Below are 72,089 nucleotides of genomic sequence, written 5' to 3'. Positions count from 1 at the left end.
CTTTCAAAGAACACATCCATGCACCCTAACTTTCTGTTTTCAGCAATGAAAACCCACCAATCACTGCTAATGAATCATTAGCACTGGAAATCCACAGTTTTTTTTCTTTACAAACTCCTACTGTTTCAACTGCCCTTTCATTACCACACTTCATCTGACTGCAGCCCAACCTTCTCTCACCATGTTTAATGTCTGGATTGTTGGACATAGTTACATCTACTGGGCTCAAAGGTATGCTGAGAACAGAAATTTACCTAACCTCAATTTACAAGATGTGGAAATTAAGTGGTTGGGCCACAGAGGATTAAAATGTCACCAATTGATACTATTGGTGAAAACCTTTATGCATTTGCCAAAACCTGACCTGTTAATTGTGCACTGTGGAGGTGATAATTTGGGCACTTTGACTGGGGTAGGTCTGGAAATGCTTTTAAAGGACACCTTTGAGCAATTAATGGCACTTTTTCCTCAAACTGCCTTGGTATATTCCAATATATGCCAAAGACAGAAATGGAGGTGGTCCAACCAATTTTGTCCACAAATTGAGAAGTCGAGGAAGCATGTAAACAAATCTGTTTCAGCTTACATGAGAGACCATGGAATGGGCTCCATGTACAACAATAACTTGCGTTACTACATGCAAGATATCTACAGAGGAGATGGAGTTCACTTCTCAGATGAGGGCAACAGAATTTTCATTTTGAATTTAAGACTGTGCATTGGTACCTACTTATAAGTACCAAAATGTACCATAAACCCAAAAGCTCTTCTCAGAGCTACCCTACATCTGATCACTCACAATTATTATTTTACTCTAACTTTTTTCTCTAAATTTCAACAAACTACACTCCCCGGAGCGCTACCCGGTACGCGAACCGGAAGCTAACTGCGCAAAATTTCAAAAAAAAATGTTTTTTTCCCGCACATATGGGCCTCCTCAGCCACCCTCAGAAAACCTAGGGGGTCAAGATACTTGTACCGTGCCCCCTTTTTCCCCTTTCTGAACATTATTTGCCCTCCATCTTGTATCTTAATTCGACCGAAACACAAAATGGTGGATTCCCGTAACGCTGCTGGTTCGCGAACCGGACCGCTTCCCGGGAAGCGGTCCAAAAAAAAGGTGGGAAAGTAATTTACAGAAAAACGACTAGAGACACTCTCACCAAATATAGATTAGCTCATACTACATAACAATCCCTTTCATTTTCACAAATTTGATTGAAATTCCATTTAGCCATTAAGCCTGTAGACCTCTCTAAATACCGTGAGGTAAATTACTTCACAAAACATATCTGAAGTGTTGGAATTGACAACCAATGAAAATGTTACTTTCATTTTCTACTTTTATTACCTGACATTTGATTGGTTATATACCTGAATATATATAAAGGAAGAGAAGAAAACACAGCCATTTTGACTGCTACTTCTTGTTGTACATTACATTTGAATAGTTACTAAACACTTCAACTTGTTTGTGAAGGTAAGTTGTTATTTTTAAAATTGAAGTATATTGTGCACTATAACTTAATATGGTAAACTTTTTCTGATAGTTATATACTATCCCTCTGTAGTAGTTATAGATTTAGATAGACTTCTCTGTTATAGTTATGGATGGAGTTAGGCTTCTCTTGCTTAAATCACAGACACTTTTTTATATTCCTACTTCCACTCTGATACTATACACTGCCAAAAGATAAATTCACTGATAAAAACTGCCTATCTAAAATTAATCCCAACAGTGCCCTATCTCTACTAATATATATTTTTTAATCCAAATTTCAGGCAAAATGGAAGGCGAGCAGCAAGTTCAATTTAAAATTGTACTGCAAGAGAGCAGCCAAGGAAACATTGATGAAAATCAAAATGAATTTATGTATGAAAGTAGGGACCAGGAACTACTGCAATGTGTGGAAGCAGTGGATAACCTGCTTAAAAATGAGGACATTTTACACCCTCATAGACTACAAAATATATTCAATGACAATTATGAAATTTCTGACAATGAAATGTTAAAATGTTTAATAAATTATGAAATACAATCAAAATAAAAAAAATGCTTAAAAAATAAAGAAAAGAAAAAAAAATCAACAAAAACAACAAACAATTAACATACAGTATTTGAAAAGTCTATCATTCTTTTTTCCTTATAGTACGCTGCCCAGAACGCTTTCCGGTTCGCGAACCGGCCGCTACCCACGCAAAAAAAAATAATTTTTTAAAACCTCAACATAAAACCTAGGGGGTCAACGAGGATCTACTATGCCCCCTTATGGTAATTTCCCCCTTTGTTTTGGCCTCCTCTTGTCTCTCGATCCTACCGAGAGACAAGATGGCGGCCGCTCTGGACTGTTTAGAATGTTGACAGACACCAGAGAGCCAATCAGCTTCGCATCGCAAAGTTCCGTTACGCGAAAAGTACGCGAACCGGAGCGCTACCCGGAGCGCTGTTACAGATATATATCTTTTTTTGAACGTTAATTTCTCAAAATCCACTGGAGCACATATATTGAGACCTAGCAAAGGCACATCGGGCTAACAGTCCCTACAATTTTGCCAAGTTTTGTGCAAATCCATTCAGCCGTTCGGGCTAAAAGTGAGGCCAACCGTCCTATGGAAATTAACATGGGAAAAACGCGTTTTGGGACCCCCCTTTTTTCTCGGCCCCCCCTTGACGAACCTCCCCCCCAAATTTTCAGGGGCTGCTCAGAAACAAAATGTGCCATTTTCCTGAAAATTTCAGCCAATTCCGTCCTCAAACGCCAACGTTATTAGACATAGAATTTTCAAAAGTCCCATAGAGAAAAAGTCCTAACTATATATACCCACTGGCGACCGCCAGTAGGTAATATATATATATTTATATATATATATATATATATATATATATATATATATATATATATATATATATATATATATATATATATATATATATATATATATATATATATATATATATATATATATATATATATATATATTCATTTAAAAAAACATAGGTTTTAGGGGTGTTATAGTTAGCTGGACATTTCACTCATACAAAACCATTGAAATTCCTCTGTTATAGTTAGTTGTACTAACTGTAACTCTCGCACCCGCAATCCACTGGTGATGATGTCACATATAACATCATTCATGACATGGTCAGTGACATCACTGATGGCATCTCAAATTACATCACTAATGACATCATCCACGTGACAATCAGATACACCTCATCATGCACTACTATAATCTTTCATCAGTCACTGTAAAATACAGAGTACTATATTTTAATCCATTGACACAGCAATACTGATGTTGAAATTCTCATAAACTGGGGTCATACGGTACAGGGGCAAGATGGTGGCCGGCACTTTGGCCGAGTGAGCTGGTGTTGGCGTTCTCCTCTGCCCACCTAACCGCTGCCTGATTCTATGCGCTATGACACGAGGCTCTGACTAATTATTTTCTTCAGCCGGCTTACCGAGGATGCTCTGGCGGCTCAGCGTTTATCGTCTTGGCTTCTTGTGTGGACTCCCGCCGCTGCGCTGCTACCCGGGTGTACGCTGCTCTCCATCTTACCGTGTTCAGCGGGGTCAGCCGGGTCGAATCACCCGATCGTACTCCACTGCCAAGATGCCTCCAAAAAATCCATTGAAGACCATGCCTCGAGCAGCGGCCAAAACCGGAACGGGCCCGGCGGCTGCTCCTGTCCCAGCGTGGGGTACCAGCACGTTCTGTGCCGCCACCAGCAGTACTACCGCTGAGCGATACTTCGAAAAAAGCTGCCACCGCCAAATCGATGAAGCCTCTCACACCCCTGGGTCCAGCAATGTTCAAAACTTGGGCTGGCTCATCTATTAAAGTCATCCAAACTCCTGCTGCCCCCACTTTGGCTATCACGGAGCACGCCTCACTTAGCACAACACCAACACCAGCTACCGTTACAGCCGGTAAGGCAACAACTCTTGCTAATTCTTTTTCTCCTATGGTTGGGGGCAATAACGTTGCGGTGTATAAACAACCAATTCAGACTATTCAAATTGAGCAACCACAGTCCCTAGACACACTCCCCGGGGCTGCTACAGGCATCGTTCCTATATTGGATTTGGCACTACATCCAAGCGGGCTTCTGGGAGATGTAGTTCCCTCAGTTTCGAGGCCCAATCCTCTGAGCTATCCCCTCACAGTGAGCCAGTACAGCTCCCAGTAGCTTCCGCCAGCTCTGAAGCGGACACGGATGGTGATAATTTCTACTCAGTATCGGAGCACACAGGATCTTCAGTGGATGACAATGGGCTAGACAAAGAATGAACCGATGATGAGGGCAGCGAGCCAGGTGATTGGGGCACTAATGAAGTATTGAATTCCATCGCTATTTCCAAGGGCTTATCTACAATTCGGAAGGTACCCCATGATCCTGGGGCCAAGTTAAGTTAGCTAGCCTGGGACTACTCTTTTTCTGCTTAGCCCGCCACTCAAGTGCTAGCAGCATTTGTTTTGGAATATAATCCAGGCTCACCCCCGGGAGAAATCTCTCTGGATATTATTTATCAAACTATAATGGCTCATCGAGAGGAGACGCAACAAGAAAGTGCTCGAGCTCAGGATGCCTGTCGTAGGGTTCAAAATTCCCTGCGCAGAGTTATCAAGACTTGCACAGATATTGCCACCAGGGTCACGGAGGCAGAGACTCGGATTTCCTCATTGGAAGATGATTTGGTGACTCAAAAATGTACGTTGGATGAAATTCAGTCTCAAAGGGTAGACATTCAAGCTAAGCTGGTTGATATTGAAAACCGGGCACGTTATGTTATGTTAGTATGAATTTGTAGAGCGCACGTTCACCCTGGTGTTTCTTGGCACTGTGTACCACTGGGGAACCCGTCCTGGCTTTCCCTGTGAGATGGTCCCTATTGGGCATCCCCAAGGTGAAGCCAGGCATCCCCGGCAGCGAAGGGGCCATTGTGGGGATTAAGCAAGCTATTGCCCAGAGCTGCAGCATGGGACCCATGGTTAGAGAAGCACCGAGGAGAGATTTATCAAGCCTGCTGACATTGGTTCCCTACCCTGCCGCGTCGGGAATTGAACCCTGGTCCCGGGCCGACCTCTGCTTCTGGGTCTGCCGCCTCTAACCGGTGAGCCAAACTTCTCCATGTCTTAAGAACTTAAGAATTTTGGGGTCCCGGAGGGTACAGAAGGGTCAGACACTCGCCAGTATGTGGTGGACCTGTTTTCAGAAGCCTTTCCGGAGGTTAAGGAATGGGACTGGCGGGTAGAGATCCAAAGTGCCCACCGTTTTCCCTTTAAACTAAAGCAGCGCACAGGGCAGATTCAAAACAGACCTCGTGCTATCTTAATTTGTCTACATAATTTCTTACCAGAGATAAAATTTATGATTTAGCCAGGCCTGATAGGCAAAGGTCTGGAAAAGGCTGTCAATTTTTTGTGAGGCCGTCCACAGTAGAACGGAGGTGGCAGCTCCATCAATTGATTGCCAACTTTCAATTGAAGGGAGCACAGGCTTTCCTGCTTTTTCCATCCAAACTCAAAATCATACATCAGGGCCAGACTAAATTTTTCAAGTCTGAGATTCAAGCAAAATCATTTCTAGACTCACTGTGATAACTTGTAATTGCTGTCAAATGTCTTTGTGTTCTCAAATTTTCTTTTACTTTCCTTTGCTTCCCTTTCAGCAATTATTGGATATTCCGTCCTGACATGTCTCTTTCTCTGGCTTTGATTTTTGTTTATTAGGCTGCGTTTTTAGGGGGGAGGGGGCTCGCTTATTCCATCCTCTCCATCACCGGAACTATGGTTCCAGCCTTGTGTGGGGGGTGGAAACCTGGAGGGGGGTACTCAGGAGGGAGGTGAGGGCTGGGGGAGGGTGGGTTTGGGGTTGGGGTGCATTAAAAAATTAAGCTTGAGGAATACTTTCTCATCTCAAGGCAATCATGGATTAAATCAGACATTATTTAAAATTGTGTTTTTATTTCTGTTACTTGTCAATGGCCAGGGCCGGACTGGCTACCAGGCAGTTTGGCATGCTGCTGAGCTGGGGGGTGATTTCGTTCATGGAGACTTGCGTGTGATAAACAAAATTAGTTTTGCATCAATTATTTAGATGCACACGCAGGTCTCCATGAACAAAATCAGCCCCCACCGCAGTGAAAGCAGCCCCCAGCTCGGCAGCATTCCAAACTGCCCGGTAGTCCGTCCGGCCCTGCCGATGGCCTTGGTTAAATTATCCATAGCTTCTTGGAATGTGTGCGGGTTAAATAATGGGAAGAAACAAGCGTTATTGGCACGGATCATACAGACTTTGCATCTGGAGGTACTATGCCTACAAGAAAATCATGTTCCTTGGAACAATAGGGAATGTTTAAAAATCCCGGGGTTTGAATTGGTAGCCTGCTCACGTCAGTCCTCTATGATTAGAGGTGTAGCTATACTTTTGAAGCGTGGTGTAGGCTCCTGTTTGAGAACCATTCAAGACCCAGGGGGTAGGTGGGCTATTGCTGAGCTCTTGATAAACGGCTCAGCTTTGACGGTTTGTACCGTCTACAATTCAAATTTGGATGACCCTGCAGTCTTAGACTCTTTAAATGTAGAACTGTCCCTTTAGCCCCAGCCTATTTGTCTTTGCGGCGACTTCAGTATTAATCTACCAGCTAATTTTAATATTGTCGGAGGGCAGAGCTATGTGGGTTATAAACCAAGAGTTTACAGTGCTCTGCAAGCTCTGGTGCAAGAACATCTTATGAGCGACCTATGGTTTCACTACTGCAGTAATATAGATGGCTCCACGTATTTTTCAGCCCCTCATAGGAAGATGGTCCGTCTGGACTACTTCTTTGTTTCTGATCAAATGGTTGGCACTGCATAAATTACTATGTCTCCTAGACTTATGTCAGATCACAACCTTTTGATTATTAATTGTATAATGACGGGCGGTGCTAGACCACCCAGACTATGGACGTTTGAAAGAAAGCTACTGTCAGAACCAACCTACATAGATCATATGAAACCCTGGTTGATAGAATTCTTGAATATTAATAGGGGCTCTGCTCCTACTAACATCGCCTGGGACTCACTTAAGGCTGCAGTACGTTGCAAGACTAAAAGCTTTTCCTTTTTTCGCCAGAAGCAAATTCAAGATCAAATAAGAGGGTGGATGGAGGAATTGCGATGTGCAGAGGTTTAGTTGACCAATATGATTAGAGAGGGTAGTGACATAGTCCCTAGTCAGTCGCGTGTTGCCCAAATAAAGGCTTTGTTGCTGGAGTTCTTTGGCTAGGATCTTGCATACAAGTATCTGCAATATCGCTCGATGATGTTCGAGTACGGTGAAAGGTTGGGCAGGGTCCTTGCCAGGAGACTCCAGCAGCGTGGCCTGGTTAATCGGATTGGCAGCATTCAGGATTCTCAGGGGACTGTCCAGGATACTCCGGAAGGAGTGGTTTCAGTCTTTTCAGATTTTTATCAGTCTTTGTATACTGAGGAGGTTAGTGATCAAGTAATTGACCTCAGGTTTAGTGCCTACATAGAGGGGCTTACCACTTCGAAAATTTCGGATTACGATAACGAGGCTTTCTCTGCTCCTATCACATGTGAAGAGCTAGATTTAGCGCTAAATTCTTTGGCCAGCCAGTGGGAAAGCAGCGGGCCCCGATTTTATTCCTCTTGAATTCTACACCACATTCCAGGCTGAGATTAAGCAGGACCTCTTATTAATTCTTAGGGAAGCCCAGCTTGGTAGGATCCCAGACTCTTGGAGCTCAACAACAATTGTCTTGTTCAAAAATAAGGGTAAGCCCGATCTCGATCCAGCTTCATTCCGTCCGATTTCATTAATTAATACCGATTCTAAAATCTTTTCTAAAATTGTAGCTTCTAGATTAGCATCGGTAGTCTCCCCGTTGGTCTCTATTCGCCAACATGGGTTCATCCCTGGAAGGGACACTGCGGACCACGTTCGACGGGTCATAGCTCTTTTTGGTTGGGCCCAAGTCACACAGTCCCCGCTTGGAGCAATCTTTCTAGACGCTGAGAAAGCATTTGACAGGGTTGCTTGGGCTTTCTGGTGGAAGGTTTTACATTGGAAGGGCTTTTCTCCAAATTTCATTCATGCTTTACAGTCATTGTATATCGCCCCCCAAGCAAGCCTGTCAATCTCAGGGGCTGTCTCAAAACCTATTGACATTGGCAGGTGTACAAGGCAGGGGTGTCCCTGCTCACCCCTTCTATTTGCTTTATATATCTACCCCTTTATTAGTAAGCTAGAGCTCTCCCGGAACATTGAGTCGGTTAAGAACAATGCGGCTGACTTCAAAGCGTTGGCATACGCTGACGATATTGTGGTTCTTACTAGTAATGTATCACCCTCGTTTGCAGCAATTAAGACGCTGGTGGTAGCCTTTGGCCATCTCTCCGGTTATAAACTAAGGGGCCTATTACGATTGCGGTTTTTCCGCGTCCTTCGGGCCGGCAGAAGCCACCCGACCGACCAAAGACCCACCGCCACATTAGGATGGCTGGTGGGTCCTGGTTTCCGTCTGCAGCTTTTCCGCCGCGGTTGGCTTACAACCGCGACGGAAAAGCTCTAATATGGTGGCGGTATCTCTCAGACACTTCCAGCCATATTAGGATGGGCTTTAAAAAATGCTTTACCGCGGCGGGTTTTCCGCCGTGGAAAAGCATGTGGAACTTCATTGCGGGGGCCCGTTGCGAGACCCCTGGTAGAAGGGGGGTGGGGGTGCACATGTGGGTTACCTATGGTATCCCCCTGCATTTGTATGCAGAAATCAGCAGGCACGCACGGTGCCTGCCGTTTTCAGCATACAAATGCAATGTATGCATTTTTACCATTGCGGCGGATGCAGCTTGAAGCCGCACCCACCGCAATGGTAAAAATAGAGAATGTGACCACCAGGGTGGCGGTCACATCCTAATTGGACAGGATGGAACTCCACAGGCCATGCGGAGGTTCCCTCATCAGCTATGGTCGCGGACGGACTCAAGTCCGTCCGTGATCATAATGGGTCCCTTAATATCCAAAAAACCCAGGTTATTCAGTCATCGGCCATGGGAATATCTGATGTCCCAAATGTTCAAATTGCTATGTATCTGGGTATTAAGATCACCGCTGCAGTTGAACAACTACCGGAAATGAACATTTTGCCCATTATAGATACAGTGAACTCTACCCTGCAAAGGCTCGACAACCTCCATTTGTCCTTTTTTGGCAGGAGGAATGTATTGAAGATGTTGGTTCTGCCAAAATATTTGTATATATATTCAGGACAATACCTCTGGAATTTGCCCAGGCTAGTCTTTCTAGTGCGCAAAGATGCTGTAATCGTTTTCTCTGGAGCTATCACTCTCCGAGGAGGGCTGCTAAATGGATGTGTCTTCTACTAGGTAGGGGTGGGTGGTCAGTCCCTAATTTACTGTTTTATAATTGGCCCGCTCTGGTACAGCACTTGGCTGTCCCCTTATCTGCCGCACAAGCGCTACTCCCACCTGCATGTACTAATTTTATTTTTGAGATCGGCCTAGGGGCATCTGCTAATGGGACTTTTCTTTCAGTTTTAGAGCCTAGTTACTATAAAAAAATAAAGTTTAAGGTTATTTTAACAATTTTTTCAGTTTAGGGGAAGGTGCGCCGATATTGTTCTATTCTCAATATCAATTTCTGCACACCCCGGACTGCTGCTAGGCTATTGCCACCTATTTTTCAAGATTCGATTACATTTAGGTGGAACTCTTTGGGCATCAATGTACTGGGCGATCTAGCTCATGATGGTAATGTAGCGTTGTTTTCATTTATAAAAGATAAATATGGATTGAATGCTCATGACTTTTTCAAGTACCTTCAGGTTCGCAGCTACCTAACTCAGCTTCTTCATACTGTTCCAGTTGAGTTATCTAGAAGTTCACTAATGGACTTGATCTGAAGGAGGGCTCGCATTGGTGACCTGTATCAAAATGTAATATTGGCCCTTCCGGACGACCTTGCTGTACAGAACGCAAAATTAGAAGCTATGTTAGGGAAGGGTGGTTTGGATATCGTTTTATGCATTAGAGCTTTCCAATTCTGTGTTCATTTCTGGGAGCTTACGCTCTCAAAGCTATATGGCCCTATTTGATTTGTATTTTACTCCCGCTAAAATTTCAAAATGGGGAGGTGTCACTGTCTATGGATGTCCGCGATGTGGTTTTGTGTCAGCTAATGACATACATATGTTTTTTTTCATGTGCTAAGATAGATCCATTCTTACAAGATGTACAATCATTTATTAATATATCTCTTAAATTACCGGTGGTATTATCTGAAGAATTGGTAATCATGGGCTGTGAGTCAGATATGTCTGCGTCTAGGTCCTCCTATGGGGCAGTGCTTCTGTGTATTTTTATGTCTTTAATTCGACTATGTATAACCTCGGAATGGATTAACCCGGTTCCGCCTACTATTTTAAATTGAAAGGCAAGGATATTAGCCCTTTATAATTTAGAATCAGCAGTGTTTTTGAGAGGGGGGTAAGAGGCGGCGTGAAAAAGGCTTGAAAATTTGGGGGCCATTTAGGCTGTGGCTGAATAATTAACTGTCTGTAGTCCCACCATTGTAATTTGGTTTCTGTCACCTGTATATACATCTTTGCTAGTTTAACGCACACTTATTTCTCCCAATGCATTTTTTCTTATTATTTCTTTTATATTCTGTGTTATACATTCTGATTTTTGTGTTCACAATGATTTGTAATTGGATTATATTATGTTTGCCTGGGCTTAATCACCGGCTATTGTATTTCCTTTGAGTATCTTCAAGCTGACCAATAAAAAAAAATAAAAAAAGACACAGCAATACTAGTATCTAAAAACCCACTCAGTGATTACTAGTTCTACACACACTTCTAGGCCAATTCTTTTTTATAGGATGAACAGGGTTTTTACCAACATAGGGAAAAAAATTGGCGCTCAGCTAGTATTTTACGTAAAAGTTCATAGGATGTAACAATAAATGGTTGGTGCTAGTTGGAGAGGGGATAAGCCCTATAACCCCTCAGAACGTGCTGTCGGAAAACAGTAAGTAATGCAACACAAAAACAAAGTACCAACTGCACACAACAAGGGACAGTAACATGGAAAAAGCAATGCCCTGGTAGACACAATTAAATTTCATATACAGTTGTCAGAGAAACCACAGCATTTGAAAGAGAGATGTCTTCATTTAATGTCTTTAGCAGCCAGCCGACACGTGTTTCGTCGCAGATTTAAGAGACTCATCAGGGCTGTGTGCTTCAAGAAAAAGAAACAGAAGGTCGATTAGCCGGTGATTTTCCAACCCGGCCGGGCTCAGGACCGGGTGAATTGGGAAAGTCCTCGATAAGGACTTAAGATTCAGAGTGTGGGGGCAATACAGCCAGTTACAGGCACGCGGGTTCGAGTCCTTGTAGTTCGAAGAAGGTAAATAAATCGAAAATTCAGCGGAAAAAATTGGATCGTATGGGCTCATAAAAGTTAAATTTCAAAAAAGGATGTCCCGCTGATGTCAATACAGGTAGTTAAAACCAGTAGACTCCTGTAGATACAGTATCCCAGTATGTGTAGCTCTACATGCGACTGGCTCCAGTGCGGCCGTGCGCGATAGTTCGTTCTAGGTCCGGATCAATTCTTATTATAGGAGTACATTTTTGTACTACTAACAGAGAGTAAGATACATTTATAAGTACTTATGTTTTACTAAACTTATAGTACATATTTATGCATGACTGAAGAGAAGGGATGGGGCCTACTGTCACATGTAAAAAGAAATTACTGATGTGCTTTAAGTTAAATAGTTTTATTCCTTATAATTCTAAAAGCACCAGGACCTACAAGACCACGATATGTCTCTATTGTGTACTATACCATGTATCTTGTAGACAGTTGTTCTGAAGCTGTCTCCTGTTTGATACCTGTCTGCAATGGAATTCTCTGGCTCAAATCTAGTCCATCAATCTCCCATTTTTTCAACTGTGTGCAAACACAGTCCATTGTGCATTTTAAAGCATACTTAACCTTACCTCAGCAATAATACAGATAAAAAAGCTACACATTTTATTCAGGTGTTTTTATAATGTAAAATATAGTAAATTCTATATTTTAGAATTAGGATCTGTAAAAGAAAAGAAAACATAGTTGTAACACGTAATAATACATTTTAACAGCACAGCATCATTTTAACATTTTACAAAGTATTTCTTTGCCTTTTTTTCTGTTTTCAGAATATATTGAATTTCACTACAAACAGTGATTTCAATGGTACTCATCACATAACAGCGAGCAAAAAAAAACAACCAATTAGATTTTTTTTTAACAACAATCAATCCATACTAAAACACCAGATAATACAAATCACACATATATAAAATGGTTACTGCTAAGAACATTTTATAACTTAAATTTATAAACACTGTAAATGTTGTTGGTTAAAATTATACACTGAGACAATGTGCAACAAAAAGTCCATAACTCAAATAAATACCTTTCATTGAGGTCAAATTGTATTTTTGCAGTCATTTTTATGTAAATTGTCCAATGGTAATTCTATTAAATCATAATAATAAATTCCTCAGAGGCTGAATTATCTTCCTAAAACTTTGGCTTTAAAAATATTAGGTTTGGAATTTTGTAGATCTTTGTTTGAAAACCAACTCAGCATCATTACAAAGAGTCCAGCCTTTGTTACTTTTTAGATAGGCAGTGTAATGTCCAGATATTGTTGAAGGACCATCGTGGAAAATTACTGCTACGAAAGTCCTTTCTGATATTGATAGTTGAGTTGCTACAAAATGTTTTATTAAAGTGTCCAATTTTCTTCCGTCAGCTGTACAACGTTGCATCATTAAAATGATATACTGTCCATATCTTTTTATAAATAATGTTGATAACATTTCTGATTTGCATTGGCTACACTCCATGTTTTGATTTGCAGCTTTAACTAATTTATTGAAAGACACTGATTTAAAATCCGGTAATGCCAAACATCGAAATCTTTCAGTATCTACATATATTGAAAGTGAAAAATGCCTCTTCTGATAGTTTTTTTTCTTGAAGCTTTGCAACAGCAAATTATGGAGAATCAGGAAAAAATGTTTTGTTACTTATTGCTTTCAGTGTATGAAATATTAAGAAATGATACAGGTGAAATACAAACCGTTTCTAATGTTCGTAATCTTTTGGATGTTCTGGTTCTACACAATTTACACAAAATATCCAACAAGATGCTCAGAAATTACTAATGTATATGCTTTCTGTATTTGAAAATGAAGGTGTAGACATAGAGATTATTTTTGGCCTTTGTTATAAATTTTGAACATCAATGCGAAAATGTTATATATACATATAACACTAACTATGCATTGTAGCATATATAGAAAGTAAAAAATTAGGAGAAGTGAAAACCATTCTCCTTGTTGTGCTTTGCTACACCAATTGGAGGATGGTGCACCATTCACAAACATGGCCATATTTATAATTTTTTATAAAACTGGATATATGTCTTGTTCTATGACTGTTCTGTGCAAACACGCACAGAAAAACGTTTGCTAGAGTTGCTTTAAGTTTCCGGTCAAAAGTTCGAGTCCACTCGACTATTGCCTCTCGATTCCTGATCTGGAATATTGGGACTTATACATTCCCCAGCTTCCTAGTGAAGCAACAGTTAAGCAATTACTCTTAAAAACCCTACCTGCTTATGATTCGTATACCAGCTTAAACGACGCCTTTGAGAAAACTGGATCTTTTACTTACAAATTCTTTTTGAAGAGTCAAGACCGATGGATAGCGCGCCGTTACTACAGAATTTACCATCTATAGACACGATGTTCCACTCATAAATTGCCCTGAAGAAGTCCCAAGTTGGGACGAAACACGTCGGCTGTACGGTCTTTTCTACTAAATATGGAATAAAAGAAATCAAAAAGGAGGCGTTTTTCTTTTGTTATCATTAGAATTTGAACTTGCCTTATTGTTGATATTGTGTGGTGCACCTGTGCTTTTGTGTATTTTGTCAAGGCACTCCACACCACTTGGAGTCAAGCTAGCCGGGCTGATGAGAGGTGTTACCTCGAAACCGGTCCGGTCCTCGGATGCTTGATTCCGTTCTGGGAAGGACATGGCTTTTGTAGTTCTGACTGGACTGTTCCCATGGGGCAACAGGGTCAGAGCTGATTTGCATATCGCCATTGTCTAACCCAGGGTGGTGTGGAGTGCAAAAAAACGATGGATTTGGGCCCAGATCTTTTGACTGGGGGAATGTGTGACATTGATCCACATTCGGTCCATCATTTGTTGTTTTTGCGATTGCCGCCCTAAGTGCGCTGGGGATGCCCAGACGTGGGTCCCAGGCACTCCACACCACTTGGAGTCAAGCTAGCCGGGCTGATGAGAGGTGTTACCTCGAAACCGGTCCTCGGATGCTTGATTCCGTTCTGGGAAGGACATGGCTTTTGTAGTTCGGACTGGACTGTTCCCATGGGGCAACAGGGTCAGAGCTGATTTGCATATTGCCATTGTCTAACCCAGGGTGGTGTGGAGTGCAAAAAAACGATGGATTTGGGCCCAGATCTTTTGACTGGGGGAATGTGTGACATTGATCCACATTCGGTCCATCACTTGTTGTTTTTGCGATTGCCGCCCTAAGTGCGCTGGGGATGCCCAGACGTGGGTCCCAGGCACTCCACACCACTTGGAGTCAAGCTAGCCGGGCTGATGAGAGGTGTTACCTCGAAACCGGTCCGGTCCTCGGATGCTTGATTCCGTTCTGGGAAGGACATGGCTTTTGTAGTTCGGACTGGACTGTTCCCATGGGGCAACAGGGTCAGAGCTGATTTGCATATCGCCATTGTCTAACCCAGGGTGGTGTGGAGTGCAAAAAAACGATGGATTTGGGCCCAGATCTTTTGACTGGGGGAATGTGTGACATTGATCCACATTCGGTCCATCACTTGTTGTTTTTGCGATTGCCGCCCTAAGTGCGCTGGGGATGCCCAGACGTGGGTCCCAGGCACTCCACACCACTTGGAGTCAAGCTAGCCGGGCTGATGAGAGGTGTTACCTCGAAACCGGTCCGGTCCTCGGATGCTTGATTCCGTTCTGGGAAGGACATGGCTTTTGTAGTTCGGACTGGACTGTTCCCATGGGGCAACAGGGTCAGAGCTGATTTGCATATCGCCATTGTCTAACCCAGGGTGGTGTGGAGTGCAAAAAAACGATGGATTTGGGCCCAGATCTTTTGACTGGGGGAATGTGTGACATTGATCCACATTCGGTCCATCACTTGTTGTTTTTGCCATATGGAACTAGCATTTTGTTGGTGGGTGCCAATCAGTGTGCATATATTTCCCTATGTTGATAGAAGGGGAACCTTACGATTAGAGTTACTACGGGTTAGGTGCTGACATCGAGAAGGCTCCACTGTCTTTTCTGTTCTTAGCAGTTTCTACATGCATATAGATTCTTTTCTAAACCAGCAGTTTTAGATATTGATTTTTCTAAAGAATTCAATTTTGTCTTCAATTTTTCTGTCAAAATAATAGTGATTCCTTCACGCTCTAATTTATCAATGGCTTCCATTTTTATTATTTCTTAATTTTCCAGTTTCAAAAGTTCTTCGTTGAATATACAACACTCACATACTGTTGGCATCAAGCAGATTACAGATTTGTTTTCTGCTATGTTCATGTATATTTTCTCAGGAACTAAGTTTTCATTTGGAAACAAATTGGAAAGTAATCAAGTCTGCAAAGCTTGTTTGCCATGTTCAGTCAGTACTTCAATTCTTATATCTTGGAGAATAGTTCCATAATCAAAATCATTTGCTTGTCACATATTTTTAATGAGTTCTATGCATTCAACATATGACCAAATTTTCACGTTTCCAACACTACCCAGAGACTTTCTGGTGTCTTCATGTGCAAGTGTTTTAAATACTGGTTGTCCTTTTACAGGAATCAGTTGCAGTAGATCTCCAAAAACTATGACGTGTTTTCCTCCAAATAACAAGTCGTACTCTGTTTTAAGAATTTGCTGCATTCTTAAATGCACATAGGCAAGCATTAAGTTTGAGACCATGCTTACCTCATCAATAATGAGAAGTTTCATTTTCTTCAAGACTCTTGAAACTTCACAACAAGCTTCTCCAGATAGCTTGTGGTATTCCAATTTGTTTCAAGCACCACAGGTAGCATTAGTAAACGATGTCATGTAATTCCTTTGATGTTGTGTGCTGCCAACCCACTTTGGAGCAGTGACAACACAAAACAAATGTGACTCAGTTGTTTTCTGTAGATAACTTGTAATTACTTTAATTAAAAAACTTGTTCCTGTTCCAGCTTCTCCACTCAAGTACATACGGATAGGTTGAAATGACGCGCATGAGCACTCTTTCTTTTCATGAAGTAATCCATGGCCAATCTGTTGTCTCACTTGCTCATATATTTGTTTCTGTTCAACATTCAGTTGATCTTCCAAGTTTCCTAAGTCCATAATATCTTCTTGAGATTGATGCATTGCTGTTTCCACCTCATTCAGGTCGATTGCTGCTTCATTTTCAACAATTGGTTGTCCAAGTGGATCTTGACTCAGTGCAGCAGAAGTTTGACTGTCTTGAAAACTGTCTCTAACAATTTCAGCTGCAATTGTAGCTTCTTGATCAATTTCATCGTTCAACGTTTTGCAAAAGCACTGCATGGTATGCTATCTTTACAAGCAATAAAGGAATGTTCATAGCTCTGGAAATCTCCAGGTAATTAAAGTTCTGAACGCCATGGTTTGAATAGTTGTAAAAGGGCTAAATAGTAAAATTCCCTTTTATCAGCAGTGTTGCAACTCAGCTTTTTGTGATTAATCAAATGTACTTTTGTTTCTTTTACCAAACATCCATCAGAACCAATGACTCCATATTTTCCATCATTGATGTTCTCTGTAGTATTCCGTTTAAAAGTGAAGTTTTGCAGCACTTCATAGAGACACATGTTCTCAGGATGAGGACTTCTGTTTGGGTAATATGTGTCCAACATATTCGTTTTCAAAATATCTGTACTTTCCGGATCTTTTTCTGCTAAATATTCAATTTCTTGTACAGATTTCAGTACTCGATTTCGCATTGCTGCAAGAACTAGACTCACCTAAATGATTCTTCTAGATTTAGAGTATAGACTTGCAGATGATAACTGATCTGAGCATTCATATGCTCTGATCTCTCGATGGGATAACATCTTCAAACTGAAACTGTATAATTTCTTACTTAGAGTCTTCTCGTGAGAAATCTCTTCCCACATTTCATTCAATTCCGTCTTTTCTGATTTTGTAATATAGGACTTTACATATCGAGCAACAGCAATGGAATTGTCCGCAACATACTGAATATCCATGTTAGCATTCTACATGGACAAAATAACTGGGATGCAGTCATTTATGTATTTTGACTCTTCATTGCTTCTTAAGTTGTAGGTATTTTTTGGAGACTTTCTTGTGATAGTATCTCGCAAAGATGACATAAAACAGTTCACTCTTCCTTTGGATTTTACAGGACATAGAAATGCAAAACGACATTTGGTGTAGAACTTGTCCATAGATTTGTACTTTCATCAACAGTATTTTCCACATCGGTGGCTTTGGAATCCTAAGACTTGTGCTCTTAAGTTGTTTTCTTCTGTGCTTTTGGGTACAGCACATGTGGCATACTCTTCAATAAAACTCAAAACAGTATCATCTGCATCTGTTCCAAATTTGGGAGCGTCCTTAATCCATAACAGCATATGTATATGAGGAGCACCTCTTGCTTGATATTCCTTTCTCCAAAAGGAATCCACAACTTCTCCAAGAGGAGGATTTTTATTGCAGATAAAAGACATCATAACCTCAAATCTATGATTGAAATACCTGCATACATCAACAGAATCATAAGAGCACAATTCTCCAGGTTTCTTGTATTCAATATTTTTTATATTGGAATTAGCCTCTCAAAGAAATTCTAGCAAATCATCCCAATCGTACTCAGCACTGCTTACGGTAAGGAACCATGTTGGAGTTCCTAAGTTCCGTAGCATACATTTCTGTTCTCCATGATGATGGTACCAATATTCATTAGTACCACGCTGACATGCCATCAGATTAATGAGTTTAGATTCTAGATGATCATCTCACTGGTGCACTTTATCCATAAAATCTTTTGCAGATACATTTTGCAGATGTATTCCAGTTTTTAAAATGTGATTGACTGCATATGAAAGTCCAGACAAGTCACTTTCAAACAATAGATGAAATATATAAGGGATACATTGTCGAAATCTTGGATCTTCTGCATATAATCTTGTTGTCTGATATTCAGATGCAGGAATCTGCACAGGACGTTCATCATATCGTCCTCCTTTTCCAGTTGGAAACAACTGCGGAAAACAACAAGATTCCACGCTCTCTTCCCATACACTCCTGGGACTTCCCTTTGCTTTTTTCATTTGCAACAACTCAGTAGTGTTGTCCATCTCTTCTTTTGAATGAAGTGGATGCACACTGTAATGTTCATAGATTTTTTCACATCTTAACATATCCACTTTTTCAATTTGTCCACTTGACGTTTCAGTATCTTCTGTTAAAACGACTTCTTCTTCTCCCATATAAACATTCCTATAGTATGTATTGTTTTTTATCAAATACAATGTTGCCTTTTGCACTTTCCTAACATCCACTAACTCCTGCCAGATTTTCTATTCTTAGTCTGCACACCATTAACAAGAATAACTAGTGGTTCAATTTCTACACTCTCTACATCAAAAGTTTCAATACTTTCTTTAAATCTAACGGTAAATACACAACTCTTCCTATTAATCCTCTTTGTAAATCTGAAGGAGGCAATTTACCTGTTTAGACTCCATGCGACAAATAGCCTGAAACGGGAGCACACATTGAATGAGAATAGACTCATAGGTGTTTAAATCTATTAATTCTGGAGGAATAGCAACTAATTTGTTATAACAATATTTACCAATACACTGATCAGAACCCAAATCAAACAATTCTCTACCAACAAATAAGTTGCAAATTCCTTCCACTTATCAGTATTTTCTTTTTCACTTTTTAAATACCGATCAACACTCCTTGTCTGATTTTTATAGTGAGTTCGCCGACAACAAATACAAGAAAAATTTGCCTTTCGCCTAAAATCACCTTAAACTTTGTAATTTGATTTTCAAAATCTTTGGTACAACTATGTTCAACATTCTCTACAACATTTTCTTCTAATAATGTCTGAGTTTCTTCACTCTCTGCTTAAGGACCAAAGTAACAAAACTCAATATCATCACAAACCTTTTTTACATCTGATACTGACCCACGCAAAAGAGCATTGTCTAACTCATTTAACTTTAGTGCTGAACTTTTTGCATAATGCAATCTTCTCACTAACTTCCCCATTTGAGTATGATGTACTGCCAACATCCTGAAATGGTGAAAAAAACTTTGACATACTTTCCTAGAAAGACAAGCCAGAGAATGACCTTGCAAACCAGTATGTTTTCTCACTCTGCAAGGGTCTAGTCCTTACAACACCTTAATCTTTTGTTTAACACTTTTTTTACAATATCCTTGTAAGAAATATGTAATTTATCAATAGATTCTTGTTGTACACTACAAATACTACTACAAACCCAAGTTACACTGGGGCTTTAGGACGTCTGCCTAGAACTTCATCAGCTATCACTTCTTCTTTATTTCTAGGAACCATTTGTTCTGTTTCAATTGGACAACCATTTCTAACCTCATAAGGTAGACCACTGGTGTCACCTGCATGCAACAAATCATTGGTCTGTAAATAACGTTCGTCATTAAAAAAGGCTCAGAACTTGAACTGTGTTTCCATTTTCCTAAGAAAATATCAAAAAAATTACTTTTGTTAATTACTCTTTTCCTCTTACTTTTGGCCTTCATTAAATGGATTGGTTTATCTAATGATCAAATTCTCTTTAATACTAAAATAAATAGTTTACTCTTTACTTCAAAAGCCTTTTCAACAATGGATTCAATATGCTTCTTTTTATAAAATACTGTTCTCTTTCTATATTTCTTTGAATGTTTCATCAAATTATGGACTACTCTGTTGTAAAATATTTTTTTGCGGATTTCTTTATATTGATTTTCTCTTCTTTTAATATAAGTTGTATCCTTTGTTTTTACATTGCCTTTTTTTGCTTTCCTATTCTTTGCACTTTTTTTTAGCTTGGAACATTTTCACTACTTTGCACATTTCCATTTTTTTCTGATTCTAGTAATATTTTTTATGAAGTCCTTTGTGGTCTTACTAGAATTTTTTCTCTTTTTAGCCACATTATGTTGGTCTTCCAATACTTGTGGTTGAGTTTTTTCAAGTGAGTATCCTTTTTCTGACCTTTTTTTCTCCGGCATGATACATTATTTTTAATGATGATAAACAGTATCTGTAAAAAATAATTATAAATAAGTATTTATTAATAACTTTAAAAATTACTTTTTTACTACTATACAAACACATTCCATATAAATTCTGACTAAGAAATTGTAGGCCTAAAGCACAACTGTGAAGGTGGTAACAGCGGTACATATTATGTTTCTTATATAGCGCCTGAATCGACCCCCGAAGGGGTATCTCCACGCTTGCCTTGGGAACCCGTCCTGGCTTTTCCCTGTGAGATACCCCCTACAGGGCATCCCCAAGGTGAAAGCCAGGCATCCCGCCGCGGGGGGCCGTTGTGGAGATTAAGCAAGCTTAATGCCCAGAGTTGCAGAGTGTGAACCCATGATTAGGTCAGGCACCGAAGCGAGAATTATCGAGTCCATGGACATTTGAGCTCAAGACCCTGCCGCGTCGGGAATTGAACCCTGGTCCCGGGTCTGACCTCTGCTTCAGGGTTTGCCTGCTCTAACCAGTGAGCCACACTTCTCCATACATAGTACATAGCAGTTTGAAGCACTCCATAATACTAAAACCTGAAGCACTGTATGAGTACATGCATATTAACTAAATGATCACAATACTATAAGGAGAGACACTGAGTAAGTTCATAATTGGTTCACTTTTACTTTAGTAAATAGATTACTACATGGTACACAAACAGTCACTATGGTTTTGCAATAGTACAGATTTAGAGTTTAGAGTAGTACAGTGGTGTTTGTGTGGTGTAGGGGGTCGTTGTGGGGTATTGTTCTAGGGTAGTGCAGTGGTGTTTGTGTAGTGTAGGAGGTCATGCTTGGGTAGCTTTAACGTTTAGGGTAGTGTAATGGTGTTTGAGTAGTATAGGGTTTGTGCTGGGTAGTGTTTTAGGGTTTAGGGTACTACACTAGTGAATGGGTAGTGTAGGTGGTCGTCTTAGGGGAGATATAGGGTTTAGGGTAGTGTACTGTTCTTTGTGTATTGTAGGGGTCATGCTGGGGCTGTGTTCTACGATAGTGCAGTGGTGTTTGGGTAGTGTAGGAGGTTGTGCTGTGGTATATTTAAGGTTTAGGGTAGTGCAATGGGGTTTGGGTAGTGTAGGGGGTCATGCTGGGTAGTGTTTTAGTGTTTAGGGTAGTACAGTAGTGTTTATGTAGTGTAGGGGGTCGTACTAGGAGTAGATTTAGAGTTTAGGATAGTGCACTGGTGTTTGTGTAGTGTAGAAGGTTGTGCTGTGCTAGTGTTTTACGGTAGTGCAGTAGTGTTTAGGTAGTGTGGGGGGTCATGCTGGGGTAGATTTAAGGTCTATAGTAGTGCAATGGTGTTTGGGTAGTATAGCAGTTGTGCTGGGGTAGTGCTTTAGGGTTTAGGATAGTATAGTGGTGAATGGGTAGTGTAGGGGGTTTGCTGGGGGTAGATTTAGGGTTTAGGGTTGTGCAGTGGTGTTTATGGAGTGTAGGGGATCGTGCTGAATTACTCTCTTAGGTTAGTAAAGTGGTGTTTGGGTAGTGTAAGTGGTCGTGCTGGGGTAGGTTTAAAGTTTAGGGTAGTGCAATGGTATTTGGGTAGTTTAGGAGGTCATGCAGGGGTAGCGTTTTAGGGTAGTACAGTGATGTTTGTCTAGTGTAGGGGCCATGCTGTCAAAGTGTTTTATGGTAGTGCAGTAGTGTTTGAGTAGTGTGGGGTGTCATGCTGGGGTAGATTTAAGGTTTAGAGTACTTCAATTGTGTTACTGTAGTGTAGGGGCCATGCTAGGTTAGTGTTTTAGGGTTTAGGGTCGTACAGTGGTGAAATAGTAGTATAGGGGTTCGTGCTAGGAGTAGATTTAGAGTTTAGGATAGTGTAGTGGGGTTTGTGTAGTGTAGGAGGTTGTGCTGGAGTACATTTAGGTTTTAGAGTACTGCATTGGTGTTTGGGTAGTGTAGGGGGTTGTGCTAAAGTAGTGTTTTAGGGTTTAGGGTAGTACAGTGGTGAATGGGTATTGTAGGGCGTCGTGCTGAGGGTAGATTTAGGGTGTAGGGTTGTGCAGTGGTGTTTATGTAGTATAGGGGATCATGCTGAATTACGCTTTTAGGGTACTACTGTGGTGTTTGGGTAGTGTGAGGGGTCGTGCAGGGGTACGTTTAAGGTTTAGGGTGGTGCAATGGTATTTGGGTAGTATAGAGGGTTATGCTGGCATAGTGTTTTACGGTTTAGGATAGTGCAGTGGTGGTTGTGCTGTGATAGTGTTTTAGGGTAGTGCAGTAGTTTTTGAGTAGTGTAGGGAGTCATGCTGGGGTACATTTAAGGTTGGAGGCTGGGTCCCTCTGTTTGGCTTACTGGAGGGACAGGTCAGGTTTGGGGCCTTTTGGTCCCAGGTTTGGCTGTGCCCAAAAATATCCATCTGGGGGAGGTCCCTAACTACTTTTAAGGGGGATCCCTCAGGAGTTTTTAAAGTTTTCACCTCACTAGGGCTACTAGTTTCGGTGCCCCTAATCTGTTGATGGGGATGCTTTATTTGACAGGGGACCCTTTGGGTCTCACTGTCCTTCTTGTCCTCTGCAGCCCTGGGCTGAGTAAGGCAAGGTAGAGAGGGGCAGGTTACCTGCTCCAGACTGGGTCCCTCCTGAGAAGGATCCACTGCCATCAGAGGCTCTGTCAGGCCAGGCCTAACAACCTCTGGGACAGTTCCTTCATCAGGGGTAAGATCAGTTCCCTGAGGAGGCTGATCCTTTCCTAAAGTCTGGTGAGGGGGAGATTTCTCTTCCTCCTCCATGCTCTCAGTTTGGGTGGAGTGATCCATCATTTCAGGCTTCACTACCCATGTATCTGTTTGAGTTTGGGCTGTAGCCATCACAGCCCCACCAACCTTTTCAGGAGGGGACTCAGTTTGGGTTTGAGCTGTTATCATAACAGCTCTGCTAATCTTTTCAGGAGGGAAGTTAGCTAAAGATGGGGGTGAGGTTTGCTCAGCCCTACCAACCTTTTCAGGAAGGACATCTTGAATTGGGGCTGTAGCCATTACAGCCCCACTAACCTTTCCATGGAGAATTACCATTCTAAAATGGGTTTGCTGTTCAACCTCAGCCCAGGCTGAGATTTCCAAATCCTTACCCAGTAGGCAATCTACAGGCAAGTTGGCTGACACTGCCACTCTCTTTGGGCCAGTGAAACCTCCCCAGCTAAGATTGACTACTGCCATGGGATGATTGGTTTCTATGCCATCAATGTTTGTCACCTGATATTTGGCATCAGGTAAAAGTTGTCTTGAGGGGACTAGACATTCAGCCACCATGGTGATGCTAGCCCCTGTGTCTCTGAAGGCCTCAACTTTCAAACCATTGATGAGGGGCTCCTGTCTATACTTGCTCAAAGTGTTTGGGCAAGCAATGAAATTGGCAAACCCCATGCCAGTCTCATAGACAAGAGTATCTGAGTTAGGGGACCTGGACAGGCCAGAGTCCACCTGTCCTCCAAAAGTAAACCCACCCAAATTCTTGGGGGTGCTCCCACCACCTGGAGGACCACTGCTAACAGTGACAGGAGGTGTTGGAGCCTTACCTGGAGGTATATTCTCTTTATTGCCATTCTTGGGACAACAGCTATCTGTTTTGTAATGCCCAACCTGTTTACAGGTATGACAATAAGGCTTTTTCTGGGTTGTAGAAGTGTCTTGGGACCCACCCCCATTCTTGGAGTTTTGGGGCCCTGGGTATGTAGGAAGGTGGATATCTGACTATGGTTACCCCCAAACTTTTTGCCTGGTGTTTAGCTGGTTTTTGACATAGTTGGCCTGGGATCCTGCTATTCAGGGCCCCAGGCTGATTGCTCTCTCCTTAAAATGGACTCCATGTACCCTAGGTGCATAACATAATTGGAACTGGTTCACCTTATAGGCCCCTGTAACAGTGTACCCTAGGTACCCAGGGCATAGGTGCATCCAAGGCCTACCAGGGGCTGCAGCACGTATTGTGCCACCCCTGGCCTAGCCTCCAGATTTGACACAACTGGCTGATCACTCAGCTGGGGTAAGTTGGTGTAATCACCTCTTACTTAGATATAGTATCCCTATATCCAACCTTAAACTGGACACATGTTAACCTGTAAGCCATTCCTATGGAAGGCCCCTGCAATCCTGGGGGCAGAGTGCGTGGTTACATGTGAGATGGTGCTCTAGCATGAGCTGAGCCTGTCTGCAGCTGTCGGGAACCACTCCCTAAGCTGTTCTGGGATATTGCCATACCATATACTCTTAAGTGCATTATAATCCTCGGGGTTATATGCTATCTTTGGTTTGGCTTTATCAAAACATGTCGAGTAAGGTGTCATACGAATTGGAATACTATCCCCTCAACAGTTCTGTCGACAGGGATAGCATTCCACCCTTCTAGAGGGACACGACATGTGTGTAGCCTTAACCCCGGTTAAAGTTAACCAGAGCCTCAGCATCACAAAATGGATGCTGCCACCACAGACACAAGTCTGGCCTCCTGCTGCTGGGAGTCCTTCCAGCGAGGAAGGCCTGGACAAAGGGTTTCCTGCCTGGGGAGGTGCGAGCACCACCCCAGACAGGGTTTTGTGTATTGGGTAGGACAGGGCTGAATAGAAACAGACATGCCCGGGGCACACAAGGTGTCCCCGTGCATAAGCCAGTCCAAACCGGTCCTGGGACTTTCCAGACCCAGGCCTGGCGAGGAGCTGGACAAAGGAAAGGGGGTGTAACCGCCCCCCTTCCTGGTTCCTCCCAGAGGAGGGACCTAGTAGGTGATCCACCCCTCAGATTGGGAATAAGAGTGGGAGCAGTGCCATTGCACAGCAGATCATCCTGAATCAACTTTACACGAAGAAGAAGACTGGACTTCGACATTCTGCTGCTCAGAAGACTGAAGAGAATCTCCCTTGTGGCCTAGGAGGGGCCACCCTGTGAACACAGGCATCACCCAGCACCTTGACGTCTGCTTTGCCGCCGCCAGAGCCCGAGTGCAGAGCCTGACAAGACCCAGCTTCCCAGACTTCGCCCAGCCCGATCCACAGTCCCTGCAAAGAAGGGACCCGTGGAGGCACCGAGAGACGTGGGAGCGTACATCTTGAAAGACCCCCGAGACGCTGACTGCGCAGCACCCGAGGCCCCCTCGACTCTGTGCTTTGGGGTTTAAGAAGCCCCACAACGGAGCAGCATTTGCACCAAAGATCAGCCCTCCAGCATCTCCACGATCTGCGTGGGGCCCTTTTGCTTTGTGCCACTCGACTCGCCACCCCGGCCGATTGTCACGTGATCAGCGGCCATCTTGGCGTTGACACCTACGATTTACACTGTGGGTCTGGTTGCTCCAGACCTGCCCTCGCTCCTGTAGAAAGGAGTACCCGCTCTGACCTTGTTGGTCCGAGTAATAAGCCTTTTTCACTTTCCCCGTGGCTTGCATTATCCAAGGCTTGTTTGCTTCAATCGAGTTGCGAAACCGCCATCAGCTAGAACTTTCGAGCGACAGCTCGTGATCGACCCGTGGACGTCCTTGACTTCTTCGTGTCCACGTGGCTGCAGAGAGAAGCAACACCTCATCACCTGTTTGCACCCAACTTTGCCTGGTTCCAATCTGGTTCCACGGTGGTCACTGGTCAGTGACTTTGAACATTGTCCCCTCTGCTTTCAGGTCTTCACCACTTCAGATCCACCCTTGGATCCACCGGACACTTCTCCTTCACATCGCCTGCAGCATCTTCAGCTTCAAGCGCCAAGAACCTGCGTGTCAAAACCCGACGCCACTTCGACCCTGTGCGCCCACTTCCTGTGGGTGAGGTAACATTGCAACGCCGGTGTCCCTACACTGGTACATACCTCTAGGGTCTGTGTCTTAAGTTTTGTTCCTCTAGGTTCAGCGGAAGTGCCCTTAAACTAACTTTGTGTAACTTTTACGCACCATTGACTTTACATTGGAAAGTGCGTGCACTTTGAACACTGCACCCGAGTCCCGCGGGCCTTTCCCGACTTAATCACTGCTAGTCTCGAATAGCTCCAGCGATTCCCAAGGCCCTAGGCCTGTTCCCTTTCCATTTGGTATCTCTTATACCACTTTCTTAGTATATGGTTTAGGTGGCCCCTAGGGCTCATCCATATTGTGCAACTTTTGTGTATTTTAAACTGTCTTGTGATTTAACGCTTGTGCTTCTGTGCTCATAAAGAGTCCAGGGGATTTTATAGTTAATAAATCAATATATATTTTCAATATACATCTGTGTGGTGTCCTTTCATTTGGTATTCAAGGGGGTTGTGTATGGTAATACAGCTGGCTTCACAATGCTTTCAGAGTTTAGTCTAAGACTGCTTTGTCCACGTTACCACTAGGATAACTGGTCTACAAGGTTGAATTACAACCATCATCATAAGGGTTGCTTGGCATGGTACAAAGTGATCACTAAGAATTAGTGAGCATTATATACCAGGCCAACTTCACACAATAGTGTTTTAGGGTAGTGCAGTAGATTTTGAGTAGTGTAGGGAGTCATGCTGGGGTACATTTAAGGTTTAGGGTACTGCAATGGTGTTTGGGTAGTGTAGATGGTCGTGCTGGGTACTGTTTTGGTGTTTAGGGTAGTACAGTGGTATTTATGTAGTATAAGGGGTCGTACTATAAGTACATTTACAGTTTAGGATAGTGCACTGGTGTTTGTGTAGTGGAGAGCGTTGTGCTGTGCTAGTGTTTTAGGGTAATGCAGTAGTGTTTAGGTAGTGTAGGGGGTCATGCTGGGGTAGATTTAAAGTTTAGGGTAGTACAATGGTGTTTGGGTAGTGTAGTGTGTCATGCTGGTTTAGTGTTTTAGAATTTAGGGAAGTGCAATGTTGAATGGGTAGTGTAGGGGTCGTGCTGGGAGTACATTTACAGTTCAGGGTAGTGCAGTGGTGTTTGAATGGTGTAGGAGGTCGTGCTGGAGTAGATTTAAGGTTTAGAGTACTGCAATGGTGGTTGGATAGTGTAGTGGGTTGTGCTTGGGTAGTGTTTTAGGGTTTAGGGTAGTGCAGTGGTGAATGGATAGCATAAGGGTCGTGCTGGCTTAAATTAAGGGTTTAGGCTTATGCAGTGGTTTTTTTGTAGTGTAGGGGATCGTGCCAAATTACTCTTTTAGGGAAGTACAGTGGTGTTTTGGTAGTGTGAGGGGTTGTGCTTTGTTAGGTTGAAGGTTTAGGGTAGTGCAAAGGTATTTGGGTAGTGTAGGGGGTCGTGCTGGGGTAGTGTTTTAGGGTTTAGGGTAGTGCAATGGTGTTTGTGTAGTGTAGGGGGTTATGCTGTCATAGTGTTTTATGGTAGTGCAGTAGTGTTTGAGTAGTGGAGGGTGTCATGTTGGGGTAGATTTAAAGTTTAGGATACTGCAATGGTGTTTGGGTAGTGTAGGGGTCGTGTTGGGGTAGTGTTTTAGGGTAGTACAGTGGTGTTTGGGTAGTGTAAGAGGTCGTGCCTCGGTAAGTTTAAGGTTTAGGGTAGAGGGTCGTGCTGGGGTAATGTTTTAGTGTTTAGGATAGTGCAGTGGTGTTTGTGTAGTGTAGGGGGTTGTGCTGTGATACTGTTTTAAGGTAGTGCAGTAGTGTTTGAGTAGTGTAGGCTGTCATGTTGGGGTAGATTTAAGGTTTAGGGTAGTGCAATGGTGTTTGGGTAGTGCTGGAGTAGTGTTTTAGGGTTTAGGGTAGTGCAGTTGTGAATGGGTAGTGTAGGGGGTCATGTCGGGAGTAGATTTAGAGTTTAGAATAGTGCAATTGAGTTTGTGTAGTGTAGGAGGTCGTGCTGGATTACATTTAGGATTTACAGTACTGCAATGGTGTTTAGGCAGTGTAGGGGGACGTGCTGAGGTAGTATTTTACGGTTTAGGGTAGTGCAGTGGTGAATGGGTAGTGTAGGGAGTTGTGCTGGGGGTAGATTTAGGGTAGTGCAGTGGTGTTTATGTAGTGTAGGGGATCGTGCTGATGTACTCTTTTAGGGTAGTACAGTGGTGTTTTGGTAGTGTAAGACATAGTGCGTGGTAACTTTAAAGTTTAGGGTAGTGTAATGGTATTTGGGTAGTGAAGGGGGTCGTGCTGGGGTAGTTTTTCAGAGTTTAGGGTAGTGCAGTGATGTTTGTGTAGTATAGGGGGTCATACTCTTTTTTTATGTTCAAATCGTTTTTATTAGACAATAACGAAGACAGGAAAAGAAAGCAGGAGTGCATCAATAATACATACAGTCATGTCATTACATTGCTGGGGTCAAAGAATAAAAAGTAAGAATTGGCAAATAGGAAACAATAGAGAAAGAAGGAAATAACAAATAATAAGTAAATAATCAATAAAATTTATTAAATTAAAGTAACACATTGTTTGATCCAGAACCACACCTCCATAGCGGGTACACACAGTAGATGCATTCAAATTGGTTATGGAAAACAGATTACCGTTCCGTAGTACGATGTGAGGATACAGCATCATAATGGTGTAAGTGTGGGTTTGTGTAACAGTGAGTTTTCCAAGGTATACAGTGTGCAAGCAACCGCCTTGTTCATGCATATTATGTCAGGAATATAGCCTATGAAACCACAGTGCAGCTCAGCAACAAATGCAAGATCTTACTGATAGAGTATGGTAGTGTGTAGGACAACTATAGAGTAGTAGTATACCGATTGTGATCTAAGTGTGGTCTGTCCCCGGGTGGCTACTCTCCGGTATTCTCAGGTGTCTAGTGATTATGTAGGTAGTCTACGGGGGGTCAAAGGAAAGGGAGGCTGCATCCAGAGAAGACCAGAGTTTCTTATTGGTAACTTGCCATGGAGAAGAGTGTAAAGCGGGATTGTCTACTCCTCTGATACAAGATAGCCATTCCTTCCAAGCAGCAAAAGAGACCTCTGCAGCTGTCTTCCAGTGAAAGAGGACCACCTTGCACGCCAGGGTTAGTAGTAGGTCAAGGAGTTGGCGATCATGGTCTCTTATTAACATTGGGTCAATGGCCCCCAGAATAAAGTAGATGAATTCCCTCCTCGGTTTGATGCTGAATATGTGCTCAATGTATTCAAAAACATTGGACAAGTACTTGTGTAGCATAGTGCAGTTGAATTGCATGTGTGGCAGATCACCGTCAGCTAGGGAGCAGTTCCAACACGTGGGGGTATCTCTTAGGTTGAGTTTAAATAATCTTTGTGGGATCCAAAACACCCTGTTGAGTATCATGTATTTGGTTTGCAAGAGAATTGGTGAAACTTTGTGCGTAAGTGCCGAAGCGTGGATCCTGTCCCAGTCAACAACTATTCCAGTATTGTTCGGTTCCGCTTCCCATTTAAGCTCGTTTCGTCTCATTGATTTGCTTGGTGACAGCGCGAGCAATTTGTATACTTTTGAGACAAAATGTCCTGGCGATTGTAAGTGAGGAAGCGTCGACTTTAACCAAGGTGTTGACATTGTGAACGAACGTATGGACAAAACTGATTTTAGTTTTAGGAATGTGTAGAAGTCAATTGGGTGAAGGGAATGTTTAGCTTGGATCGTTGCGAAGGGCAGTGGCATGTGCCCATCGTAAAGATCCGAAATCACGTTGATTCCTTTATCTGACCAGTGTTCCCAGGAAAGAGGCGAGCCATTGATCTTAATAAGTGGGTTACGCCATAGGGATGCGGAAGCCGACTTCTTTATCTGCAGGCCAGATTTATGTGTGTGATCCAGTCGTAGAAGAGCTCTTTTGGTGTTAAGCATGATATACTTAGAGTGTGTGAAGTGTGATGGATCCATTGTGAGTATCGCGGCGAGTGGGGCTTTGCCTATAATAGACTTTTCTATATTGATTCACAACGGCGTGTAGCCAGGGTCTTCCACGAACCAGGAAGCCCCTTGTTTACACAGGAAAGCGGTTTGCTAGTTTCTAAAATTGGGTAAGCCTAGACCACCTTTAAGTTTCGGAAGTTGTAGTTTTTTCATAGAGATTCTGGGTTTCTTCCCTTTCCATAGGAAGTTAGTAAATAATGTGTCTATTTTTTGCAGGAAGTCCTCAGTGAAGGTCATAGGGAGCATGCTCGCCATATAATTAATTAAGGGGGTGACCATCATCTTTAATGTCTCCGCTCTACCCCACCATGACAAGAAGTTCAGGGACCACCCTTCCAGTTGTTTTTGTACTTTTTTGTAGAGTATATCTTCGTTAATTTTTAGTGTGGTAATTAGGTCTCTCTCAAACTCCAAGCCCAGGTATTTAAAGCTCTTTGGTTGCCAGGTAAGCCCAGAATCTCCTAGAATTTTTTTATCACTCATGTTGTTTAGCATTTTCACCTCAGTTTTGTCTTTGTTCAGGGAGTATCCGGACACACAAGAGAACTCCTCGATCGTGGAAAGCAAGGCAGGTATAGCTCTATCCGCCTGCTCACTCAGGACTAAAACATCATCAGCATAGGCCGTGAGTTTGATAGTACACTCCTTAAACTGAATCCCTGGGATGTCCGTATTCTCCCGTATTTGGTATAGAAAGGGTTCAATTGCCAGGAGGAATTGGGATGGGGACAAGGGGTAGGGGGGTCATACTCTAATAGTGTTTTAGGGTAGTGCAGTAGTGTTTGAGTAGTGTAGGGTGTCATGCTGGGGTAGATTTAAGGTTTAGGGTAGTGCAGTGGTCTTTGAGTAGTGTAGGGGGTTGTGCTTGGGTACTGTTTTAGGGTTTAGAGTAGTGTAGTAGAGTGTATGTAGTGTAGGGGGTCGTGCTGGCGATAGATTTAGAGTTTAGGGTAGTCCACTGGTGTTTTTGTACTGTAGGGTATCGTACTGAGCTACCCTTTTACGGTAGTACAGTGGTCTTTGGGTAGTGCAATGGGTCGTGCTAAGGTAGGTATAAGGTTTAACCCTTTAATTGCTGCCGTCGGCCATTGGCCGACGGCAGCACTACCTCCCCAGTGCTGCCGTCGGCCAATGGCAGACGCGGCCCCGCCCGCGCACGGAAATACCCGCACTGTGGCGGAATTACCGTCGCTTTTAACTCGTTAAGGTAGTGCAATAGTATTTGGGTAGTGTAGGGGGGAATGTATGACGTTACAATGCATACATTCACAACACATACATTCACAACGCTTACCATCACAACGCAACTTTGACAACACAACATCCATTACAACGCATGCTTTTACAATGTATGCCATTACATCCCAGATGCTATTACAACGCATACAATTACAACGTAAGTATAGGTAAGTATTTAATGTTATTAATATACATTTTTTAAATTTAATTATTTTTTTTTAAATTAATTTAAATTCATTATTTATTTTATTTTATATAATTTTATTTTCTATTCTAACTCCAAGGGGGGTGTAATATTAGGGTAAGTGTTGGATAGTGTAGGGGTTTAAATTACTATTCTAACTCTAGAGGGGGCGTAATAGTAGGGTAAGTGCTGGGTAGCGTAGGGCTTCAAATTACTATTCTAATTCCAGGGGATGTAATAGTAGGGTAAATATTGGATAGTGCAGGGGTTAAAATTACTAAATTAAAATAATTTATATAAAAACATTTTTTTAATTATAAATAATTAAAATAATTAATTTAATTAATTAAAATTAAATTAATTAAAATACTTACCCATACTTACATTGTAATGGCATTCGTTGTAATAGCATCTGGGATGTAATGGCATGCGTTGTAATAGCATGCGTTGTAATGGATGTTGCGTTGTAACAGTTTTGTTGTAATAGTAGTGCGTTGTTAAAGTTGCGTTGTGATGGCTGTTTCCCGTAGGGGGTCGTGCTATGGTTGTGTTTTAGGGTTTAGGGTACATTTGGGTAGTGTGGGGGTTGTGCTGGGGTAGTGTTTTAAGGTGTAGGGTAGTGCACTGGTATTTGGGTAGTGTTAGAGGTCACGCTGGAGGTAGTGTCACTGCAAGAGTACATGTACTTATATGTCTGCAAACATATCAAACAGACAAATTACTCTATCTTAATTTTCCCAAATAGACACTGACTCACAGTGTGATTCTAGACAAATAACAGTATTACTTAGAAATGGAGTGTACAGATACTGACTAGGGAAATATAGGCCTGAAACACAAATGTAAAGGTAGTTAGTCTACTATATGCATAGTGCATAGGAGTTTCAAGCCCTGCGTACCCTAAAGCGAGTCTCACTGCAGTACATGTACTTATTTGAAATGAAATGAAATGAAAATGGCACTTTTATAGCGCATGGCTACCCGGAGGCATCCCAGCGCTTGCAGCTACAGAAGTGAAATCAAAGAAGATGGATTAATTGATAGGAAAAAGCCAGGTTTTTATTTTCTTGCGGAAAACGAGATGATTGGGCTCCTGTCGAAAGGAGAGGGGCAGAGAGTTCCACAGCCTCGCGACATTATGGGAGAAGAGGCGACCACCCGTGCGGGCCTTATTAATTCTGCTAACTTGTGCCAAGTTCTGGTCCTTGGAGTGAAGATTTCTGGAGGCCGTGTGCATTTTGATTAGATTGGCCAGGATGGGAGGGCCATTGCCCTGAAGATTTTTATGGGCAATGCAGAGGGCCTTAAAGTGTACCCGTTCTTTTATGGGTAACCAGTGAAGAGATCTCAGAGCTGGTTTGGCTGAGGAGCGATGGTTAGTAATTGTCAGCAATCTGGCGGCGGAGTTCTGCACCACCTGGAGTTTTAGGATTACGGAGACCGGGGCTCCCAGGTAGAGCGCATTGCCATAATCCAGCCTTGATAAAATCATGGCCTGCATCAAAAAAATGTTGGCTCTTTCGGGAGTTGAGCGAGGATTTTGCGAGTGGATTTGAGCAACCCAAAGCAAGTGGCCGCGGTTTTTCTGGCTTGTACTTTGAAAGTAAGGTTATCATCTAGCCAGAAACCCAGGCTTTTGATCGCTTTTTTTGGGGTTGGGCTGGCACCCATAGACGGGGGCCACAGCGTCAGGGAGTTGAACGAGGCCTTCCTGCCCAGTAGCATCAGTTCAATTTTTTGACTGTTTAATTTTAGCTGGGACTGGCCCATCCACTTTGATGCCTCTTCGAGGCAACTACTCAGACTTGGGTGCGATGAAGCAGCCTGATTGAGGGACACCACGAGCTGAGTATCATCAGCATAGCTGATGAGTTTGATTCCATAAGGGGCCACTATCTTAGCAAGGGGGGACATGTAAACGTTAAAAAGTGTGGGGCTTAGGGAGGAGCCCTGAGGAACCCCACACTGCAGGGAGAATGGTGAAGAGTGACAATCTCCTTCAAATAATTTGAAAAATCTGTCCCTGAGGAAAGATTCGAGCCAGGAAAGAGCTTTTCCCGAGACTCCAGTTTCTTTAAGGTGGGAAAGAAGGATACGGTGGCTAACCGTATCGAAGGCGGCACTGAGGTCTAGAAGGATGATGGCCACCTTGCCACCCGTGTCCATTATCCTCCTAGACTCTTCTACAACCTTGAGTAGTGCCGTCTCCATCCCCTGACCCGGGCGAAAGCTGTTTGGGAGGGATGGAGTGAGTTAGAGTTCTCTAAAAATGATGACAGTTGCTGATTGATACATTTTTCGGCTAGTTTACTGATGGCCGGGAGAAGGGAAATGGGCCGGTAATTGGATAAGTCTCCGGGGTCAAGGTTAGATTTCTTCAACAGAGGTTTGACCAGGGCTATTTTCCAGTCCAAAGGGGCTGTACCTGTTTCAATCGAGAGATTGATCAGGTTGATAACTGGAGACTCTAGGATGGGCATAACTAGCTTCAGGGTGTTAATGGGAGAAGGGTCAAGAGGAGAACCACTTTTAATTGAGTTAAGGAGGGGGAATAGGTGTTCCTTGGTGAGCAAGGTAAATGAAGAAAGCCCAGGGGTGGATCTAAGAGAGGGAAGAACAGATGTCGCGAGAAAGTCGGGGCTAGAGACAGGAGGGAGGGCCAAAAGAATGTTTTGAATTTTCGTGTGGAAGAAGAGTACCAATTCTTCAAAGCGGGATTCAGATGCTTGTTGGGCCGACGGGGGATCGGGGGGTTTCAACAGGCTTTTCACAATTTTAAAAATCTCTTTGGTTGAGTTAGAGGAAATAATGATTTTTTTGGCATAAAAAGATAATTTAGTTGCCTTTAGCACAGATTTATAGGCTTTAATTGAGGCTCTGTATTTGACTTTTGTCTCTGTGTTGAAGTCTTTCCTCCATAGTCTCTTCTTTTTTGCAATTCTGTTTGGGTTTACGGAGCTCTGGACTGAACCAAGGATGATTAATGGGTCCCCTTTTTTCTACTGTGGATTTTCTTGGTAGGGTGGCGTCTAGTGAGTTCTCAATCCACTGGTTAAACTCTGAATTAGCTATATTCATGACTGGGTTAGCGGCCGGTAAAGTGGACTTTAGTTCTTCTGCCCAGTCGATAGTCTTGAGCTTGGACCAGTGTCTAGTCTTTTTAGTAGTGAAAGTTGTTTTTAGTAGTGAAAGTTTTGTCTGCAAACACATCAAGCATCCTTTCCACATATTTCATAACTGCATGATTGGTTTCCAATTGTAGCAAAACATGACAATGGCACAGTTATCTGTCTGCAAACACATGAAATACACAAATTAGGGGTGGGTGGAATTTGCGTAATCGCGTTATGCAAATCTCCGCGAAACCGTAAAAATTCTCCATGAACACGCAGAAATTCCACGAACACATGGAATTGCTTCTTCGCGATGCTTTTTTACTGTTCGCAATCGCTGTTTGCATGCTCGGGGGGGGAAATATCAAACGAACAATCATTTGAGAACGCGAACAAGCAGAACATTTTGCGAAGTCACGGAACTTAGAATTTTTAGCAATTTTCGCGAATTCCGCGGAATGCGAAATTGCCCAAATTCGGCAAGCGGAACGGAATTTACCGCCCAGGCCTACCACAGATGCTTATCTCAGAATGGTTTCTAAATGCACACAAACTGACAATAAGATTTGATAGAAAAAAGTATTCCCTGCACTTTAGCAGGAGAAACACATTAGTCTGATTAAAATCAAAATGCACCACATACATCCCCTCACAAACTAATAACTCACCTTTCAAATTGTTTTGTAGAATAGGAAGTATATTAGTCATAAGCTAGATTTTCTTATACAGAATCTCACTTCTCTACACCTCATCAGGACCCAAGAATGACAATGTTTCCCTATCATTTTGAACACATATACACCTGAACATCAATTCACATTGCTTCCCACATTAATTCAAAAGCAAACACACATTTCTATTGGTTACACATTTGAACCCTTTCCACTTGCCATAAATGTAAACACTACCCCAATCTACCTTCTGCCTGTTACCAACATAGCAGCTTATCCCATGTAATGTTTCTTTCAATCAGATTTTATTAACCAATAAGAATCATGCTTTTAAAAAACATTCCTTAATGGCTTCGCTAACTTCAAAAGAGCGGTCTCAGTACTCAAATTGGAGCGGAAGCCAGATTGGGTAGAGTGGAGTAACCCATGGTCTTCAAGGAAGGAAGACAGCACAAGGTGATCCTGAGTGCATCCAGACATCCCTTCAAGACGCTTAGAGTGTGGATTGTGGGACACAGCTATATTTTCTGGAGCCAAAGGTACACAGAAAAGAAAGAAAGACCTAGGTTTACCAAATGTAGACATTAAATGGATTGGACAGAGAGGGTTAAAGTGCCACCAATTTATGCCAGCCAATGTCTGGAAATGTTTATGAAGGACACCTTTAGAAAATTCATGTCACTTTTACCCAAAACTACCTTTATCTATTCTAACATATGCCAAAGGCAGAAATGGAACCGGTCCAATGAATTTTGCCCACAGATTGAAAAAGCCAGGAAACATGTGAATAAATCTGTTTCTGCTTTTCTCCTAGACTATAGAATGGGATCAATTTACCACAGCAATCTCTGTTTCAATATGGATGGCATCTATAGGAAAGATGGCGTTCATTTTACAGATGAGGGTAACAGAGTCTTCCTCTTGAACTTTAAACTCTGCATAGGTACTTACTTGTAGGTACCAAAATCTTTCAATAAACACAAGAGCTCTTTTTAGAGCAACCTAAGAACTAAACACATAAACTTGAAGTATATCTGAAAAAATATTTCTTATTTGCTTAGAGTTGCACACCCAACGCATTAGAGTTGTGCACTCAACGCGTAGAAGTCGTGCACCAAACACCCCCAGGGGTGGGTACCCTGGGACAGTGCATAAGTAGCACTGGGGGGGGTGGCTGTCCCCAGCACCCTTGAGGACGCAAGGCGGGGGGCCATACAGCCCCTTCCTCACAATACAGAAAGCCCCGGGGTGTGGTGGTCCCCCAGGCTTGAGGGGCCGGTAAGCCCCCCAACAAATTATACTGGGAGGGGCTTTTGAGCCCCTACCAACAATTTGTTTTGTAGCTCCGGGGGGTGGTAGTCCCCAGGGCTGGGGGGCCCCTCTGGGGCCCCTTTAAATTTATTAATTTTGCCCCCAGGATTTGGCCTCCCTGGTGGCTAATTATAAAACAAGCTCCATGTTATTTAAAAAAAAAAAATTACGGCACAGTCCTCACACTCTACATGCACCTGCCGGGTTTAAAAAAAGTTGTGGGCCCTGGGGGTCCTTCTGGGACCCCCTAAGCAGGTCTAGAGGGTAAAATTATTTCTACCCTACCTCCTTTCTACGTTTTTCACATATATTCCTCTGACTTCCTCAGCCTCGCCTCAGCCGATGCACAAAATGGCTGCCAACAGTCCGCGGATCCCCCGCGCCCATAAATATATAAATAATTTTAACTGTAATTTTCTCAGGAACTACTGAACATATTGACACCATTTAAGCAAAAAACACAGGTAAAAACTGAGGACTACCTGTTTGCCAAATTTGCTGTAATTCCGTTGAGTCGTTACGGCTATAGCTGTGGCTAAAGGTCCTATGGGAAATTGCATGGGGAAAACACGTTTTGGGACCCCCCTTTTTCTCGGCCCCCGCTTGACGAATCACCACCAAACTTTCAGGGAAGGAGCGGAACTGCTACGGCAATGTCCGCACACCCTACATGCACCTGTCTGGTTTAATATATATATAATCTATATATATATATATATATATATATATATATATATATATATATATATATATATATATATATAATATATATATAAATATATATATAATATATATATATATATATATATATATATATATATATATATATATATATATATATATATATATATATATATATATATATATATATATATATATATATATATATATATGTATGTATATATATATATTACCTACTGGCGTGTCGCCAGTAGGTATATATAGTTAGGATTATTTGTCTATGGAACTTTTGAAAATTCTATGTCTAATAACTTTGGCGTTTGTGGACGGAATCGGCTGAAATTTTCAGGAAAATGGCACATTTTGTTTCTGAGCAGCCCCCGAAAATTTGGGGGGGTTTCGTCAAGGGGGGGCCGAGAAAAAAGGGGGGTCCCAAAACGCGTTTTTCCCATGTTCATTTCCATAGGGCCTTTGGCCTCACTTTTAGCTCGAACGGCTGAATGGATTTGCACGAAACGTGGCAAAATTGTAGGGACTGTTAGCCCGATGTGCCTTTGCTAGGTCTCAATATATGTGCTCCAGTGGATTTTGAGAAATTAACGTTCAAAACAAGATATATATCTGTAACAGCGCTCCAGGCTGCGCTCCGGTCCGCTTACTTTTCGCGAAACGGAACTTTGCGATGCGAAGCTGATTGGCTCCCCGGTGTCTGTCAACATTCTAAACAGTCCGGAGCGGCCGCCATCTTATCTCTCGGTAGGATCGAGAGAGAAGAAGAGGTGAAAAACGAAGGGGGAATTTAATGAAAGGGGGCAAGGTATACCACTCTTGACCCCCTAGGAATGTTGTTGGGGTTTTTAAAGGGTCCCGTGGGGAAAATAAAAAAATATATATTTTTCACGGTAGAAGCGCTTCCCGGGCCGCGAACTGGGCCGCAAACTGGTAGCGAAACGGGAATTCGCCATTTTGTGCTTCGTTTTAATTAAATTACTAGGTATAAGGGGGTGCGGGAGACCATTTTGTGCTTCGTTTTAATTAAATTACTAGGTATAAGGGGGTGCGGGAGACGTATCCTAATCCCTTTTTCTGAGGGTGGCTGAGGAGGCTCATATATGTTGATACATGTCTTCCAGCGGCTGTGCGTGAGCTTTTTTTTTTTTTTGCTGCGTGGCGTCTGTTAACGTTCGATTCGAAGGAAATCAGGAAGTGTTGACCACCAATTTGTCAGTGTGATAAAATATTTTGTTATAAATGAATCCTTATTGATAAACATTGTCTGCGCCATCTTGCCTTTTTTCCAATGCCACAATTTTGTCGTGCACGGCAGCCATTTTAGATGCCAGGCCGGTCCCAGGCTATCACCTAGCCCTGCGGATGTAGTTTATGGCCCTAGCTGTAGAGAATCCAGACATGCCAACCCTCCCGATTCAGGCGTGAGACTACTGATTTCAGTGCTAGTCTCCCGCCTCCCGATTCCTGCAAGCAAAAACCCGGGGGCATATTACCAACAACTAGCGATAATTTTTGTCTCTAACTTGTTTAGAGACAAAAATTATCGCCGCACATCGGCGATTTTTATCGCAGATGAACCTTGCTATTAGCAAGGTTTATCGCAAATGCGATAAAAAACGGCCGCAATGCATGAATATCGCTGAAAAGTCAGCGATATTCATGCATTATCCAGCAAATGCTCTTAGCCATGTTATCCACCTCCCATTGGATAACATGGCTAAGAACTGCTCGCAAATGCGATAAAAAACGGCCGCAATGCATGAATATCGCTGAAAAGTCAGCGATATTCATGCATTATCCAGCAAATGCTCTTAGCCATGTTATCTACCTCCCATTGGATAACATGGCTAAGAACTGCTCGCAAATGCGATAAAAAACGGCCGCAATGCATGAATATCGCTGAAAAGTCAGCGATATTCATGCATTATCCAGCAAATGCTCTTAGCCATGTTATCCACCTCCCATTGGATAACATGGCTAAGAACTGCTCAGGGCAGGTGTTAGCTTGTGGAGATATTCGCGCTTAGCGCGAATATCTCCAAAATTTGGTAATAGGAGATAGCGATGTAAGGGACTGTTTCCAGTCGCTAACATCTTGGCACGCCCACTTTGCATGTCATTAGTGATAGATATCACTGACATGCAAAGCGGGGCCCAAGATGGTCGCTATCTCCTTTTAGCTGTCACTAACTGGTGTTAGCGACAGCTTGGTAATAGGGAGATAATTTTATCTCCGCTTTCTTGGCTTTTAAAGCCAAAAAAGCGGAATTAAACCCCCTTGATAATATGCCCCACGATTCCTCGGGGGTTTCAGCTGACAGGGCTTGGTATTGTGTTACGTGCTAATTCTTCCAGGAAACGTCAGAGGGTCGATGCAGGGGTTCTAGAAGGGGTGATAAACCATTTAAGCCTCATGAACAAGCGCATGGTCTTTTAAAGATCTGTGAAGTACTCGGGGCGGCGGTGTGTGTGTGCCCTCTTTCAGGAGCGGGCGGGGGGGGTGGGGCACTGCCAGCAACTTGCCAGGCCAGGCAGTGTTCAACACTTGCATCACCCTTTCTCTGCCTGCTATTGCGCTCCATGCTTCGGAAAGGTAAGAAAAAGAACGTGCATTTGAGTTTGAAATGTCCGATCCTGTAGCAGTACACTTGCAAAGCCCACACATGACAATAACCCGATTCAAGGCCCCATTCACCCGATTTTTTAATAATATATAGTACTCCAAAAAAGTAGGATTATAAAACTTTATTAACTTTTAAATATAACGAACGTAACAAAAACTGTAAATATATTTAAACATTTTTTGACAAAAAAAAACAACAATGGTCCGAAGCTGTCTTTTGTGCGAAGGGTCCCAAGGCAGCACAACGTGCTGAGTTGTGGACGGCACCCAGGTGAAGAACCATCCCTTCTTTAAACCCCATGGTGACCAACTAAGTGCAGGTTTTACATAAAGTAGTATTTACCTAGAGTGGTGCTGTGTAGGACACTCTGAATGGAAATTAACCAGAACTATAACGATAACAACAACAACAACAATAATATAACTTTTATGCCCAAATTACGCAAACATTTAGCTAATCTGCTAAAGGGGGGAGTCGCCATTTCTTTTGATAATTTATTCACCCATCCGTAGCCTCTCTATTCTCCATTACAATGTGTTTCTTGCTGAAATTAACCAGAACTATAACCATAACAACAACAACAACAATAATATAACTTTAATGTCCAAATTACGCAAAGATTTAGCTAATCTGATAAAGGGGGGAGTAGCCATTTCTTTTGATAATTTATTTATCCATCCGTAGCCTCTCTAATCTCCATTACAATGTGTTTCTTGCTGTCGCTAGCTGATGAAGAAACTAAAGTGATAACTTCCTCATCCTTATTTTGTCTTTCTTTGTTCCTTAAGATGTTATCTGTGTCAACCTCTTCCGAGAATGCTGATGCGTTAGGGATTTCCTTGTGTTTCTTAATAGCATTGGTGTCTGCACACTTCATTGTCAATTCTGTGAACATGATAACTGCTTCATAAACAGACGATATCTTTGTTTAGTCATTAGTGTTAAGTGTGTCTGAAACTACAGTGCCGTTCTGTTTTTCTTTCTTCAGGCTCTACAGAGTTTTGTGTGTTGTTCTTTTGAGCGACAATTATTCCAGAGGTTTCAGGTTCACTTGTTTTGTCCTGCAGTGAGTTAACAGCTTTAGAGACTTCATGTTTATTTGCTATGTCCTGCTGTGCGTCAACTGCTTCAGAGACGTCAGCCTCATTTGTTATGTTTGACTAGATCCTGGACCTGCCCGGCCGCGCCCAAAATGGCTCCGGTGTAAATGGGACTCGTAACTGCTTGTTGTGTACTGGTTGCCCAACCTTGATATCACGAGATACGTATGCAGTTGTGAAGCACATGGCGGAGGCTCGTCTGCTGTAGTGGGGCGCCCCTTTATCGTTTCAGTTGCCATTCTGCCCGCTTTTGCTACACTGTTCCTTTTCCGCCATTCAGCTGTTTACTGCCCGCTCTTACGGCTACAGCGTCTCGCTCACCATGTAGTTGAGTTGCTCCCACTCTTCCGGTGCAGCGATAGGCGGCTGCCACAGGACTCTTAAAATGGCGGCCGGCTCTTCGGATTTGGGCCTGGTCCAGTAAAATGGCCCTGGGACACTTTGGAACTCGGACGCTTGTCTGCCAGGGCTTGGGTCCCATTCTCGAAAGCGTCCCCTCAGCCTTGAAGATTCTACAAAAGTCTTGGGGGACCTCGACTCCCGCAGGCTTCCGGTGGGGAGCGGCTGCCATGATTGCTTGCGGAATGGCCACGACGGAGCTACGAGATGGTGGTGCTCTCATGGTGACGCCAGCTTCAGTCTGAAACATCCAGAAACAAGGTGGGGCTTTCATCGTTTGGGAAAAAAAATGTTTTAATCCAATGAAAAGTGTTATTTTTAGGTCACATGACCTAGTCTTACATCATTAGGAAAACAAAAGTAAAATGAACCAATGAAAAGTTTTATTAACAAGTCACATGACCTGTTATGCTTACGTTACGCGCTGCGCGGCGCGCTCTGGATCGTTTCCGGGAAGCTGCGCCTTGCGCACCGGAGCACTTCCGGGTGCGCTAACGCGGCGCGTCATATGACGCATTACGCGACAATGCAGGTCCAGAATATAGTCAAAATGTCTCCACCAACCAGCGGTCGGAATACAACCGCTTTCAGCAGTCCAAAAAGTTCTGTTAAATCTTAAGAGCGGGAGCAACTCAACTACATGGTGAGCGAGACGCTGTAGTCGCAAGAGCGGGAGGTAAACAGCTGAATGGCGGAAGAGGCACAGAGTACCAAAAGCGGGCAGAATGGCAACTAAAATGGTTAAGGGGCGCCCCACTACAGCGTGTCTTCAGGTCAAACGGATTGTGGGACAAGGTCCAGAATGGAAGAGTCATCAAAAGGCAAAAAATTCCGCCGGACCCCGGGAGCCGGCCGCCTATGTTGGGGGCGATCTCAGGCCACACCAGGGCAACACGACTTGGGGAGGGGGCAGGAGCCACGCGCCCCCTCCCAGTCCGCGCCATCTCACCGCCCCTCGGGGGACTCCGTCAAGCGGTTTAGGGAGGCACCGTATCACATTGTTTTCCAATGCAGTCAGGTCCACAAACGGACCCCACTTACTTTGAATAGTGAAGCTGCAGCAGGTTCAAATAAGGTTTAGACAGTGTTACAAGCGCTGCTTAGAACTCTGAAGTATGGCACTCAACATCCAGGACTTATGCCATTTGTGTAAGGCAGTGACATCGAAGCAACTCAGGGACCAAAAGCATGAACGAACACTCACGTATGAAAATCTTATTTGGGGAAGGGGCAGGATCCAAACGCCCCATCCCAGTTCGCGCCACTACACCGTATGTAGAAAATCTGAAGCCATCGTTCTACAAACTCTCAACGCTTGCTATCAGTGCATGAGTTTCATGCTCGATCGATTGAGCTAGCCGGATCGGGCAACAAAAAGTATAAAATAGTTATGTAAATAGTTATTTAATAAAATGTTTTACCCTGTTTCTTTGCTGGTGTGTTGTCTATATTTATAATATTTGCATAGGGTTTGTTGTTATTTTGGGCGGGGTGGGTGGCGGAGTCGAGCTGTCTTGCAGCCCTCATGGTGTGGAGCTCAGTTCATTTCACTATTTTCGTATTTCTCATGAAGGGTTGTTCCTAATGTTTGTATTTTACCGAGGTCAAAAAGAGATCGAATTAGTGGTCTACTGATTTTGCTCGATTACTTTTATTTTTTTACACGATTTTTCACTATCTGCAAAGACTAAACAGAGTATTGCGACTTTGTGCTTGTTTGTAAATAGAGAATGATCCAAAGAGAACCAATTCTAAAACAGTAAATGCTTGGATAACAATCAATCAAATGGAGAGACAAGCAGGTACGACGGATTACAACGGGGGTAAAGGTCTGCGTTAACTACCCTTCACTATCTGCAAAGAGAGAGTACTACTAAGAGAAAAGAGGGGAGGGGGGGCAGCGTTCAAAGCACATCAGCGTGCATAAACACGAAAACGTTTTTACCTATCACGTACTTGACATTTGACAGCTTTTGATATTTGCTATTAAAAAACCATTGAAATTCACAGAAAAAACCACAGGTTATAGTCCATATATAGTTAGGAATTTGCATTTACAAAACCTTGAAAATTCAATGAAAAAACCATTGGTTATAGAACATATATAGTTAGGAATTTGCATTTACAAAACCTTATTTTACTCGCATAAAACCATTGAAATTCCATATATAGTTAGATGCGCTAACTATATATCGCGCACCCGCAATCCACTGCTGATGATGTCACATATTACATCATTCATGACATGGTCAGTGACATCACTGATGACATCACTGATGACAACTCAAATGACATCACTGACAACATCACAGATGACATCATTCATGTGTTAATACGATGAACCTCTACAGACTCTGATATAACCTTAGATACACTCAGTGAAAACAGACACTCACAGATTGTCACTCATCCATGGAGTTACTCATACACCTAGACAGTCATGCAAAGAATCAATCACACCTCCAATTCCTCAACTATACAGTTATACACACCTTACTTATTGAAACATATTCTAACACTTATTTACTCTCTTATACAATCACTGATACAAGTTTTCAATGATCCATGCAGCCACTCACACATTCACTGGCTCTTAAACACAGTAATTGATATATGTCAACTCTCGCATGTACTGTGTTTTACATATGTACTTACTTTGACATGTAGCATTGAGATATCCAATCACTCACCAATACACTCATGCACACAGTCAACCACCCATACAGCTGTTTCCACATGCAGTTTTGAACCCATACATCTAGTGAATCAGCTGTTCACACATCTATGCACAGAGTCACACACCTCCCAGCCACTCACACACATACTCAGTCTCCCATACAAATACTTGGGCAACCAATCAATAACCCATATAGTTACTCATATAGCTACTGATCAACACATGCAGCAGTTTACAGAACAACAGATATAATGATGCACAAATTAATACAGTTTAATCACTAACCCATGCACTCAGTGAGACACATTTAATCACTCTATCATACAATCAGTCATGCACCTACTAAATCCTTCATCCAGACATTTATACATCCACTCATTCTTCAATATGTAAGACATATTTTAACTTTACAGAAACATACAGTCACTGGATGTTGTCATCAGTGATGTCATTTGAGTTGTCATCAGTGATGTCATCAGTGATGTCACTGACCATGTCATGAATAATGTAATATGTGACATCATCAGCAGTGGATTGCGGGTGCGCAATATATAGTTAGCATCTAACTATATATGGAATTTCAATGGTTTTATGCGAGTAAAATAAGGTTTTGTAAATGCAAATTCCTAACTATATATGTTCTATAACCAATGGTTTTTTCATTGAATATATATATATATATGTATATATATTTATATTACCTACTGGCGGTCGCCAGTAGGTATATATAGTTAGGATTTTTTCCCTATGGGATTTCTGAAAATTCTATGCCTAATAACTTTGGCGTTTGTGGACGGAATTGGCTGAAATTTTCAGGAAAATGGCACATTTTGTTTCTGAGCAGCCCTTGAAAATTTGGGGGGGTTTTGTGGAGGGGGGGCCGAGAAAAAAGGGGGGTCCCAAAACGCGTTTTTCCCATGTTAATTTCCATAGGGCGGTTGGACTCACTTTTAGCCCGAACGGCTGAATGGATTTTCACGAAACTTGGCAAAATTGTAGGGACTGTTAGCCCGATGTGCCTTTGCTAGGTCTCAATATATGTGCTTCAGTGGATTTTGAGAAATTAACGTTTAAATCAAGATATATATCTGTAACAGCGCTCCGGGCAGCGATCCGGTTAGCGAACTTTTCGCGTATCGGAACTTTGCGATGCGAAGCTGATTGGCCCTCCGGTGTCTGTCAACATTCTAAACAGTCCGGAGCGGCCGCCATCTTGTCTCTCGGTAGGATCGAGAGACAAGAGGAGGCCAAAACAAAGGGGGAAATGACCATAAGGGGGCATAGTAGATCCTCGTTGACCCCCTAGGTTTTATGTGGAGGTTTTAAAAGGGCCTAGGAGGGTCCAAAAAAAAAAATATATTTTTTTTTTTTGCGTAGTAAGCGCCAAGTTCGCGAACCGGAAAGCGTTCTGGGCAGCGAACTTTAAGGATAAAAGAATGATAGACTTTTCTAATACTGTATGTTAATTATTTGTTGTTTTTGTTCTTTTTTTTTATTTATTTATTTATTTTGATTTAAAAAAAATGTATTTATTATTTTCATAGTTCATTAAAACTTCCAGCATTATATCATCTGGTATCTCGTCAAACATGGATGTTTCTGTGTCTTCTAAGATTTCAATAAATTGTTCATCAAACGATTCATCCATAAAATCTTCATCTACATTTTCTTCAGTTGAAATGTCTTCTGATGTAATGTTGAAGGAAACATTAGTTTTTTCGTGCTCCCCTTCCATTTTTTTGCTGTAAATTGCATAAAAAAATAATTATATTAGAAGAGTTAGGGCACTGTTGGGTTTAAGTTCAGACATGTAGTTCTGTTTTTTAACAGTGAAGTTAAAGTAAGTAAATTCATAATTATAGCAGAGAAGTGTAAGTCAATCAATAAATGTAACAGAGGAGTTTATCTGTATCTATAACTATAGCAGGGGGACAGTAAATAATTATCAATAAACGTTTTTACAAATTAATTTAAAGTGCCACTTACATATTATCAATTGACTTTACAGGGAGGTGAAAAGGCTCTTGAAATGTAGTTCAGGAAGTAGCAGTGAAAATGGCTGTGTTTCCTTCTCTTCATTTATATATATTCAGGTATATAACCAATCAAATGTCAGGTAATAAAAATTGTAAATGAAAGTAAAGTTTTCATTGGTTGTCAATTCCAATATTTTAGATGTGTTTTGTGAAGTAATTTACCTCAGGGTATTTAGATAGGTCTACAGACTAAATGGCTAAATGAAATTTCAAATAAATTTGTGAGAATGAAAGGGATTGTTATGTAGTATGAGCTAATCTATATTTGGTGAGAGTGTCTCTAGTCGATTTTCTGTTAATTACTTTCCCACCTTTTTTTAGGACCGCTTTCCGGAAAGCGGCCCGGTTAGCGAACCTTAAGCGTCACGGGAGTCCACCATTTTGTGTTTCGGTCGCATTAAGATACAAGATGGAGGGCAAATAATGTTCAGAATGGGTAGAAGGGGGCACGGTAGACTTATCTTGACCTCCTAGGTTTTCTGAGGGTGGCTGAGGAGGCTTATATGTGCGGAATAAAACATTTTTTTTAAAAAATTCTGCGAGGTTAGCTTTCGGTTAGCGAACCGGGGAGCGTATTTTGTGGAAAATTAGTGAAAAAAGTTAGAAAAAAATAATAAATGTGAGTGATTAGATGAAGGGTAGCTCTGAGAAGAGCTTTTGGGTTTATGGTACATTTAGGTACTTATAAGTAGGTACCAATGCACATTCTTAAATTCAGAATGAAAATTCTGTTGCCCTCATCTGAGAAGTGAACTCCATCTCCTCTGTAGATATCTTGCATGTAGTAACGCAAGTTATTATTGTACAGGGAGCCCATTCCATGGTCTCTCATGAAAGCTGAAACAGATTTGTTTACATGCTTCCCCGACTTCTCAATTTGTGGACAAAATTGGTTGGACCACCTCCATTTCTGTCTTTGGCATATATTGGAATATACCAAGGCAGTTTGAGGAAAAAGTGCCATTAATTGCTCAAAGGTGTCCTTTAAAAGCATTTCCAGACCTACCCCTGTCAAAGTGCCCAAATCATTACCTCCACAGTGCACTATTAACAGGTCAGGTTTTGGCAAATGCATAAAGGTTTTCACCAATGGTATCAATTGCTGACATTTTAATCCTCTTTGGCCCAACCACTTAATTTCCACATCTTGTAAATTGAGGTTGTGTAAATTTCTGCTCTCAGCATACCTTTGAGCCCAGTGGATGTAACTATGTCCAACAATCCAGACGTTAAACATGGTGGGAGAAGGTTGTGCTGCAGTCAGATGAAGTGTGGTAATGAAAGGGCAGTTGAAACAGTAGGAGTTTGTAAAGAAAAAAAACTGTGGATTTCCAATGCTAATGATTCATTAGCAGTGATTGGTGTATTTCCATTTCTGAAAACAGAAAGTTAGGGTGCATGGATGTGTTCTTTGAAAGATGTAATTTGAATGGTCAAGGAAGAAACTTTTAATGAAAGATTGCACTGGATACGCAGGTGCACTGGGAGTTCAGAGTTCAATTGAAACATTGTTGTGTGAATTTGCAAACATGAGAGGTCTTCCAGGAGGTCGTTGCTATGGAAAAAAGGCAGAGAGGGCAGAGGGGGGAAGGGTTTTGATTTGAAAAAAGTGAGGGTAGAGTTATGATTGGCTAATATGAGAGATATGTGAAATGAATATCTGTATTTCTGTGCTTTCAATAGCTGCAGACTCTGGAGTGCATCCTTTTTCTTCTGCTGAAGACAATTTGGTGTATTTCTGAGACTGTTTTCAAAACTCAAAAAGTATTTGCTAAGGTGAGAAAAGATTTATTTATTTTAGATAGAGAATAGTATGAATTAAGGAGAAAACGATGAAGAAAGCTGTGTTTTTAAACTGTGGCTTTGTCTGTAGTGATATAGAAATAGATTTTGTTACTTTGAGAAATTGTAATTGCATATTCGGTGTAGCATTCTGGAATGCAGTTATACAAGTTATTGTTGTATATGAAGCCCATTCCATGGTCTCTTATGTAAGCTGAAACAGATATGTTGTTTATAAAAATAATTTTTGAAATTAATTACATTTCTGCATATGTACTGCTAGAGCTTCATAGGTTGTTTTGGGTCATATTTATAAGGCATTTGAGTGTCTTTGATGTTATTTTTTCCTTTTTAAATGGAAAGCGTTCCTCATGGGGCCCTGAGCAGTTCTTAGCCATGTTATTTAATGGGAAGTGGATAACATGGCTAAGAGCATTTGCTGGAAAATGCATGAATATCGCTGACTTTTCAGCGATATTCATGCATTGCCGCCGTTTTTTTTCGCATTTGCAAGCAGTTCTTAGCCATGTTATCCAATGGGAGGTGGATAACATGGCTAAGAGCATTTGCTGGATAATGCATGAATATTGTTCACTTTTCAGCGATATTCATGCATTGCGGCCGTTTTTTTTCGCATCTGCGATAAACCTTGCTAAGGAGAAAATGATGAAGAAAGCTGTGTTTTTAAACTGTGGCTTTGTCTGTAGTGATATAGAAATAGATTTTGTTACTTTGAGAAATTGTAATTGCATATTCGGTGTAGCATTCTGGCATTCAGTAACACAAGTTATTGTTGTATATGAAGCCCATTCCATGGTCTCTTATGTAAGCTGAAACAGATATGTTGTTTTTAAAAACCATTTTTGAAATCAATTACATTTCTGGATATGTACTGCTAGAGCTTCATAGGTTGTTTTGGGTCATATTTATAAGGCATTTGAGTGTAATTGATGTTATTTTTTCCTTTTTAAATGGAAAGCATTCCTCATGGGGCAAGTGTCTTGTAAATACGTTCCCACCTGCGCTTGGCAAATTTAGATTTTGATTATGGGAGTTACATAGCCATGTTAATAATGTTCAAAAAATGGTGTTAGGGCATTCCAGAAAACGCTTTCATATGTCTCAGGGACATTTTCAGTCATTTCCTCTTGAATGCAGGTATACAATTGATTTATATGTTGTGTTTAAAAACGATTCTTTTCTATAATGTTATTTTTTCCTTTTTAAATGGAAAGCGTTCCTCATGGGGCCATGAGCAGTTCTTAGCCATGTTATCCAATGGGAGGTGGATAACATGGCTAAGAGCATATGCTGGATAATGCATGAATATCGCTGACTTTTCAGCAATATTGATGCATTGCGGCCGCTTCTTATCGCATTTGCGAGCAGTTCTTAGCCATGTTATCCAATGAGAGGTGGATAACATGGCTAAGAGCATTTGCTGGATAATGCATGAATATTGCTGACTTTTCTGCGATATTCATGCATTGCGGCCGTTTTTTATCGCATTTGCGATAAACCTTGCTAATAGCAAGGTTTATCTGCGATAAAAATCGCCGATGTGCGGCTATAATTTTTGTCTCTAAACAAGTTATCGCTAGTGGTTGGTAATATGCCCCCGCGTTTTTGTTTGCAGGAATCGGGAGGCGGGAGAGTAGCACTGAAATCAGTAGTCTGACGCCTGAATCGGGAGGGTTGGCATGTCTGGATTCTCTACAGCTGGGGCCATAAACTACATTCGCAGGGCTAGGTGATAGCCTGGGACCGGCCTGGCATCTAAAATGGCTGCCGTGCACGACAAAATTGTGGCATTGTAAAAAAGGCAAGATGGCGCAGACAATGTTTATCAATAAGGATTCATTTATAACGAAATATTTTATCGCACTGACAAATTGGTGGTCAACACTTCCTGATTTCCTACGAATCGAACGTTAACAGACGTCACGCAGCAAAGAAAGAAAAAAAAGCTCACGCACAGCCGCTGGAACACATGTATCAACATATATGAGCCTTCTCAGCCACCCTCAGAAAATATAAGGGATTAAGATACGTCTCCCGCACCCCCTTATACTTATTAATTTAATTAAAACGAAGCACAAAATGGTCTCCCGCACCCCCTTATACCTATTCCCGTTTCGCCAGCAGTTTGCGGCCCAGTTCGGTGTTCGGAAAGCGCTTCTACCGTGAAAAATATATATTTTTTATTTTCCCCACGGGACCCTTTAAAAACCCCAACAACATTCCTAGGGGGTCAAGAGGGGTATACCTTGCCCCCTTTCATTAAATTCCCCCTTTGTTTTTCACCTCTTCTTCTCTCTCGATCCTACCGAGAGATAAGATGGCGGTCGCTCCGGTCTGTTTAGAATGTTGACAGACACCGGGGAGGCAATCAGCTTCGCATCGCAAAGCTCCGTTTCGCAGGTGGGAGCGTATTTATAAGAAAGTTGCACCATGAAGAACGCTTTCCATTTAAAAAGGAAAAATAACATTATAGACACTCATATGCCTTATAAATATGACCCAAAGCAACCTATAAAGCTCTAGCAGTACATATCCAGAAATGTAATTGATTTCAAAAAATCGTTTTTAAACACAGCACATAAATCAATTGTATACCTGCATTCAAGAGGAAATGACTGAAAATGTCCTTGTGATGCAGTGCTGATGGAAAAGATTTTCTATGTTAAATATTAAGTAGGGTGTTAAGTTTTTGATGACTGTTATTCATTTACTGTTTGGTAATAGTGGTTAATAAAATTTTTTATTATATTTTTCCACAGATTCAACTGCAGATCTTTTTTAAATTTGAAAAATGCCTACGAAAAATAGAATTAGAAAGGCTAGAAAACGTCAAAGACAGCAGGATGATGTTTTATTGCAGCAGTCCTCTTCCCCAAATACTTATCAAAACACCAAGAAAGCTCCGGGTAAGAGCACAAAATCATTCTTAAAAAATATTTTTAGTAAAAAAAGTATTTCTCGCCAAAATGTTTTAGTTCAGAAAAAGAAGAGTAATTTAAATGGAAAGGAAAGACCCATCAAAAATGTTACTGGTAGAGGAAGAGATAACTCCGTGCATGATAGTAGAAGGAAACAACAGTTTAGGGACATTCGAAAACGAATGTTCCGTAACAGGATAATAGTTAATTTATTAAGAAATATTAAAAAAAAGCCAACAGAAAGCGGCATTTTATAAGAAGAAGAAAAATGTAGAGAAAATTATTGATCATGCTTTTGAAATTAAGCGAAAGATGTTTATTTTGGTAATCAATAGAATTAGGAAACTAAGCAAGGTAATTTCTGATTTCAAAACAAACAGTAGATGGAAGAGAGTAGTAAATCGTAGTAACTTTTGTGAAGTTTTTTCCGGAGAATGGATGCATAGTTCAAGTTCTGAGGCATTTTTTAATGAGGAGAGTTATTTTCAGGATAATGATTTGATGTTTGCAGTTGACACCAGTGGTCGAGCTTATGAAGAGAAGGATGGTTGTCCAGTTGAAAAAGAAAAACTTGTGACAACAGAGACAGAAGAGGCGCTAAGTGATGAGGTTTTAGGAAGACGTCCTAAGGGTCCTGTGTACATTTGGAAGTGTAGTTCTATTTGCAGTGTGCGACAGGTTTCCATCAATTTGCTTTGTGATTTTATACGGACATTTAATAAGAAAAGTTTGAAGCAGAAAATGAAGTTGTTGCAAGATTTAGATCCTTGCAGAGTGAGACAAATGACAGGTTTGTGTGGTCATTCACTAGCTTGTCTTTCCAGGAGAGTATGCCAGAGTGTTTTTCATCATTTCAGGATGGTAGCAGTGCATCATAATAAAGTGAGAAAATTAGTGAGAATGTTGTATTATGCTAAGAGTCCAGCAATTATGCTTAAACAATTATGTGCTGCTCTTTTGCATGGTTCTGAAATAGATGTGAAGAGTATTTGTGAAGAAATTAACGTTTAAATCAAGATATATATCTGTAACAGCGCTCCGGTCATTTCCCCCTTTGTTTTGGCCTCCTCTTGTCTCTCGATCCTACCGAGAGACAAGATGGCGGCCGCTCCGGACTGTTTAGAATGTTGACAGACACCGGAGGGCCAATCAGCTTCGCATCGCAAAGTTCCGATACGCGAAAAGTTCGCTAACTGGATCGCTGCCCGGAGCGCTGTTACAGATATATATCTTGATTTAAACGTTAATTTTTCAAAATCCACTGAAGCACATATATTGAGACCTAGCAAAGGCACATCGGGCTAACAGTCCCTACAATTTTGCCAAGTTTCGTGAAAATCCATTCAGCCGTTCGGGCTAAAAGTGAGTCCAACCGCCCTATGGAAATTAACATGGGAAAAACGCGTTTTGGGACCCCCCTTTTTTCTCGGCCCCCCCCTCCACAAAACCCCCCCAAATTTTCAAGGGCTGCTCAGAAACAAAATGTGCCATTTTCCTGAAAATTTCAGCCAATTCCGTCCACAAACGCCAAAGTTATTAGGCATAGAATTTTCAGAAATCCCATAGGGAAAAAATCCTAACTATATATACCTACTGGCGACCGCCAGTAGGTAATATATATATATATATATATATATATATATATATATATTCACAGAAAAAACCATAGGTTATAGTCCATATATAGTTAGGAATTTGCATTTACAAAACCTTGAAAATTCAATGAAAAAACCATAGGTTATAGTCCATATATAGTTAGGAATTTGCATTCACAAAACCTTATTTTACTCGCATAAAACCATTGAAATTCCATATATAGTTAGATGCGCTAACTATATATCGCGCACCCGCAATCCACTGCTGATGATGTCACATATTACATCATTCATGACATGGTCAGTGACATCACTGATGACATCACTGATGACAACATCCAGTGACTGTATGTTTCTGTAAAGTTAAAATATATCTTACATATTGAAGAATGAGTGGATGTATAACTGTCTGGATGAAGGATTTAGTAGGTGCATGACTGACTGTATGAGTGAGTGATTAAATGTGTCTCACTGCGTGCATGGGTTAGTGATTAAACTGTATTAATTTGTGCATCATTATATCTGTTGTTCTGTAAACTGCTGCATGTGTTGATCAGTAGCTATATGAGTAACTATATGGGTTATTGATTGGTTGCCCAAGTATTTGTATGGGAGACAGTATGTGTGTGAGTGGCTGGGAGGTGTGTGACTCTGTGCATAGATGTGTGAACAGCTGATTCACTAGATGTATGGGTTCAAAACTGCATGTGGAAACAGCTGTATGGGTGGTTGACTGTGTGCATGAGTGTATTGGTGAGTGAATGGATATCTCAGTACTACATGTCAAAGTAAGTACATATGTAAAAGACAGTGCATGTGAGAGTTGACATATATAAATAACTGTGCATAAGAGCCAGTGAATGTGTGAGTGGCTGTATGGATCATTGTGAACTTGTATCAGGGATTGTATAAGAGAGAAAATATGTGTTAGTATATATTTGAATAAGTAAAGTTTGTATAACTGTATAGTTGAGGAAATGGAGGTGTGATTGATTGTTTGCATGACTGACTAGTTGTGTGAGTAACTCCATGGATGAGTGACAGTCTGTGAGTGTCTGTTTACACTGATTGTATCTAAGGTTATATTAGAGTCTGAAGAGGTTCATTGTATTATCACATGAATGATATCATGAGTGATGTCACCAGTGATGTCATTTGAGATGTCATCAGTGATGTCATCAGTGATGTCATTTGATATGTCATCAGTGATGTCATCAATGATGTAATTTGAGTTGTCATCAGTGATGTCATCAGTGATGTCACTGACCATGTCATGAATGATGTAATATGTGACATCATCAGCAGTGGATTGCGGGTGCGCGATATATAGTTAGTGCAACTAACTATATATTGAATTTCAATGGTTTTGTGTGAGTAAAATAAGGTTTTGTAAATGCAAATTCCTAACTATATATGGACTATAACCTATGGTTTTTTCATTGAATTTTCAAGGTTTTGTAAATGCAAATTCCTAACTATATATGGACTATAACCTATGGTTTTTTCTGTGAATATATATATATATATATATATATATATATATATATATTACCTACTGGCGGTCGCCAGTAGGTATATATAGTTAGGATTTTTTCCCTATGGGATTTCTGAAAATTCTATGTCTAATAACTTTGGCGTTTGTGGACGGAATCGGCTGAAATTTTCAGGAAAATGGCACATTTTGTTTCTGAGCAGCTCCTGGCAATTTGGGGGGGGTTTCGTCAAGGGGGGGCCGAGAAAAAAGGGGGGTCCCAAAACGCGTTTTTTGCATTGAGTTTTCCATAGGGCGGTTGGACTCACTTTTAGCTCGAACGGCTGAATGGATTTGCACGAAACTTGGCAAAATTGTAGGGACTGTTAGCCCGATGTGCCTTTGCTAGGTCTCAATATATGTGCTTCAGTGGATTTTGAGAAATTAACGTTTAAATCAAGATATATATCTGTAACAGCGCTCCGGGCAGCGATCCGGTTCGCGTACTTTTCGCTTATCGAAACTATGCGAAGCGAAGCTGATTGGCTCTCCGGTGTCTGTCAACATTCTAAACAGTCCGGTGCGGCTGCCATCTTGTCTCTCGGTAGGATCGAGAGAGAAGAAGAGGTGAAAAACGAAAGGGGAATTTAATGAAAGGGGGCAAGGTATCCCCCTCTTGACCCCCTAGGAATGTTGTTGTGGTTATTAAAGGGTCCCGTGGGGAAAAGAAAAAAAAAATGATTTTTCACGGTAGAAGCGCTTCACGGGCCGCGAACTGGGCCGCAAACTGGTAGCGAAACGGGAATTCGCCATTTTGTGCTTCGTTAATTAAATTACTAGGTATAAGGGGGTGCGGGAGATGTATCCTAATCCCCTATGTTTCCTGAGGGTCGCTGAGGAGGCTGATATATGTTGATACATCTCTTCCAGCGGCTGTGCGTGAGCTTTTTTTTTTTTGGCTGCGTGACAGTCCGGAGCGGCCGCCATCTTGTCTCTCGGTAGGATCGAGAGAGAAGAAGAGGTGAAAAACTAAGGGGGAATTTAATGAAAGGGGGCAAGGTATCCCCCTCTTGACCCCCTAGGAATGTTGTTGGGGTTATTAAAGGGTCCCGTGGGGAAAAGAAAAAAAAATGATTTTTCACGGTAGAAGCGCTTCACGGGCCGCGAACTGGGCCGCAAACTGGTAGCGAAACGGGAATTCGCCATTTTGTGCTTCGTTAATTAAAGTACTAGGTATAAGGGGGTGCGGGAGACGTATCCTAATCCCCTATGTTTCCTGAGGGTGGCTGAGGAGGCTGATATATGTTGATACATCTCTTCCAGCGGCTGCGCCATCTTGCCTTTTTTCCAATGCCACAATTTTGTCATGCACGGCAGCCATTTTAGATGCCAGGCTGGTCCCAGGCTATCACCTACCCCTGCGGATGTAGTTTATGGCCCCAGCTGTAGAGAATTCAGACATGCCAACCCTCCCGATTCAGGCGTGTGACTACTGATTTCAGTGCTAGTCTCCCGCCTCCCGATTTCTGCAAGCAAAAACCCGGGGGCATATTACGAACAACTAGCGATAATTTTTGTCTCTAACTTGTTTAGAGACAAAAATTATCGCCGCACATCGGCGATTTTTATCGCAGATAAACCTTGCTATTATCGCAGAAAAGTCAGCGATATTCATGTATTATCGAGCAAATGCTCTTAGCCATGTTATCCACCTCCCATTGGATAACATGGCTAAGAACTGCTCAGGGCAGGTGTTAGATTTTGGAGATATTCGCGCTTAGCGCGAATATGTCCAAAAGTTGGTAATAGAAGATAGCGATGTTAGGGACTGTTTCCAGTCGCTAACATCTTGGCACGCCACTTTGCATGTCATTAGTGATAAGTATCACTGACATGCAAAGCGGGGCCCAAGATGGTCGCTATCTCCTTTTAGCTGTCACTAACTGGTGTTAGCGACAGCTTGGTAATAGGGAGATAATTTTATCTCCGCTTTCATGGCTTTTAAAGCCAAAAAAGCGGAGATAAACCCCCTTGATAATATGCCCCACGATTCCTTGGGGGTTTCAGCTGACAGGGCTTGGTATTGTGTTACATGGTAATTTTTCCAGGAAACGTCAGAGGGTCGATGCAGGGGTTCTAGAAGAGGTGATAAACCATTTAAGCCTCATGAACAAGCGCATGGTCTTTTAAAGATTTGTGAAGTACTCGGAGCGGCGGTGTGTGTGTGTGCCCTCTTTCAGGTGCGGGCGGGGGGGCACTGCCAGCAACTTGCCAGGTCAGGTAGTGTTCAACACGTGCATCACCCTTTCTCTGCCTGCTATTGCGCTCCATGCTTCGGAAAGGTAAGAAAAAGAACGTGCATTTGAGTTTGAAATGTCCGATCCTGCAGCAGCACACTTCCAAAGCCCACACATGACAATAACCCGATTCAAGGCCCCATTCACCCGTTTTTAAAAAAAATAGATAACACTCCAACAAAGTAAGATTATAAAACTTTATTAACTATTAACTTTAACGAACGGAACAAAAACTAAAAACATTTAAACATTTTTCAACACAAAAAGCAACAATGGTTAGAAGCTGTCTTTTGTGCGAATAGTCCCAAGGCAGCACAACGTGCAGAGTTCTGGACGGCACCCAGGTGATGTCGCCTGGGTGCCGCACTGGTTTAGGGATCCTACAATGCAGCACAGAAAAACAGCGTGGGGCGTCCCGGGAGGTGCGGGGGGAGGCCTCGTCAGTAGCGGTCTGTGTCCAGTGTCACATGGCTGACACAACATGTACGACAGGCACCCAGGTGATGTCCAGTAAACTGCCGCACTGGTTTTGGTATCCTACAATGCTGCTCCGAAAATTGGCGTGCGGCGGCCCGGGGGTGGGGGAGGCGGCGTGAACGGGCCTCCCCAGGTGGCGGCCATCTAGCTGAGTTGCGCCCGCTCTTGCGGCTACAGCGTCTCGCTCACCATGTTGTTGAGTTGCTCCCACTCTTGCAGTGCAGCGATAGGCGGCTGCCACATGGCTCTTAAAATGGCGGACGGCTCCTCGGTTTTGGGCCTGGTCCACTGAAATGGCCCTGGGACACCTTGGAACTCGGACGCTTGCCTGCTAGGGCTTGGGCTCCATTCTCGAAAAGCGTCCCCTCAGCCGTGAAGATTGTACAAAAGTCTTGGGGGCCCCCGACTCCCGCAGGCTTCCGGTGGGGAGCGGCTGCCATGATTGCTCGCGGAATGACCACGACGGAGCCACGAGATGGTGGTGCTCTCATGCTGACGCCAGCTTCAGTCTGAATGATCCAGAAACAAGGTGGGGCTTTCATCGTTTGGGAAAAAAAAATGTTCTAAACCAATGAAAAGTGATATTTTTAGGTCATATGACCAAGCCTTCCATCTTTAGGAAACCAAAAGTAAAATGAACCAATGAAAAGTTTTATAAACAAGTCACATGACCTGTTATGCGGCATAGGGCTACAAAAAGCGTAGAAAATCCGTTGGCACGTGAGGCGGCGTCAGTAGCGGACCGATGTGCGAATAGGCCGAAGGCAGCACAACGGGCCGAGATCCGGATGGTACCGAGGTGGTGTCCAGCAAATTGCCGCACTGGTGTGGCCATCCTACAATGCTGCGCCGAAAGACGGCGTGTCCAGCTGAGTTGCGGTCACTGTTGCGGTACAGTGACTCGAACGCGCTGAGATCCGGATGGCACCGAGGTGGTGTCCAGCAAATTGCCGCACTGGTGTGGCCATCCTACAATGCTGCGCCGAAAGACGGCGTGTCCAGCTGAGTTGCGGTCACTGTTGCGGTACAGTGACTCGAACGCGCCGAGATCCGGATGGCACCGAGGTGGTGTCCAGCAAATTGCCGCACTGGTGTGGCCATCCTACAATGCTGCGCCGAAAGACGGCGTGTCCAGCTGAATTGCGGTCACTGTTGCGGTACAGTGACTCGAACGCGCCGAGATCCGGATGGCACCGAGGTGGTGTCCAGCAAATTGCCGCACTGGTGTGGCCATCCTACAATGCTGCGCCGAAAGACGGCGTGTCCAGCTGAGTTGCGGTCACTGTTGCGGTACAGTGAGTCGAACGCGCCGAGATCTGGATGGCCCCGATGTTGTGTCCAGCAAGTTGCCGCACTGGTGTGGCCATCCTACAATGCTGCGCCGAAAGTCGGCGTGGGGTGCCCCGTTGGCTTATGAGGTGATGTCAGTAGTGGACCGATGTGTGAATAGGTCGGAACCAGCACAAGGCACCATGATCCGAATAGCTTCAGATTTTCCACATACTACTCTTCAACATTCTTCCTAAATGTAACAATGTGAAACTCACTAGGAGAACGGCTGTTTCTGTTTCCTTTCAAAATGCTGCCAACAATATTTTCTGAATGGAAGACACCATCTTGTAGCATAAAGGGCCGAAAGGGGTTCTGGTCTGGCCGATGGTTGGTGGAGACATTTTGACTATATCTTGGACCTGCCCGGCCTCGCCCAAAATGGCGCCGGTATAAATGGGACTCGTAACTCCTTGCCCGCAAATGTATATCTAGAAAATGTTATTGTAAGTGGCCCTGTCCTATTTTAATTACAAAATGTATGTCCACCGATTCCGCAACTGTTAGACACCTTAGTTCTTGCAACCTAATGGCCCGCTCGTTACGTTCCTCTACAGTGTAAATGTCTCCTCATCATATACGATTTCAGTTTGCTCCGTGGCCGGCCCACGTGGTTATAGGCCCGTATTTGTATACTGACATTTTCACAATAAAGGTTTTTAAAACAAAACACGGTAGTAGTATTTACATTGGTAAAGTTTTTACTTTTAGTCACTGTTTTCGAATCAGTAAAAGGCAAGTGAAATAAAGCAGTCCAATTACATGACGGATAAAAGGTATAATATGTAGGAACGCAGTAAAGATAAATGGTCAAGGGCAGTTGTGTTTTTCATGTCTGCAACATAAAGTGATCGATAAGAATTTGATAATCAGGCGTATCGGCGACTAAGACAGCAGGCCGAATCTCTTTTACTCAACGGCTCCGTCATGGAAGGAAGAAACGCCCTTTTTCTCGAAAAAGGAATATATTTTACTTGCAAGACAGTTGTAAATTTTCCGGAAAAGTACATTAGCCTGGAATATTATAACATATCTTTGAAAAAAAAATATTGTTCGAAAACAATAAAAAGCGTAATTTTTAGGTCATATGACCAAGCTTTTCATCATTAAATTAACAAAAGTAAAATGAACCAATGAAAAGTTTTATTAACAAGTCACATGACTTGTTATGCTTACGTTGCGCGCCGCGCCTCGGATCACTTCCGGGTGCGCTAACGCGGCGTGTCATACAACGCATTACGCGACAACGTAGGTCAAGAATATAGTCAAAATGTCTCCACCAACCAGCGTTCAGAACACAACCCCTTTCAGCAGTCCAAAAAGTTCTGTTAAATGACAACAGAGGGGACAGGCAACAAGAACCATCAGTCAAAGAGGGGAGGGCAAGTTCTTCTCTTCCGGGTCATGTTGGGGCGCTACCGGAACTGATCGAATTGGTAGTCTACAGTGTTTCTGGATGTTTCAGACTAAAGCTGGCGTCAGCATGAGACCACTACCATCTCGTAGCTCTGTCGTGGCCATTCCACGAGCAATCATGGCAGCCGCTCCCCACCAGAAGCCTGCGGGAGTCGGAGGCCCCCAAGACTTTTGTAGAATATTCACGGCTGAGGGGACGCTTTTCGAGAATGGGACCCAAGCCCTATCAGGGAAGCGTCCGAGTTCCAAGGTGTCCCAGGGCCATTTTAGTGGACCAGGCCCAAAACCGAAGAGCCGGCCGCCATTTTGAGAGTCCTGTGGCAGCCGCCTATCGCTGCACCGCAAGAGCGGGAGCAACTACATGATGAGCAAGACGCTGTAGTCGCAAGAGCGGGCGGTAAACAGCTGAATGGCGGAAGAGGCACAGTGTAGCAAAAGCGGGCGGAATGGCAACTAAAACGGTAAAGGGGCGCCCCACTACAGCTTGTCTTCAGGTCAAACGGATTGTGGGACAAGGTCCAGAATTGAAGAGTCATCAAAAGGCAAAAAGTTCCGCCGGACCCCGGGAGCCGGCCGCCTATGTCGGGGGCGATCTCAGGCTACACCAGTGCTATAAGACTTGGGGAGGGAGTCGGAGCCAAGCGTCTTCTCCGAGTCCATGGCCATCACACCGCCCCTCAGGGGCCTCCGTCAAGCTGTTTAGGAAGCTAACATATCACATTGTTTTCTAATGCAGTCAGGTCCACAAACGACACTCACTTACTTTGAGAATAGTGAAGCTGCAGTAGGTGGAAATAAGCTTCAGACAGTGTTACAAGCACTGCTCAGAACTCTTAACTATGGCACCCAACATCCAGAACTTATGCTATTTGAGAATGGCAGTGACATCGAAGCATCTCAGGGACCAAAACCATTAACGTACTTTCACGTATGAAAATCATACTTGGGGAGGGGGCAGGAGCGAAGCGCCCCCTCCCAGTCAGCGCCACCACACCGTATGTTGAAAATTTGAAGTCATCGTTCTACAAAGTCAACCAAACTTGGATTGAAAAATCTAGAAAAACGTACAAACTGAAAACCAGTTTTGGTCTGCATAGCATCAGTAGCAACGCTTGAGTCAGCTTTGTGTCAAGCCGCCATTTTGATTCAACAAAGCACAGGCATTGAAAAAGGCTCAAATTCAGAACTCTAAACTATGGCACCCAACATCCAGGAGCTTGTCATCCGGATCTTGGAGCCTTGTGCTGCTTTCGATCTATTCACACATCGGTCCACTACTGACATCATCTTATAAACCAACGTTATGTAAATAGTTTGTTAATAAAATGTTTTACCCTGTTTCTTTGCTGGTGTGTTGTCTATATTTTTAATATTTGCATAGGGTTTGTCGTTATTTTGTGCGGGGTGGGTGATGGAGCCGAGCTGTCTTGCAGCCCTCATGGTGTGGAGCTCAGTTCATCTCACTATTTTCGTATCTCCTCTGTAGATATCTTGCATGTTGTTACAGAGGTTATTGTGGTATATGGAATCCATACCATAGTCTGTCAGGAAAGCAGAAACAGATACTTTAAGCACTCCCTGAGAAGGCCTAGGGGATCATGGGTAGTCTATCCTGCTCCCTTATGATGGGGGCAGTGTAGACCCCCCTGACCCCCTAGGTTTGATGTGGGGGCCATAAAAGGGCCCCGCGGTGCAAAACATTTTTTTTATTTTTTTCGATTTACGCGGGGGGGGGGAGCGCCCGGTACGCGCACGGGGGAGTGTACGGGGGAGCGTACCATGGGGAAAAAAGAATGATAAAGTTTTTAAAAAATTTAGCTATTTTAAAAAAAAAATTCTTTTTGTTGTTTTTTTATTTTTTATAATATAGTGGGAGAAAGGAAGTAACTATGAGCAAACTTACTATGTAACACAAAAAAGTTACACAGTATACTATAAGTCTCACTTTATATTATAATCATTTTGGTACTACTTCATGAATTACATATAAAAATGAATAATGTCTCAAACAGTTTTTGATTATTAAATATACATTTATTCTTCTGATTTTTCAAAATTTAATAAAACTTCCAACATTAGATTGTCTGGAATTTCCTCATAATTTTCATTGAATGATTCAATTAATTGTTGGTCCAGAGAGTCATCCATAAAAATCCAAGTCATCTTTTTTTTCTTCTGGATTGTTCTCAACCTTTACTTCGAAAGAAATAATATTGGATTGTTCTTTTCCTTCCATTTTCTTTCTGTAAATTGCATAAAAAATAACTATATCAGTAGAGTTAGGGTTCTGTAGGGTTTAAGTTCAGACAGTTAGTTCTGAGTTTTTAACAGTGAAGTAATTTTTGGGCACTGTATGGTTTCAGGCAGGAAGTAGAACTATTAAAAAGTGCATGTGATGAAGCCTAAGTAAATTCATAATTATACCAGAGAAGCCTAACTCAATCCATAACTATAACAGAGAAGCCTATCTCAATCTATAACTATTACAGAGGGACAGAATATAACTATCAGAAAATGTTTTCCCAAATTAACTTAAAGTGCACAACATAGTTCCCCTTCGAAATTAACATCTTACCTTTGTCAAAGCAGTTGAAGTTTCCAAATGTACCTCAGGTAGTACTAGTCAAAATGGCTGTGTTTCCCTCTCATTTTTCATATATATTCATGTACATAACCAATCAAATGTCAGCACATAAAAGTACAAAATGAAAGTAACATTTTAATTGGTTGTAAATTCTAACACTTTCATATGTTTTTTTATCATGTAATTTACCTCAGGATATTTAGACAGGGTACAGCCTGAATGGCTCAATTGAATTCCACCAAATTTGGGAAAATGGTAGGGACTGGTATGTAGTAGGGCTTATTCTATATTTGGTGAAAGTGTGTCCAGTGGTTTTTATGTAAATTAACTTCCCACATTTTTTGGGAGCGCTTCCCGGTGCGCGCTCCGGTGCGCGCTCCAGGAGCGCTACGGAAGTCCGTCATTTTGTGTTTCGGTAGAATTGAGACACAAGATGGAGGACAAACAACATTGGGAATGGGTAAAAGGGGGCACGGTAGACACCCCCTGAACCTCTAGGTTTTCTGAGGGGAGTTTTGGAGGCCCATATATGTCCAAAAAATAATTTTGTTTATTTTTGTTTAATTTTGCGAGGGGGGGGGGGGAGCGTACCGGGGAGCGTACTTTGGTGAAAAATAGTGAAAAAAGTTAGAGTAAGATAATAATTTTGAGTGATCAGAGGTAGGGTAGCCCTGAAAAGAGCTTTTGGGTTCTGTGGCTGATTTAGGTACCTACAAGTAGGTTCCAATGCACAGTTTTAAATTCAGGAGGAATATTCTATTCCCCTCATCTGAGAAGTGCACACCATCTCCTCTGTAGATATCTTGCATGTTGTAATGCAAGTTATTGTTGTATATTGAACCCATTTCATAGTCTCTCATGTAAGCAGAAACAGATTTATTCACATGTTTCCGTGCTTTCTCATATTGTGGACAAAATTGGTTGGACCACTTCCATTTCTGTCTTTGACATATATTGGAATATACCAAGGCAGTTTGTGGAAAAAGTGCCATCAATTGACCAAAGGTGTCCTTTAAAAGCATTTCCAGACCTACCCCAGTCAAAATGCCCAAGTCATTTCCACCACAGTGCACAATCAAGAGGTCAGGGTGTGGCAGATGCAAAAAGGTTTTCACCAATGGTATCAATTGGTGACATCTCAATCTTCTCTGGCCAATCCACTTGATGTCCACATTTGGTAAACCAAGGTTGTGAAAATTTCTGATAGCTGCATACCTTTGAGCCCAGTGGATGTAGCTATGTCCAATAATCCAGACAGAATACATGGCGAGAGAAGGTTCTGGTGCAGTCAGATGAAGTGTGGGAATGAAAAGGCAGTTGGAACAGTAGGAGTTTACAAAAAAATAACTGTGGAGTTTCACTGCTCTTGAATCACAAGCAATGATTGGTGGTTTCAGATAGTTGAAAACTGAAGGTTAGGATGCATGGTTGTGTTCTGTGAAAGAAGTCTTTGAATGGTTAAGAAAAAGACATTTAAAGAAACATTGCACCGGATAAGCTGGTGTATTGAGAGGTCAAACCTTCTTGCTGAGTTGATTTGCAACATTGTAGAATAAACTTTTTAACCTGAGAGTTCAGTGAGGAGGGAGTTGCTATGGTAACAGGTAGAAAGGGCTGATGTGGGAAGGGTGTTGGTTTGAAAATAGTGAGGGAAGAGTTTTTATTGGTTGACTTGAGGCATATGTGTGTAGAATTAGAGGTTTTCTGTGCCAGTCATGGTTGCAGTGTCTGGAGTGCATACCTTTTGCTCTGCTAAAGAAAAAATGGTGTGTGTGTCTGACACTGTTCTCAATCTCCCAAAGCATTTGTAAAGGTGAGTAATGATTCATTTAATATAGATAGAGACTTGTATGCTCCATGGAGAAGATTTGGAAGCAGATTGTGGTTTTTTAATGTTGCTTTGTGTCATGTTTTTTGATAATGCTTGGTAAAAAGATTTTGCTTCATAGAGGAATTGTATTTTTGTAAAATTGAGAAGTTTCAGTAGTGACATGGAATGCTTGTACATAGGACCTGTGCTGCGTTTCTTAAATGTGATGAGAAAAACGATTTTGGGGAAAATGAATGGCTTTTACATTTTTGAGAAGGAATAAATAGTGTCTGTAAGATTAAATAAATATACTTGAACCTTTCACAATGATGCCACCTGTGTTACCTCAGATTAGGAAGCAGATTGAGCTTCTTTCTTGTTGGTTTGTGTCATGTTTTTTGATAATGCTTGGTAAAAAGATTTTGCTGCAAAGAGGAATTGTATTTTGTAAAATTGAGAAAGTTTCAGTAGTGACATGGAATGCTTGTACATAGGACCTGTGCTGTGTTTCTAAAATGTTATTTAAAAAACGATTTGGGGGTAAATGAATGGCTTTTATATTTTTGAGAAGGAATAAATAGTGTCTGTCTGATTAAATAAATATATTTGAACCTTTCACAATGAAGTCACCTGCATTACCTCAGATTAAGAAGCAGATTGAGCTTCTTTCTTGTTGGTTTGTGTCATGTTTTTTGATAATGCTTGGTAAAAAGATTTTGCTACATAGAGGAATTGTATTTTTTAAAATTGAGAAGTTTCAGTACTGACATGGAATGCTTGTACATAGGACCTGTGCTGTGTTTCTAAAATTTTATTTAAAAAAGATTTTGGGGTAAATGATTGGCTTTTACATTTTGGAGAAGGAATAAATAGTGTCTGCCTGATTAAAAAAATATATTTGAACCTTTCACAATGTCACCTGCGATACCTCAGATTAGGAACCAGATTGAGCTTCTTTCTTGTTGGTTTGTGTCATGTTTTTTGATAATGCTTGATATCAACATATGCAAGATAGAGGAATTGTATTTTGTGAAATAGTGAGGTTTCAGTAGTGAAATTGAATGCTTGTACATAGGACCTGCGTACTATTTATTAAATGTTATTTAAAAAATTATTTTTGGCCAAATGAATGGCTTTTACATTTTTGAGAAGGAATAAATAGTGTTTGTAAGATTAAATAAATATATTTGAACCTTTCACAATCATGTCACCTGTGTTTCGTCAGATTAGGAAGTAGATTGTGCAGATGAGGTGAGGCCTGTCCAGGGGTGTAGATGAGGGGAGGCCTGTCCAGGGGTGCAGATGAGGTGAGGCCTGTTCAGGGTTGCAGATGAGGTGAGGCTTGTACAGGGGTGCAGAGGAGGCGAGGCCTGTGTTCAAGAGTGTAGTGGGAGAGAGGCCTGTCCAGGGGTGCAAAGGAGGTGAGGCCTGTGTCTAAGAGTGCAGTAGGGGAGAGGCTTCATGAAGTCCAGTCCACTGCACTCTTAGACACAGGCCTCACCACCTCTGCTCCCCTGGACAGGCCTCACCTCCTCTGCACCTCTGGACAGGCCTCACCTCATTTACACCCTTGGACAAGCCTCTCCCCCACTACACTCTTGAACACAGGCCTCACCTCCTCTACAACCTTGAACAGGACTGATCTCCTTTGACCGCTGGACAGGCCTCACCTCCTCTGCACCCATGGACTTGCCTCACCTCACCTCATCTGCTCAATCTGCTTCCTAATCTGAGGAAACACAGGTGAAACGTGCAAATATATTGATTTAATCATGCAGACACTATCTAAACCTTGTGAATAATGTAAAACCAATTCATGTGCTCAAAATCGATTTTTAATTAACATTTAAAAAACAGCACAGGTCATATGTACAAGCATTTCGTTACACCACTGAAACCTCACTTTTTTACAAAATACAATTCCTCTATGCACTGACATTTCTTTACCAAGTATTATCAAGAAATATGACACAAAGGAAGAATAAAAAAGCTTAATCTGCTTCCTAATCTTAGGAAACACAGCTGACATGTTTGTGAAAAGTGCAAATATATTTATTTAATCATGCAGACACTTTCTGGACCTGCACACTGTTTCTTAAATGTTATTTAAAAAACAATTTTGGGCCAAATGAATGACTTTTACATTTTTGAGAAGGAATAAACAGTGTCTGTAAAATTAAATAAATATATTTCAACCTTTCACAATCGTGTCACCTGTGTTTTGTCAGATTAGGAAGTAGATTGTGCAGATGAGGTGAGGCCTGTCCAGGGGTGTAGATGAGGTGAGGCCTGTCCAGGGGTGTAGATGAGGGGAGGCCTGTCCAGGGGTGCAGATGAGGTGAGGCCTGTTCAGGGTTGCAGATGAGGTGAGGCTTGTACAGGGGTGCAGAGGAGGTGAGGCCTGTGTTTAAGAGTGTAGTGGGAGAGAGGCCTGTCCAGGGGTGCAAAGGAGGTGAGGCCTGTGTCTAAGAGTGCAGTGGGGGAGAGGCTTCATGAAGTCCAGTCCACTGCACTCTTAGACACAGGCCTCACCACCTCTGCTCCCCTGGACAGGCCTCACCTCCTCTGACCGCTGGACAGGCCTCACCTCATCTGCACAATCTGATTCCTAATCTGAGGAAACACAGGTGAAACGTGCAAATATATTGATTTAATCATGCAGACACTATCTAAACCTTGTGAATAATGTAAAACCAATTCATGTGCTCTAAATCGATGTTTAATTAACATTTAAAAAACAGAGCACAGGTCATATGTACAAGCATTTCATTACACTACTGAAACCTCACTTTTTTACAAAATACAATTCCTCTATGCACTAACATTTCTTTACCAAGTATTATCAAGAAATATGACACAAAGGAAGAATAAAAAAGCTTAATCTGCTTCCTAATCTTAGGAAACACAGCTGACATGTTTGTGAAAAGTGCAAATATATTTATTTAATCATGCAGACACTTTCTAATTCTTCTGAAAAATGCTAAAGCCATTCATTTGCCCCTTAATCATTTTTAAATTAACATTAAGAAAAACTGAGCACAGGTCATATGTACAAGCATTTCATTACACTACTGAAACCTCACTCATTTACAAAATACAATTCCTTAATGGACCAACATTTCTTTACCAAGCATTAATATTATTTTTCCACCTGTCCCCTTCTAACACCCTCTCTCTGACTTATTCCTTTTTACATCCTGACTCTGTGTTACACTCTCTTACACTCTCTCTTTGACTTACTTTCTCTTATACCCTGTCTCTGATTAATTCCCTCTCTCTCTTTTTTTCAGCAATTTCTAAGTCATACTCTCTCTTACATCCTCTTCCTGATTCACTTCGTCTTATAACCTTTCTCTTTGTAACATTCTCTCCCTGAATTACTCCCTATTACACCTTTTGTATGTTTTACACCCTCTCTCCCTCTTTCTGACTTTTTTATTCTCTTCCTCTCTTCCTGTTACACCCTCTGTCTGAACCTCCTTCTTATTATATCCTCTCTCTGATTTACTTCCACATACACCCTATCTCAAACCTACTCTCTCTCTCTCCCTTTTACAGGCTCTCTCTGTTTTAGTCTCTTTTACATGCTCTTCCCTTCTAACACCCTCTCTCTGTCTAACATCCTCTTACACCCTCTCTCTGTCTTACACCCTGTTACACTCTTTTTCTGACTTACTCTTTTTCTCCCTTTTTTTGACTTACTCCTCTCCCTATTACATCCTTTCTCTGTCATACAACATATTATACACTCTCTCTGTCTTACTCCTTCTCTATGTTTTACTCCCTCTGCCTGTTTCTTTGTCTGAATCTCTCTGTCTCTTTGTGTTACTCCCTCTAGCTCTTTTTCTTTGTCTTACTCCTAGTTATATAGTTGCTGTGGTATAAACTTAGATATGTTGTAAACTTGTGTTTATATCGTTTGCTTATTATCATTGCTTTGTTGTTTGCTAATAGTGGTCTATAATGTGTTATTTTTTTCTTTACCACAGATTGAAATCAACATCTGAATAGTAAGGAAATATGCCCTCAAGGCAGAGGAGAAGGAAAGATGCCAAGCGGAAAAAATAAAAAACAGCAACGGAATTAAAGCACTCCCCTACTCCAAGTACTTCAAAAAACACAAAAAAAGCTCCTGGTAAGACAACTAAGTCTTTTTTTTCGGAAAATATGTAGATAAAAAAAAATGTTAATGGGAATGTGAATATACAGAAGGAGAGAGCACATTTGAAAAGGAAGGAGAGGCCCCCCAAAAATGTTACTAATGGAGCAGGAGAGAACAGCATGTATAGGAATAGAATGCAAAACCAATTTAGGGACATTCGTAGATGAATGTTTTGAAATAGGGTAGTTTTAAATTTGTTAAAAAATGTTAAGAAAGGTAAACAGAGAGCTGCTTTTTACAAGAAAAAGAAAAGTGTAGAGAAGATTGTTGATCAGGCTTTTGAAGTTAAGAAAACATTATTTATTTTAGTAATCAATAGAATTAGGATACTTAACAAGGCAATTGATGTTTTCAAATCGAATAATAGATGGAAAAGAATAATTAATCGGACTAATTTTTGTGAAGTTTTTTCTGGAGAATGGATGAATAGTTCAAGTTCTGAGCCATTTTTTAATGAGGAGAGTTACTTCCAGGAGAATGTTTTGGTGCATGCAGTTGACACCAGTGGTCGAGCACATGAGGTGAAAGACGGTTGTCCGATGGAAAAAGAGAAACTTGTGTCTAGAGATGCAGAAGAGGTGTTAGCTGATGAAGTTTTAGGGAGACGTACTTAGGGTCCAGTCTACACTTGGAAGTGTAGTAGTATTTGTAGTGTGCAACAGGATTCCATCGATTTGCTTTGTAATTTCTTACATACATATAGTGAGAAAAGTCTAAAACAGAAAATGAAGATGTTGCAAGACTTAGATCCTTGCAGAGTGAGAGAAAACACAGGTTTGCATGAGCATTCACTGGCTTGTCTTTCTAGAAAAGTATGTCAGAGTGTTTTTCATCATTTTAGGATGTTAGCAGTGCATCATAATAAAATAAGGAAATTAGTGAGAAGGTTGTATTATTCAAAAAGTCCAGTACTTAAGCTTAAACAGTTAAACAGTGCTCTTTTGCATGGATCTGAATTAGATGTGAAGAACATTTGTGAAGAAATTGAGTTTTGTTATTTTGGTGACAAAGAGGACAGTGTAGAAATTGACACAGTAATAGAGGGTAATGTGGTAGACAATGTACAGATTTCAAGTACAGAAAAGTTTGACCAGGAAATGACCAAGTTTAAGGTGAAATCAAGTGAAAGGCCTAATTTTACTTGTGTGTGTTGTCGACGGACTCATTATAAGATTCAGACTAGGTTAGTTGATTTATAGGCAAAAAGTGAAATGGAAAATAATAGTGAATGGAAGGATTTTGCAACTTATTTGTTGGTAGAGAATTCTTTTGATTTGAGTTCTGATCAGCGTATTTGTAATTATTGTTTTAAAAAATTAAATGAAAACAGAATGCCCGCTAGAGCTTTTCATAATGATCTTGAGTTGGTAGACGTTCCTTCTGAATTGATGGATTTGAATACCTATGAATCTATTTTGATTCAATGTGTCCATCCTTTTCAGGCTATTGTTCGCATGGAGCCTAAGATAGGGAAATTGCCTCCTTCAGATTTACAGAGAGGATTAAAGGGAAGAGTTGTTTATTTGCCTCTAGATTTCAAGAAAAATATTGATACAATTGGTGTAGAAAGAGTGGAAGAGGAACCTCTGGTTATTCTAGTTAATGGGGTTCCGACAAACAGTAAGAAAATCTGGCAAGATTTAGTGGATGTTAGGAAAGTCAAAAAGGCAATGTTGTATTTGGTCAAAAACAATGAGTACTACAAACATGTATGTGTTGGAGCAGAGGAAACAGCGACAGAAGAAGACAGTGATTGTTCAGCCGGACAAATTGAAAAAGTTGATGTGTCTAGAAGTGAAGAAATATATGAACATTATACTGTTCATCCTTTGCATTCCAAAGAAGTAATGGGGAATGCAATTGACTTGTTTCAAATGAAAGCAGCAAAAGGAAGTCCCATTAGTGTATGGGAAGAAAGTTTGGAAGCTCGTTGTTTTCCACAGTTATTTCCAACAGGTCGAGGTGGACGATATGATGATCGACCAGTTCAAATACCAGCAGCTGAATACCGGACTTTAAGATCATATGCTGAAGATCCAAGGTTTCGTCAATGCATTCCGTATTTGTTTCATCTACGGTATGAAAGTGATTTGTCTGGGCTTTCTTATGCAGTGAACCATATACTGAAAAGTGGAGCACATCTGCAAAATGTTTCGGCGAGGGACTTTATGGAGAAAGTCAATCTGCAAGACAGTATTTTGGAATCTCAGCGAATCAAGCTCATGGCATGTCAGCGTGGTACAAACGAGTATTGGTTCCATCGTCATGGGGAATTGAAATGTATGCTAAGAAACTTAGGAACTCCTACATGGTTCCTTACTCTTAGCTGTGCTGAGTATGCATGCGACGACTTACTTCAATTTCTACGAGAGGCAAATGGAAACATACAAAATATAGAATTCAAAACACCTGGAGAACTGTGTTCTTTGGATCCAGTGAATGTATGAAGATATTTCAATCATAGTTTTGAAGCCATGATGTCTTTTATTACCAACAAAAAATACTCCCCTTTTGGATTTCTTTTGGAGAAAGGAGTATCAAGCGAGAGGTGCTCCTCACATACATATGTTGTTATGAATTAAAGATGCACCAAAATTTGGAAATGATTCGGATGACACAGTGATGAGTTTCATTGAAGAATATTCAACATGTGCTGTTCCGAAAACTACCGAAGAAAACAGTTTAAGGCAACAAGTTTTACGCTTTCAATCCCATTGTTGTGGAAAGTACTGTCTTCAAAAATTCAGAAACAAGGACAAGTTCTACACAAAATGTCATTTGGCGTTTCCACGACCAGTGATTTCTAAAGGAAGAGTAAATATTTTGATGTCTTCTCTGCGACATACTGAGGAAATCACCAAAAAATGCATACAATTTAAAAAGTACATCAACGACTAAAACCCAGTGATTTTGTCCATGTAGAATGCTAACATGGATATTCAGTTCGTTGCTGACAACTCTATTGCTGTGGCTCGATATGTGACGTCTTACATCACAAAACAAAAGAGAGAACTGAAGGAAATGTGGGAGGACATTTCACATGAAAAGAGTATAGGTAAAAAATTATACAGTTTCAGTCTGAAGATGTTGTTGCATCGAGAAATTGGAGCATATGAATGTTCTGATCGGTTATCATCAGCAAGTCTCTATGCCAAATCTAGAACAATCATTTGGGTGAGTCTAGGTCTTGCTGCAACACGAAACCGAGTTTTGAAATCTGTACAAGAAATTGAGTATTTGGCGGAGAAAGAACCAAACAGTACAGATATTTTGAAGACAAACATGTTGGATACATACTATCCAAATAGAAGTAGTCATCTTGAGAACACTTGTTTGTATGAAGTTCTGCAAAACTATAGTTATAAGAGGAACATCACAGAAGATATCAATAATGGAAAATATGCTGTCATTGGGTGTGAAGGATGTCTAGTAAAGCAGAGAAAAGGCCATTTGATTAATCATCGAAAATTGAGTTGCGAATCTCCAGACAAAAGGGAATTTTACTATTTAGCTCTTTTGCAACTCTTTAAGCCATGGCGTACAGAAGAGGAACTACATGGAGATATTCTCTGTTACGAAGATACTTTTAATGCAACCAAAGATACCATAGAATGTCCTGTTTTTCCAAATTATCTTCAAATGTTGAACAAAGAAATAGAGCAAGAAGACACAATTGCTGCAGAGATTGCTAGAGACAGCTGTCAAGACAGTCAGAGTTCTACTTCATTGAGTCAGGATCCACTAGGAGGACCAATTATCCAAAATGAAGCTGCCACTGCCATGGATGAGGTGGAAAGAGCTATGGAACAAGCTCAAGAGGCTGTAGTTAACTTAGAAGATTTGGTGAAACAAGTAAACGTTGAGCAGAAACAGATATATGACGAAGTCACAGAACAGATTGAACGTGGATTCAGTCATGTGAAAAAAGAGTGCTCATGTACATCATTTAAGCCTGTCCGACTGTACGCGAGTGGAGAAGCAGGAACTGGAAAAAG

Source organism: Lissotriton vulgaris, chromosome 4_1, assembly GCF_964263255.1.
Source record: "Lissotriton vulgaris chromosome 4_1, aLisVul1.2, whole genome shotgun sequence".
Taxonomy (NCBI): Eukaryota; Metazoa; Chordata; class Amphibia; order Caudata; family Salamandridae; genus Lissotriton; species Lissotriton vulgaris.
Note: the sequence above shows the minus strand (reverse complement) of the source record.